General features: G+C 46.0%; 3 protein-coding genes across 3 annotated transcripts; all 3 read left to right on the top strand.

The window, feature by feature from the left end:
* Positions 1-5,499: 5,499 nt before the first annotated feature.
* LOC120935884 (zinc finger protein OZF-like) lies at positions 5,500-15,242 on the top strand. The gene is made up of 4 exons (XM_040347919.1): positions 5,500-5,537; positions 5,616-5,813; positions 5,969-6,104; positions 13,047-15,242. The coding sequence occupies exons 2-4, from the start codon at positions 5,664-5,666 to the stop codon at positions 14,264-14,266; spliced, it is 1,506 nt and encodes a 501-aa protein (XP_040203853.1). The 5' UTR covers positions 5,500-5,537; positions 5,616-5,663; the 3' UTR covers positions 14,267-15,242.
* A 10,033-nt stretch (positions 15,243-25,275) lies between these two features.
* On the top strand, positions 25,276-34,794 carry LOC120935882 (oocyte zinc finger protein XlCOF22-like). The gene is made up of 5 exons (XM_040347917.1): positions 25,276-25,312; positions 25,393-25,593; positions 25,673-25,879; positions 27,862-27,997; positions 32,920-34,794. Exons 2-5 carry the CDS (start codon positions 25,498-25,500, stop codon positions 34,305-34,307), a joined length of 1,827 nt encoding a protein of 608 aa, XP_040203851.1. The 5' UTR covers positions 25,276-25,312; positions 25,393-25,497; the 3' UTR covers positions 34,308-34,794.
* An 11,629-nt stretch (positions 34,795-46,423) lies between these two features.
* LOC120935887 (oocyte zinc finger protein XlCOF6.1-like) lies at positions 46,424-54,116 on the top strand. Its single transcript, XM_040347923.1, has 3 exons — positions 46,424-46,625; positions 46,781-46,916; positions 50,485-54,116. Exons 1-3 carry the CDS (start codon positions 46,494-46,496, stop codon positions 51,363-51,365), a joined length of 1,149 nt encoding a protein of 382 aa, XP_040203857.1. The 5' UTR covers positions 46,424-46,493; the 3' UTR covers positions 51,366-54,116.
* Positions 54,117-60,164: the final 6,048 nt, after the last annotated feature.

Here is a 60,164-nt window from a genome sequence, read left to right as displayed (position 1 = left end):
GGTAAAAACAATAAACTTGTGGTGAGGAAAGTAAAGTTGAAGAAGAACAGCAGATTCTGGCGTGATGATAGGGAAACAGTCCTGCTCCCAAGCGTAACACTTCTCTGCGCCACTCCTGACGGATGGGGGTTTAGTGTACCCGGACAGGCCTCTCTCACTGACCCGGCAGCCAGAGTATCACTCGGACAATTATAGGAAAAGTCTCTGCCACAGACCCTCCTTGGTGAGCCCCAGAAAGATACCTCTGCCACAGGCCCTTTCTGGATTGTAATCACGGAGATATCCCTCCTTGGATGAATTACGCCTGGATCTCCTTCAACTTGCCGCCCAGGTACCGGCTGACAGGTGATTAATCCCTCAGTGTCTGGCTACCTTGATCCCTGGTGGTTTGTCCAGGCCCCTTTGGACCGCCAGCCTCTCAATGACGCTCATCAGACGGACTCCCCACCGAACAGCAGTACAGCTTGGGATCCTCAAGGTGGGAACCCAGTCACACACTGGGTCCCCGTCGCTGTTCAGATACTCCGAGCCAACATGGTCCCGGAACCAGGAACACCGTGTGACACGCATGCCCCGGCCAGGTAGGCCATAACGCCGGGGCGCCGTGATGTGGTCACCCTAAAGGTGGGTGCCACACTCGAAAAAGAAGACCCAGACTCAATGGCGTCTGCCCCATAAATACCCCTCCCCATCATGCACAGCGAGGTCAAGCCCTCCCGATTGGCTGCTGGGAAAGAGCACCCAAAACTCGACTCCACTGCTGCCACCTGCAGCACCGGGGTTGGAAGAACACCCCAGCGCAAGAGAATAGCTCACAGCACAGCCAAGCTGAGACAGAAACCCTGTTTTGCACTTAACAATCTGGATCAGAGTTTAACTACACTCTGATCTACTCTTAAATTTAACTAGCACCAGTACCATAAAGTACACAGGCGCTACAGAAATAATATGAAAGCAGAGTCCCACTCAAAAGTTGAACTTCTGCTTTAAGGACTCCTAATACCCTGACATGCCACATTTGGCATGTCATTTTTTTGGGGGGAAGAGTGGGTACCTTGTTTTAACAGGTACCCAGCTCCCACTGCCGCCGCCTAGGCGACTCGAGCAGAAGTTCTCCGCTTTCCCTTTCTCCCTGCAATCTTCTGGGACATGTCATAGGTCCTAGAAGATTGCCTGGCCATTGAGAAGCCACAAGCTGTCACAGCTGCGTACCCACACTTGTAATGCTGGCGCCGGAGAGAACTAAGGGAGAGAAGCAAGGGTTCGGGTGGCCGCATTGCTGGACCGTGGGACTGGCGAGTGTGTTTTTTTGTAGCTGCTGACTTTTAATAGACACAAAACTGAGTGGAACTCCGCTTGAAGAAATACATGGGACTTTCTTGGTGCCATCTACAAATCAGCAACACAGTATATTATAAAAAAAAACTTGCATATATTACAAAATACCATTCAAATTGTATAATAAATTGTGCACAACAATATATTCACATAATCGGTGCATTAAAGTGGAGTTCCGCCCATAAATATAACATTACATCAGTAGTTTTAAAAAAATGTCATTAGTCCTTTACAAAATTTTTTTTTTTTTTAGATGCCTTCAAAGTGTTGTTGCTAGGCAGAATAGTTAATCTTCCCACTTTCTGCACCTAGGTGCTTAATGCTTCCTAATCTACACCGCACAGACTCCTGGGAATGTAGTGGGTGTAACTTTCCAGGAGTCTGTGCACTCCCCAGTCTCAAAGAATCATGTGACTTGGACAGCACAGGTGCTGAAACCCGATCTGACACTGCTTGTGCAGCACTGAGCATGTTTGAGATCTGCAAGGCTGAAATCCAGGAAGTCATACAGTCTGGCTTCATGATGCCCACACTTAAGATGGCCCCAGTCAATTTCTATTTTATAAAGTGTCTAAATGCTGTAACAACCTAACAAAACGGACCTTAGTTTACAGGCCAACTTTACTAGAATACATTAAGCTTGTGTATTACAGGGGTATTTATATTTAAAAAGTGAAATTGTGGCCGGAACTCCACTTTAATAATGGCAGCAATGACAAAGCCATGTTCACGTATCATGGCTGCAGTTTCTCTGAGCCATCTCACTTAAACAGAGACAAGAAGTCTCTATGGAATACAGACAGGAAGTTATGTCAGGTACAGACAGAAAGTTCCAGGTGAGAGGAGAGTCGGGAGGAAATAGAGAGAAGACATTGTTGGAAGTGGCAGCAGAGGAGGTAATAAGATCTTATTTTCTATTTACACCCAGTAACCCCGTCATGTCCGTCCTCTTCCTCCATAGTCACTGTGATGTCTTTTATCTCCAGCAGATGATGATACACACACATATAGTGTGGAAACCTAGATTAACTCCTTCAGGGGCAGAACATTTCCCCACTTACTGGCCCGGAACATTCTCTTAATCTTGGTGTTGTCACCATCTCCCTGGAGATGACATGAACTGTCCTGGATTCAGTTGGAGTGTTTATTGGTGAACTTCAAAGAAGTTGGGATGGGAGCCGAATATTATAATAAAAATGCCCGTTTTCTAGCCTAATAGGCAAAGGGGTGTCAAGAAAATAGCATGGGGAAGGGGGACTGCCCTTTGGAACATTCATTGTAGTGTCACTGGTCCCCAAAAAAGTGACAAGTGTCCAGATTGTCCACTGCAATATTGCAGTCCCACTATAAATTGCTGATCGCAGAGAAAAAAAAAATATCCCATAGTTTGTAGACACTATGGCCCGGATTCACAAAGCACTTACGCCGATGTATCTCGAGATACGCCGCGTAAGTGTAAATATGCGCCGTCGTATCTGTGCGCCGTGCCCACAGAACTAGATACGCCTGAAAATAGGCTTCATCCGACCGACGTAACTTTCCTACGCCGGCGTATAATGGGCGCATATTTACGCTGGCCGCAAGTGGTGCTCCCATTGATTTCCTATTCACATATGCAAATGAGGGAGATACGCCGATTCACAAACGTACTTGCGCCCGGCGCATAATATACGCGGTTTGCGTAAGTCGTACGTCCGGGTAAATTTATGCCCCATAAAGCAGGTGTAAGTCAGCAGCATCCATGCAAATGGCTGCACCAGGGAACACAAGCCGTCGTATTTTACGTCGCTCACGTAGTACGTGAATATGGCTAGGTGTAGGTTACGTTCACGTCGTAGGCAGTGATTCGACGTATCTTAGGCAGTTGTTTCGACGTGATTCTGAGCATGCGCACTGGGATGCATCCACGGGACGGCGCATGCGCCGTTCGTTATTCGTATCTTTAAGGCGCTCGGCCCATCATTTGCATTGCTGACGCCCACTTCCACCTACGACGGCTTACGCCGAGGGAACCCAGTGCAGTTTGGGAAGCAAGCGCTTCGTGAATTTGGTGCTTGCCTCTCTGCGTTGGTTCGGCGTAGCGTATATTAGATACTCTACGCCGGCATAAATATGCGCCAATGTATGTGAATCCAGGCCTATAGCTTTTGAGCAAACCAATCAATATACGCTTATTGGGATTTGTTTTACCAAAAACATGTAGCAGAAAACATGTTGGCCTAAGATAATAAAGAAATTCGATTTTTTTACATTTTTTATTGAATATGTTTCATAGCAGAAAGTAAAAAATATTGTTTATTTTTTTCAAAATTGTCAGGATTTTTTGTTTATAGCACAAAAAGTAAAAACCGCAAATGTGATCAAATACCACCAAAGGAAATCTCTATTTGTGGGGGAAAAAAGGAGATACATTTTATTTGGGTACAGCATTGCAAGACCACGCAATTGTCAGTTAAAGTAACTCTTCCGGAGGTCAAGCGGTTAAGCACAGGTTCAGGAGTACATAATGCACAGGGTGCAGAGACACATTTTTTCCTGCTAGGTGAAAGTGCTAACCACTACACCACTGTGCTGCCCAATATTTAGCAAGCAACAGCTATTTTCAAATAAAGACACTAGAGGGAAGCAGCTCCTAACACATGTGTTAATTCCCACTGGGGGCAGCCTGACTATTAACCCCTAACATCCCCATCCTGATATTGTACAACCTATACGGTACTATATATAATATAATTTTTCATCTACAGATAAACCTAAAAAGATCACATCAATGAGGATGGAGAAGGCCCAGAGTCACATGACTGAGAGGATACTAAACCTCACCCTGGATATCATCTACCTGCTGACCGGAGAGGTGAGGAGGATTCTGGGAGGTCACATGACATCACTCTTATCTCTATTAATAAAACACAGACCTGACCGGAGAGGTGAGGAGGATTCTGGGAATGTGACATATTAGGCCTCGTACACACGATAGGTTAACCAGAGGACAACAGTCTGAAGGACCATTGTCTTAGGTTAACCGATGAATCTGACTGATGGTCCGTTACGCCTACACACCATAGGTTAAATAACTGATCGTGTCAGAACGCAGTGACGTAAAACACAACAACGTTCTGAAAGAAAAGTTCAATGCTTGCAAGAATGCGTCGAGTTGATTCTTGACCTATCGGTTATGCGTCCATCGGTTTTAAAGCAAGTTGGCTTTTTTTTAACCTATGGGGCCCACACATGATCGGTTTTGACCGATGAAAACGGTCCTTCAGACCGTTGTCCTCTGGCTAACCTATCGTGTGTACGAGGCCTAACAGTTTTTTTGCATACAGATATATCCTCTTATAAAGTCTGGAGATCATATGACCATCACAGTGCTTCCATCTCCCTCCCTGACACCTGAGAGCAAAAAGAAGATTCTAGAAGTCACCAAGAAGATGATGGAGCTGCTGACAGGAGAGGTGAGCGGTGCCGGGAATTCTGGGACATTATCCAGTAACAGACAAGGGATGTGTCTGGATGGTGACTGTATCATTGTGTGTGTCAGGTTCCTATAAGGTGTCAGGATGTCACTGTCTATTTCTCCATGGAGGAGTGGGAGTATTTAGAAGGACACAAGGATCTCTACAAGGACGTCATGATGGACAATCAGCCGCCCCTCACATCACCGTGTAAGAGGAGACTTTATTGTAAAGGGGAGAGCAGTACGGAGGCTCCACCTAGATCCTCCATCATCTGATAAACACATAGAAACAATGTATTTAGTCAGTGTGTGTGTTTCCTACAGATGGATCCAGTAATGGGAACCCACCAGAGAGATGTCCCCGTCCTCTGTATTCCCGGGATTCCACACAGGAAGATCACATCATCCCCCACCATCATCAGGTAGATGAGGAACAATCACTGATAGTATCATTAGGATCTGTACATTATCTGCATTGTTACAATTGATGTAATTTTTATTATAGATTCAGAGTGGAGACCTGAGAGATTCTAAAGTTGAGATTAAAGAGCAGATAAAAGAGGAGGGGGAGGAGGAGGATGATGTGATGGAGGCATCAGAGTTGCTAAAAGAACACAAAGATCTGTCCCAGGACACCATGGTGGAGTCATCCAGCTACAGAAACCCTCTAGAGAGATGTCCCCGTCCTCTGTATTCCCGGGATTCCACACAGGAAGGTCACACAATCCCTCACCATCATCAGGTAGATGATTGACAATTATTGGTAGTTATGATTTACACACAGCATGTTCGTTACAATGAATATTTATTATACATTCAGAGTGGAAACCTCGGGGATAATATTGTTGTTAAAGAGGAGGCTGGTGTGATGGAGGAATGTTCTGAAGGACACAAGGATCCCTACAAGGACATTAAGATGGAGTCACCTAATAACAGAAACACATCACAGAAATGTCCCCGTCCTCTGTATTCCCGGGACCCCACACAGGAAGGTCACACCATCCCCCACCATCATCAGGTAGGTGGAGTTGAGGGTCGGGAACATTAAGTGATTAAACACTCTGACATGTGGAGACGATGTGTGGACTCTACAAGATGATATTTTCTATGGGATCTCACATCATAAATACTTATATTTTACAGATCTTATTTTCTGCCATTCTGTTGGTTTAGGGTGAAGATCTAATAAAAATCAAAGTTGAAGGTGAAGTAGAAGAGACGTATGTGAGGGATGATCAGCAATATACAGAGGAGGCTGGAATGACAAAGTCATTCAAAGAGGAGGACACTCCTACAGAGATCAGCACAGGTGAGCCATCATATATTCTTCTGTTTTCTCGGCTTTGTTACTGCACACTGATTGGTCCAGAGTAGGACGGGAGATGAGTGATATCAGCCAATAATAGGTTGATAATAGTCACTGATACCCATCCTGCACATCATTTTTTCCCCTCATCATTTATGTGGATTCTGGGAGTCTGGCACAGTAGCACAGATGTGATAATACAGATTGTGCCTTTCAGAGGCTGGCCCCTCTTCTTCTTATTAGGAGATAGGGATGAACTTCGAGTTCGAGTCGAACATTGGCTGTTCGACAAAGATCGAACATTATGGGCCGTTCGCGCCAAATTCGAGCAGCGCGTCACAGCCCATAATGCACTGCGTCATCGCAGTGCATTGCTGGCTGATGATTGTCCAAGCATGCTGTCAGGTCACCCGTGGCCAGGTGACAAGTGCACCCCGTTGGGGTCAGGGATGCACCACAGGGAAGTGAACCCTATAGCGCCGACTACTGCTAGCAGAGAGGAAGCGTAACCCAAGATCACCCAGGGCGCGGAGTCTAAGACCCAGTTTTGTATTCACCAGAGCCTTTGATGGTAAGGATGGTCTTCGCCGCAACTGGGTCCAGGTCGCGTCCCCGAGATTCCCTAGGTCACACTCCACAGGGAGAGAGGGGAAGCAGCCATCAGGACAAACAGTGGTGATGGGTAGGCCGAGGTCAGGGCAACAGGCAGACAAGGATGACCGTGGGACAGGCAAATGGTCAGGGGCACAGGCAAACAGCAGAAGTCAGGAACAAGCCAAAACGGTACACGGAAAGATGATCGTAGCACTCTGCAAACAGGAACTAGCAAACTACACTGCAGACAGCAACTAAGCAAAGGAACCTTGTTGAACAGCACTGCAGACCTGTAGAGCAACGGTTAATATAGACTTCCTGGAATGGCCTGGGTGGGGCCATACAGGAAGAGGAAGTGATAAAAGGGGAACCAGAACAGGGTCAGGCCTTTAATGAACACATGGAGATCAGGTAAGCAGACAGACTTTGTTGCATATCCATGACACATGCACTATGACCTGCTTTCTTTGGCCAATCACAGCACCGTCAGTGAAGAGAGCCATATTTTAAGAAAAGTGCCTGTTTGTGGACTGTCTTCCATGTGTGTGTGTGTGTGTAATATATATATATGTGTGTGTGTGTCTAGCTAAGCCTATACATGAATGTAGACCATTCCTGGAGTACGTGTTTAAAGACACTTTCAGGCAGGCGACTCAGTGAGCTGCAGTGTATAAAATATATATCCATTGCATTCTAGTCCAGTCAAGCCTATACCTGACTGTAGGCCATTCCTGGTGTACGTGTTCAAAGACACTTTCAGGTAGGCAGGCGACTCAGTGAGCTGCAGTGCATAAAATATATATCCACTGTATTCTAGTCCAGCCAAGCCTATACCTGACTGTAGGCCATTCCTGGTGTACGTGTTTAGAGTAACCTTCAGACATTGTTTTGCTAGTCAAATTGTACAGTATGTCTGGAAGGCCACCAAGGAGAGGGAAATGCACAAAGGCCACTAAAAGAGGGCAAGCAGGCTCTGTGTCCACAGAACAGTGCTGGTCATGGACACGGTGCATCCTCAGCACGTGGCCGTGGGGCATGCTTGGCCTTTTTTTCGGTAGCTGGCCGTGTTGTGCCACAACATGCAGAAGAGTTGGTAGAGTGGATGACCAAGCCGTCCTCATCCTCTGTCACCCAGAGTATTTTGTCTGCCAATGCAGCTGCCAAAGCGGCCTCTTCCATCGGCTCAATGGCATTCGTCACTCCTTCCCTATCCCCCACCATCATGCCCTGAGGAGTCCCCCAAACTGTTTGGCCACAGTTTTGGGTACATGCTGCAGTATGATGTGCAGCGTTTTGAAGGCTCTGATGATGGCACCCAGGTTGAGGATGAAGGCAGTAACATGAGCCCAGAGAGAGGGGGTGCCCAAGTAGGACATCAAACTGGCAGACATGTTCCCCCAACTGCAGCATACTGCCAGGTTTGCTCCAGTCATGAGGAGGGAGGGAATGATGAGGTCACTGACTCTACGTGGGTGCCTGATAGGAGAGGGGAGGAGGAGGCACATCTCCAACGAGGCAGGGTGCCCTCCAGGGGCCAGCTTAAGGGCAGCCAACCGACTGCATCACATCGCAGAGCTCCGCATGTGCAGGGTGCTGCTGATTCTGTGCGTTTTTCCAAAAGTTCTTTGGCGTGGACTTTTTTTGCGACATGTGCAGCAGATAGCACCGTTGCTGTTTTGCTATTACTGTTTGATATTACCGCTGACTCATGGTACAGCAGACAGGGACATTACCTTTCTTTCACGGCACACTGGGTAATCCTTCTGGCAGCTGGGAAAGTTGCAGAATAGGGTGCAGTATTATTGGAACTTATTCCGCCACCACGCCTCCAAAATGCTGGTAGTGGTGATTCTGCCACACTTCTCCTCCACCCCCTCCTCTTCTTCTCTATGGCCTCTTCCTGTGCTGATTTGTCCTCGGAACCAGCGGTGCTCCTTCGGTGTTCTAGTGGCTACGCAAGGACTCGAGCAAAAAGATGCCATGCGGTGCTTGAGTTGGTCTGCCTAGGGGACAGGAGCCACACTGGGGCAGAGATTCTGTCAAGTCTGCAGGGGCAGGCTCAGAGGTGGTTGACGCCACACCAGCTTCAGCCAGGAATGGTGGTTTGCGACAATGGCACCAACCTCCTCTCTGCCCTCCGACAGGGACACTTGACCCATGTTCCCTGTTTAGCTCATGTCCTTAATTTGGTGGTGCAGTGGTTCTTCGGCAGGTACCCAGGCTTACAGGATGTCCTGAGGCAGGCCAGGAAAGTCTGTGGGCATTTCCGCCGGTCATTTAATGCCACTGCTCGGCTGGCTGACCTTCAGAAGGAATGCAACCTGCCCAAAAACCGCCTCATCTGTGACATGCCCACCAGGTGGAACTCATCGTTGGCAATGCTGCAGCGGCTGTATACGCAGCAGAGGGACATGGTCAGGGGAGCAAGGCTTTTTTATGACACGCCAGTGGGTCATGATCAAGGATGCATGCACTGTCCTGTCACCATTTAAGGAGGCCACGAGGATGGTGAGCAGTGACAGTGCATGCATCAGTGATACTTTCCCTCTTGTCTTCCTGTTGGAGCACACGCTGCACGGAATAATGAACAGGTCATTTGAGGCAGAACAGAGGGAGGAAGAGGAGGACTCAAAGCCCCCTTTATCCAGACAGTATTCTTACGGGCCCACCGCTCACACAGGAAGAGGAGGTGGAGGATTGTGTCAACATGGAGGTGGAGCCTAGCACTCAGCATCAGCAGCAGTCTTCAAGGGATCGTTTACAGTCCCCAGAAACCCATGGACTTGTAGGTGGCTGGGGGGAGGTGACTGTGGATCATTTCGTCCTTAGTGACCCAGAGGTCTCCAGACCGAATGTCTCAGCAAACCTATGCTGCATGGCCTCCCTAATCCTGCGAATGGACCCCCAGAATCGTGTGATCAAGGAGAGGGATCACTACTGGCTGGCAACCCTTTTAGATCCACCTTATAAGGGTAAGGTTGCGGAACTTATCCAGCCTTCGCAGAAGGAGCAGAGGATAAAACGTCTTCAGGAGGCCTTACAGAAAGGTTTGTGCAATGCGTTTCCAGAGCCTGGGAGGTTACAATTTCCTGGTCCTACTGGACAATGTGTTGGACAATGTGTTGCTGAGGCTTCGGTCAGTCACAGAAGGAGCGGTGCAGAATGTGGCTGCTTGACCAATGCGTTCAGGCAATTTTTTAGTTCGCAGCCCCAAGGTCGGTTCCAGCAACCATCGCCAGCGTCTGATTTACATGGTGCAGGAATACTTAGGGGCAAGATCAGACTTGGAGAACTTTCCAACCGAAAAACCACTGGCAAAAAATAGAGAAATTATATAGCCGCACTCCAAAAGAACCTTAACGGTTGCATTTATTGTAAAAAATGTTAAAACACTACAAGTCACAGCAAAATAAGGGATAAATGCAGCCAACACATTTCGCACTATTGGCTAGTGCTTAATCTTAGCCTCTTGAGGATGGATCACTGGCCAGAGCTTGCACAGTATGCAATTGAGCTACTGGCCTGTCCTGCATCCAGCGTTCTTTCAAAACGCACATTCAGTGCTGCTGGAGGCTTTGTTCACAGAGTGCGCCTGTCCACCGACTCGGTTGATCGGCTCACCTTCATAAAAATGAATCAGTCTTGGATCACCAGCTACCAAGCACCTGATGCTGATGTAACCGATTTAAGACTGCCTATGCTGATGCTGAGTGACTATCCTATATCTCCTCAATGTTCATGTTGATAGCTTCTAAGAATATGTTTTTGTTCTGGGCACCAGTGCCTAAAGCCCAATTTTGTTGCCCCTGTTTAACAGGGGCGTGTAATTACAATTGCTTGCTGTAATATTTTGCAGCAGGGCTCGTTCCTGCACTCAGAGTATCTGTGACTAGTTGCAGTGTTGTGGCACCACCACCACTGGCTAAAGCCCCATTTTTCTGGCTTGTAATTACAATTCTTAATATAATATTTCACAGCAGGGCCCGTTCCAGCGCCCTCCAAGAGTAACTGTGAGGGCTTACAGTGTTCTGGTACCACCAACACCTAAGGCCCAATTTTCTGCAGAGTATATCGGGCAGGCCCGGATAGTATGTACATGCGGTCCCCTACTTTCAAACATCCGACTTACACATGGCTCCTACTTACAAAGGGAGGGAGACAGCAGGAAGCGAGAGGAAATTCACCCCTGGGAAGGGAAATTCTCTCCTGTAAGAGTTAATATGGGAAAAGGGTGTCCCCACTGATGCTTTATCACCAATCCTTGTTTCCCCAAATTTTCAAAATCCAATTGTAATTGGGCCAGAAAGTAAGGTGAAATCTTCTGAACAGGGGCACAGATGGCAAAACAAAGGGTGATGATCACCCTTTCCTATGATATCCAAAAAGCTTAAAAATATTTTTTTTGGCTGGAGCTACACTTACAAAATGTACCAGTTCCAAATTACAAACAGATTCAACTTAAGAACAAACCTACAGTCCCTGTCTTTCTTGGGACTGCCTGTATACAGCTGTTCAGAGAATATAGGGCCTGGGACCCCCCCCCCTTTTCTTTTTTTAATTTGGGTGCGGGGTTCCCCTTAATATCCATACAAGCCCCAAAGGTACCCATGCCGTTTTTTCTCAATAATTTTCATCTATATTGCCGGGACCCAACATTACATTACAGCCGCAAGCAGTTTTAAGTTACTTTTATTCCTTTAGAAACATCATTGTGTGCGGGGACTGTTCTAAACATGGGGAACATGTGCCACTTCACAGGCATACTATAGACCAGCCCTCAAAATTTTCACTCGCCTGCTCGCATTTGGCGAGTGAAAAAATGAGGGTTGCGAGTGTGGACAGGGCTGTGGTGTCCCGGAAAAGTTTTGTCGGTACCCCCCCCGCCGCACACCGGCTCGCAGCGCGGCCATTTCAATAGGTGTAAAACAGCCACCTGGGACCACCCCCTCCACCTCCTTCCGAGGATATCCCCGCCCCGCTCAGGCTCACATTGTGGACTTTCAATGGGAGTCAAAAAGCCGTCTGGGACCGCCCCCACCACCTCCCTCCTGCCGCACATCCCCGCCCCGATTAGGCTTGCATCACAGGCTTTTAATGGGAGTCAAACAGCCGACTGGGACCGCCCCCTCCACCTCCCTCCTTCCGCACATCCCAGCCCAGATTAGGCTTACTTCGTGGGCTTTCAGTGGGAGTAAAACAGCCACCTGGGACCGCCCCCTCCACCTCCCTCCTGCCACACAGCCAAGGAGTGGGGCCGCGGCGGTGCATATCTCTGCAGGGCAGTCCTAAGTGGGGGTTTAAACACACTCAGAGAGTACCATGCTTGACCCCCATGGTAATGGCCTCTCTAATGAGTAACCCTAACGTTAAGTAAATAAATGCTTTTTTAGCAAATCCTTTATTTTTTTTTAAAAAGTTCCATGATGTAGAACTATCATCAGTCATGTCGTCTAGCGATGCAAATCCACATCACTCACGATGAATGATACTTACTGACCTGATGATAGAAAAAAACGTGAACGCCCATCTGAACCTGTCGCTCACTTGCTGGGAATGACAGCGCCTGGGCCCTGCAGTCTAATGGAAACAAAGAGGCAGGACCTCTCGTATGACATCTTTGACCAAATGTGGACCATGTTTGGTCAGTGATATCATAGGGGATCCCAAGTGACATCATTGACCTAAAATGATCATGTCCATAATGGTCACCCTCTATACTCTCACTTTTTTAAATATATTCAGCTAAAGCTATCATTCATGTTAAGCAGTCGTTGTGAGACCTTGTTGGGATGTTTTTTATTAATTTTTCGTTCATCACAATTGACTTGTATCGGCATTGCTGGACGACTATATTTTTTTACAAATAAATATGTGAAAGTGTGGCATGCATTTGTATTCAGCACCCTTTATTTGATACCCCTAACTAAAATCTAGTGGAACCAATTGCCTTTAGAAGTCACCTAAATCATAAATAGTCCACCTGTAATCTCAGTATAAATACAGCTGTTCTGTGAAGCCCTCAGAGTTTTGTTGGAGAGCTAGGGAGGGGGCGGGCGCAGATGACTTTGGTCCTCGGCTGCGCGCTGAAATCTGTAGCCAGCTGTTAATTAGGCATCTGGTTGGATCATGACAATATGGACGGGATTCTTCAAGTGCCTGGAGCGGCTCTGTGAAATCAAAATGACAGCAAGCTTTTGCACCCTATCAGCTAATTCTGGGTCACAGCCATTTAAAAGTAGGTACACTTTTGCAACCCAAAGGAGAAACAGGACCAAAAAAGCTTTGGCCACACTTCTGTTTTAAGTGATATAACTTTTTTTATCTATTGATCATGTTTTCATATTTTTCTAGGACACGCCATCGGGAAACCCTCAAAGGCTTGTATCACTTTATCTCCAGTTTGTATAATGGAAGATGTGGACATCACAAGAGATTGTGCAGGAGAGAAGACAATGAGCTCAGCTATGGATGGAGGACTTCACTGTGTGGATAGACCATCAAATCCCTCTGACTCTGAGCAACCTTGTACTGTGAGGGATGGTGCCGGAATTCAGGGAAATGAGAAATTTTCCTGTCCTGAATGTGGGAAACGTTTTAACTCAGAATTAAATCTTGCTGTACATCAGAGATCTCCCACTTGTGGAATGCTTCATCGCTGTTCTGAGTGTGGGAAATGTTTTACAAAGAAATCAAATCTTGTTAGACATCAAAGATCTCACACAGGGGAGAAGCCGTATTCCTGCACTGAGTGTGGGAAATGTTTTGCACAGAAATCACATTTTGTTTTACATCAGAGGATTCATACAGGGGAGAAGCCGTATTTTTGCACCGAGTGTGGGAAATGTTTTGCACAGAAATCACATTTTGTTTCACATCAGAGGATTCATACAGGGGAGAAGCTGTATTCCTGTCCTGAGTGCGGGAAACGTTTTTCAGGGAAATCGGAGCTTGCTAAACATCAGAGATTGCACACAGGGGAGAAGCCGTATTCTTGCCCTGAGTGTGGGAAATGTTTTTTAATGAATTCCCTTCTTGTTGTACATCAGAGATTGCACACAGGGGAGAAGCTGCATTCCTGCCCTGAGTGCGGGAAATGTTTTTTACACAGATCAGACTTTGTTGTACATCAGAGATCTCACACGGGGGATAAACCGTATTCCTGCCCTGAATGTGGAAAATGTTTTTCACAGAAATCGCACCTGGTTATACATCAGAGGTTGCACAAAGATGAGAATCCGTATTCTTGTCCTGAGTGTGGGAAATTTTTTTCACGGTTGTCCTCACTTAATGTACATCAGAAGTTTCACACGGGCAGGAAGCTGTATTCCTGCTCTGAGTGTGGGAAATGTTTTTCATGGAGATCAGGCCTTGTTTTACATCAGAAGATTCACACAGGGGAAAAGCCGTATTCCTGCACTGAATGCGGAAAATGTTTTTTACAAAAATCAGACCTTGTTAAACATCAGAGATCTCACACAGGTGAAAAGCCATATTCCTGCACTGAGTGTGGAAAATGTTATACACGGAAACCAGCTCTTGTTATACATCAGAGATCTCACATAGTGGAGTAGGGATGAGTCAAACATTCCTGGGTTCAGTTCATGGGAGCTTTGCTGGACTGCTCCTAGGTTCTGGATGATAATCCGTACCCCACTGAAGTCAATGGGAACAGAATCTTTAAAATCGATTAAATCCAGTTTTAAGGCTAATGGGCTAGAGATTGGAAAAGGGCATAAGAGAGCTGGGCACTGTGGATATTGAGATGTTTACTAGGAAACTACAGACCAGTCAGCCTAACATCAATAGTATGTAAGGTATTTGAGGGAAAGGTAAGGAACTCTCTGCAGAAATGTGTCTGTGATAAAGATATCATAAGTGACAACCAGCATGAATTTATGAAAGACTGTTCTTGTCAGACCAACCTGTTATTGTTCTATGTGGATGGAAGTGAGAAATTGGATGGTGGAAGTCCAGTGGATGTACTGTAGTCTATCTAGATTTTGTACTAGGGTTGTCCCGATACCGATACTAGTATCGGGAACGATACCGAGCATTTGCTCGAGTACTTGTACTCGCACAAATGCTCCCGATGCCTAGCCGAAACCTTGGATGGGCAGAGCAGAGCGGGCAGAGAGCGAGTCCTCAGCGTGTAAGGAAGCCGCTGAACTGTAAAATTAAATGTCCTTCTTATCATCCTGAAAACTTGCAGCGTGTGTTCTGCTGTTCAATAGGTGACTCGATGCTGGGAGGGAGGGAGTTTTCATCAGCACTGAGAACGGCCCAGAGGGAGGGGGAGGGTCCTGCCTTTCTCTGGTGAATAATTAAGTACTGTTAGGAGGGCAGGATGTGAGCTCAGAGAGAGAGAGAGAGAGAGAGTGCAATATCGCATTCTTCCCTGGAATCAACTGAACTGCAGTGCAACCTGCTGACAGCTCTTCTTTATTGGAAGTACTATAGTGCTTAATAATCAGTAAACCAGTCTTTTTTAACCAGTTAATAACCGCCCTATAGACGATATACGTCTACAAGGTGGTTGCTTAACTCTGGGAGGACGTCCATGGGGCGCGCACACGGGAATGTCCGTGACAGTCTGTATTGTGGTTTGAAAACATCACATGACATAAAAAAAAAGTATTGGTATCGGCGAGTACTTGAAAAAAAGTATCGGTACTTGTACTCGGTCTTAAAAAAGTGGTATCGGGACAACCCTATTTTGTACCTCATAGATGTTTAGTCTATGAAATAGGTTCTGTTGCATGGTTACATGAACGGGTCCAGAGAGTAGTGATAAATGCCTCATCTTCTAAATGGTTGGCCTCCAGGGTTCTGTCTTGGGGCCAATGTTTATTAATTTATTTTAATGATATAAAGGTTGGAATCAAGAGCTCAATTTCAATGTTGATACCGAATTTTGTTTAATCTCATTTTATAACATTTTCATAGAAGGAATGTGAAAAATTAGTACAATCCACATTGTATTTGGGAATAAAGACAAGTTGTCAAAACAGTATAAAACATACCTATTTACTGCGTACATAAGGAATCCACATTGTTCATGTATGTGGACAGCGTGACACCATATTAGAAGGTACTATATTAGCAAAGACAAAAATTCATTCACTAAGCAGCTAGTATAAGCAGTGCACTCACAAAATTATTAAAAGTAGACTGTATATGGTAAGAACAAGACTCATGCTTGGTATAACCTTCGCATAGCCAGTTCTACAAGTTTGGGGTTTATATGGAATGTATGATTGTAAGATCCTCCTAGTTTGTTAGGTACGTTTTGTTGTCTTCTCTGTAGGCAAGGTGCTACATAATTATCTGATTTATCATTTTCCTGAAGGATCAACCATTCCAAAAGTAATATAGAGTCTATTTTGCATGCCCAATCACCAGAGAAGACTGGGCCATTCTAACACATGAATATGCTTTGATCTAAACCATTCCATTGTAGCTCTGGCTGTATGTTTAGGGTCGTTGTCCTGCTGGAAGGTGAACCTCCGCCCCAGTCTCAAGTCTTTTGCAGACACTAAGAGGTTTTCTTCTAAGAATGCTCTGTATTTGGCTCCACCCATCTTCCCATCATCTCTGACCAGCTTCCCTGTCCCTGCTGAAGAAAAGCATCCCCACAACATGATGCTGCCACCACCATGTTTCACGGTTGGGATGGTGTGTTCGGGGTTATGTGCAGTGTTAGTTTTCCCGCCACACATATCGTTCTAACCAGAGAACCTTGTTTCACATGTTTGATGTGTCCCCCACATGGCTTCTCGCAAACTGAACTTCTTATGGCTTTCTTTCAACAATGGATTTGCTCTTGCCACTCTTCCTTAAAGACCAGATTTGTGGACTGCACAACTAATGCCGCGTACACACGATTGGAAATTCTGACAAGAAAACCGTGGATTTTTTTTCTGATGGAAAGTTGGCTTAAACTTGTGTTACATACACACGGTCAAACAAATGTGGTCGGAAATTCCGACTGCCAAGAACACGGTGACGTACAACACATACGACGAGCCAAGAAAAATTAAGTTTGATAAGCAGTGCGGCTCTTCTGCTTGATTCCGAGCATGCATGGATTTTTGGGCATCGGAATTGCATACAGACGATCGGAATTTCCGACAAGAACTTTTCTTGTCGGAAAATTTGAAAACCAGCTCTCAATTTTTTGTTGTCGGAAATTCCGGACCAAAAGCTCACATTGAACTTTTCTTGTTGAAATTTCTGATCGTGTGTATGTTATAGTTGTCCTGTGGACAGATTCTCCTACCTGAGCTGTGGATCTCTGAAGCTCCTCCAGAGTTACCATGGGCCTCTTGGCTGCTTCTCTGATTAATGCTCTTCTTGCCCGGCCTGTCAGTTGAGGTGGACGGCCATGTCTAGGTAGGTATGCAGTTGTGCCATACTCTTTCCATTTTCCGATGATGGATTGAACAGTGCTCCGTGAGAAGTTCGAAGCTTGAGATATTATTTTTTTTATAACCTAACCCTGCTTTAAACTTCTCCACAACTTTATCCCTTACCTGTCTAGTGTGTTTCTTGGCTTTCGTGATGCTGATTTGTTCTCTTAAGGTTCTACAAGTTTGGGGTTTATATGGAATGTATGATTGTAAGATCCTCCTAGTTTGTTAGGTACGTTTTGTTGTCTTCTCTGTAGGCAAGGTGCTACATAATTATCTGATTTATCATTTTCCTGAAGGATCAACCATTCCAAAAGACCATTCCACTGAAGACCATAAGAGCATGCAGCATTAACATAAGTCCCAGTCACATTGGTGAACATTGTCCAGATTCATCCTGAGCATTGCCATACCCCATACCAGCATCCTAATTATACCCAATGGCAGTGTCCTCATAACCGCCACACACCATGCCAGTGTTCTGATAACTGCCATACCTCATACTCGTGGCCTGATCACCACTATATCTTATACTAGCGTCCTAATCACCACCATACCAGCTTCCAGATCACCAACATACCTTATACTAGCATTCTGATCACCGCCATACCTCACACCAGTGTCCTGATCACCGTCATACCCCATACAAGCATCCTGATCACCACAATACATCATACCAATGTCCTGATCACCATAATACCCCATACCAGAGTCCTGATCACCGCCATACCTCATAGCAGCACCCTGATCATCACCATAGCCCATGCCAGTATCCTGATCACCGCCATACACACTAGCAGGGTCCTGATTACCACCATACCTCATACGAGCATCCTGATCACCGCCATATCCAATGCCCGCATCTCAAGCACTGCCATACCCTATACCAGCATCCTGATTGCCACAATCCACCACACCAGCATCGTGATTATCGCCATGTCTCATACCAGCGTCCTGGTCACCGCCATTCTCAATTGCAGCTTCCTGATCACCGCCATACTCCATACCAGCGTCAGGATCACCACCATACCTTATCCCAGTGTCCTGATCACTGTCATACCCCATACTAGCATCATGATCTCTTCCACACACCATACCTCATACCAGCATTCTGATCACCGCCATATCCTGGGCACTGCCATACCAGCTTCCAGATCACTTCCATAAACCACACCTGATTACCACCACACACTATATCAGCATCCTGATCACTACCATACCTCATACTAGCTTCCTGATCACGACCATACTCCATACCAGCGTCCTGATCACCACCATACCCTATACCAGCATCCTGAGCACTGCCATACCCCATATCAGCATCTTGATCACCACACCAGCGTCCTGATCACTGTCCTAACTCATACCAGCATCCTGATCCTCACCATACCCTATGCCAGTATCCCGAGCAACTCTTTACCCAATACAAGTATCCTGATCACCGCCATACACCACACCAGCGTCATGATCACACCAAACACCATACCAGCGTCCTGATCACTGCCATACACCATGCCAATATCCTGAGCACTGCCATACCCCATGCCAGCATCCTGATCACCACCATAAACCACACCAATGTCCTGCTCACCACCACAAACCATACCAGCATCCTGATCACCACCATACCTCATGCCAGCGTCCTGGTCACCGCCATATTTCATACCAGCATCCTTTTTACCGCCATACCCCATACCAGTGTCCTGATCACCACCACATAACATACCAGCATTCTAATCGCTGCCATACAATATACCCCATGCCATCATTCAGAACACTGCCATACCCCATTCCAACATAATTTTCAGCACCATACCCTATACCAGTGTCCTGATTACCGCCACACACCATGCCCGTATCCCGATCACTACCATACCCCATACCAGCTTCCTAATCACCACCATACCTCATACTAGTGTCCAGATCACTTTCGTACCCCCATACCAGCATCCTGATCACCGCCATGCCATCATCCCAAGCACTGTCATGCCCCATATCAGTGTTCTGATTATCACCATACCAGCTTCCTGATCACCACCACACCAGCATCCTGATCATCACCATAACTCATACCAGAGTCCTTGTCACCACCATACCACATACCAGCGTCTTGATCACCACCATACCCCATACTAGCATCCTGATCACGGCCATACCTCAAACCAGTGCCCTGATCATCACTATACCCAATACCAGCATCCCGAGCACTGCCAGACCCCATACCAGTATCCTGATCGCTGCCATACACCACACCAATGTCCTGATTACTGCCACACACCATATCAGCATCCTGATCACTGTCATACCCCATGCCATCACCCCAAGCACTGTCAAACTCAATACCAGCATTTTGATCACTGCTATTCACTACACCAGCTTCCTGATCACCACCATACCTTTTACTAGTGTTCTGATTAATGCCATACCCCATGCCAGCACCCCAAGCACTGCCCTACACCATACCAGCATCCAAATCACCGCCATAAACCACACGTCCTGATCACCACCATACCTCATACCTGCATCCTTGTCACCACTATACCTCATACCTACGTGCTGGTCACCGCCATACCCCATTCCAGCATCCTGATAACTGCCATACCTCATTTCAGCATCCTGATCACCACTATACCCCATACCAAAATTCTGATCACTGCCATACCCCATTGCAGCATACTGATCACCGCCATACCCCATAGCAATGTCTTGATCACTGCTACACACCAAAGCAGTGTCCTGATCACCACCATACCTCATATTAGCGTCCTGATCACCACCATACCACATACCAGTGATCTGATTACCACTATACCCCATACTAGCATCCTGATCACTGCCATATGGCATACTAGTGTCCTCATCACTGTCATACCCCATACCAATGTCCTGATCACTGCCATACCCCATTCCAGCATACTGATCATCGCCATACCCCATAGCAATGTCTTGATCACTGCTACACACCATAGCAGTGTTCTGATCACCACCACACCTCATACTAGCATCCTGCTTACCACCATACCACATACCAGATTCCTGACCACCACCATACCTCATACCAGTGACCTAATTGCCACTATACCCCATACTGGCATCCTGATCACTGCCATATGGCATACTAGTGTCCTCATCACTGTCATACCCCATACCAATGTCCTGATCACTGCCATATCCCATCACAGTGTTCTGATCCCGTCATACCCCATACCAGCATCCTGATCACCGCCATACCATATATCAGTGTCCTGATCACTGCCATACCCCATATCAGAATCCTGATCCCCGCCATACCACATACCAGTATCCTGATCACTGGCATACCCCATAATAGCATCCTGATCACTGCCATGCCTCATTCCAGTGTCCATGGTCACCATCATACCCCAAAGCAGTGTCCTGATCACCACCATACCTCATACCAGTGTCCTGAAGTTCTCTGCTTTCCCTTTCTCCCTGCAATCTTCTGGGACATGTCATAAGTCCTAGAAGATTGCCTGGCCATTGAGAAGCCACAAGCTGTCACAGCTGCGTACCCACACTTGTAATGCTGGCGCCGGAAAGGGAGAGAAGCGAGGGTTCGGATGGCCGCATTGCTGGACTGTGGGACTGGCGAGTGTGTTTTTTGTAGCCGCTGACTTTAATAGACACAAAACCGAGTGGAACTTTGCTTGAAGAAATACAAGGGACTTTATTGGTGCAATCTACAAATCAGAAACACAGTATATTATAAAAAAAACTTGCATACATTACAACTTGCCATTCAATTTGTATAATAAAATTGTGCACAACAATATATTCACATAATAGGTGCATTAATAATGGCAGCAATGACAAAGCCATGTTCACGTATAAGATGTTTCTCATGGCTGCAGTTCCTCTGAGCTCCACAAGGTGGTGATCTCACTTAAACAGAGACAAGAATTCTCTATGGAATACAGACAGGAAGTGATGTCACGTACAGACAGGAAGTTCCGGGTGAGAGGTGAGTCGGGAGGAAGTAGAGAGAAGACATTGCTGGAAGAGGACACGGAGGAGGTAATAAGATCTAATGTTCTATTTACACCCAGTAACCCCCGTCATGTCCGTCCTCTTCCTCCATAGTCACTGTGACGTCTTTTATATCCGGTGATCTGACGAGATGGTTCCTGTAAGGACTGCGCAGGCGCAATCCTTGCCAACGGAAATCACCGAACCTCCAGGGCGACGTGGAATTTGAGGTAAGTGGCCAGTCGGCCTCACATCCTCGCTTCGCTTGGACGGCTTCCTACGGTCGCTCGGCCTCCTGGCTCTTTTTTTTAACATCCTCCAATCCACAGGGATGTTAAGGAATGAGCCTGGATGCCGGGCGAGGTTCGGAGATTTCCGTCGGCAAGGATTGCGCCTGCGCAGTCCTTACAGGAACCATCTCGATAGGGGAACCATACCGGCAGATGATAATACACTTTTATATATAGTGTGGAAACCTAGATTAACCCCTTCAGGGTCAGAACATTTCCCCACTTACTGGGCCGGAACATTCTCTTAATCTTGGTGTTGTCACCTTCTCCCTGGAGATGACATGAACTGTCCTGGATTGAGTTGGAGTGTTTTTTGGTGAACTTCAAAGAAGTTGGGATGGGAGCCGAATGTTATATTAAAAATGCCCGTTTTCTAGGCTAATAGGCAAAGGGGTGTCAAAAAAATAGCATGGGGGAGGGGGAACTGCACTTTGGAACATTCATTGTCAGCTTCCTAGTTTTAAAGGGGGGGAAAATACCACACATACACCTCCAAGGGTTTGCTAGGTGGCAATGTATGCTGTGTGTGTGTGTATATATATATATATATATTTATTCCTGTTACTGTAGCACATTGTATTGCCAGTACTCAATACTCGTACTACTAGACCTCTCTGCAGCCTTTGATATTGTTGACCATCCTACTCGCTAAACTCCACTCTCTTGGCCTTCAAGACTCTACTGTCTCCTGGTTCTCCTCCTACCTATCACAGTGCTCCTTCCGTGTTGCCTATAACTGTTTCCTCCCCACCACTTCCGTTTTTTTTTGTAGGGATACCCCAAGGTTCTGTCCTCTGGCCCCTTCTCTTCTACATTTACACCTCCTTCCCTTGGTCACTTGATAAACTCCCACAGCTTCCACCCTTAGATCCTCTAAGAATTGAGCTCTGTCATTTCAAAGCCATTGTTTCTAATTTTTAGGGACTCATTAATGACTGGAATGATACCACTGGATTGGCGCAGGGCCAATGTGGTGCCCATATTTAAAAAGGGATCAAAGTCTTTACCAAGTAACTATAGACCTGTTAGTTTAACTTCTATAGTCGGGAAGATACTGGAGTGTTTAATATAAGACCACATAGATGAGTTCTTGCTAGAAAAAAATATTTGAAGCAACAGCATGGATTCATGAAAGACAGAAGTTGTCAAACATGATTTCTTTTTATGAAGAGGTAAGTAAAACCCTGGACAGAGGGGTGGCGGTGGTCGTGGTATACTTGGACAGAGGGGTGGCGGTGGTCGTGGTATACTTGGACAGAGGCGTGGCTGTGGACGTGGTATACTTGGATTTTGCAAAAGCGTTCGATACAGTTCCGCACACACGGCTCATGTGTAAGGTAAAGTCTACAGGATTGGAAATATCAGTTTGTAAATGGATAGAAAACTGGCTGAAAGACAGAATTCAGAGAGTCGGGGTTAATGATTCTTACTCTGAATGGTCTAAGGTTATCAGCGGTGTACCCCAAGGTTCAGTGCTTGGACCCTTTCTTTTTAATATCTTTATAAATGATATTGGGTCTGGGATCAAAAGTAAAATTTCTGTCTTTGCAAATGACGCCAAGCTATGCAGTCTGTATGTAGCGCACTCCTCAACCCTGTACTCTGTATGTAGCGCCCTTTTTAACTCTGCACTGTATGTAGCACACTCCTCAAACCTGCACTCTGTACACAGTGCATTTCTGAACTCCTGGTATGAACTTCTAGTATGCAACAATGCCTCACTGTTAGTGTAGTTTGGCCACACCCACAATTTGATGCATAGGGCCGTCCCCGCCTAAAGAAAGGGGGGGGGGGATGAGTTCCTGCACCTATTCTCTGAGAAAAAAAAAGCCCTGCTGCTCGCAAATAGTTTTCCTGAATTTTGCTTTCCAGCACGCACTCTCTGCAATGAGTGGACACACAACTCATGTAGCCCTCACCCTGGGAGTCTACACTATCCTTCCAATCAGCAGCAGCCCGATGGTAGAGAGAGGTGCTAGCAGCCCCTGGACACCCAACAATGAGCTGCACTGGGAGGTTGTGTGTGCCTTGTATATTCCCAACTGGTCCTTCTACTGCAGGCAGCATGAAGTTTATTTATTTTTGTCAGCTTGTCCTCGGTAATACTGCTCACATTGGGCTCGATTCTTACTTGCACTCAGTTAACCTTCATAGCTGTGTGTGCTCTTCTCTTTGCTAATAACAAGTTCAAGGAGTTTTTTGTCTATTGGCAGGTCCCATTACCAACCAGTCCAGGGTGTGCAGGTAGTGAGGAGATGATGTAAGTAAGTGGTAATAATGTACAATAACTTGTAGCAACCAATGAGTGAGTAGTAAAGATGTGCAGTAACCTCTAGCAACTAATTGGTTAACAGTAATGTTGTGCAGTAACTTTTAGCAACGAATTAGCAAGCAGAATTTATATGCTGTAATTTCTAGCAACTAATCAGTGATTCGTAATGTGTGTTGTACCCTTTAGCAGCCAGACAGTGAGTGGTAATGATATGCTGTAACCTCTGGCGACCAATCACAATCGCTGCCTGATCTACTACAGTTAACTGATTTTGAGTCTAGCTGCTATTCATTGCATGTCTCAGAGCGGAGGGGAAGCTGAGGGGGCCAATAGAAAATGTTTGTCCCAGGGTCCAATTAATATTAAAGTCGGCCCTGCATTACGCGCAGAGCGCAGTGTTCGGGAATGCATTACATGCAGGGCATAGTGTTCAGGAGTGTACTACGCACAGGGTGCAGGATTCAGTGCAATTGCTTATCTGTACCCGGAGGGACTCGTGTGTGGCATGTTTATCTATTTTGTTACCAAAGGTGGTTCTATACAGCTCTAGAGTGTGCATATTCCCCATTTGGGGGGGGGGGGGGAAATCTATGGTGAGCTAACCAATTAGGGCTAAAAAAGCATATGACAATTCCCCCTTCCCTTTTTTATGACTGGGATACCTCTTTGCCCTTTCAAAGTGTTTCACAGAACCTGGGGGAGTGGAGTATTTACCCTGCCATCTCCATCTAGGATCTTGAAAATTATTTGGTTTGAATACAACAAAGGATATAAATGGTATACAGAGGAGGGTAGGAAAGTCAACAATACACTCTGAAACAAATTTCTCTTTTATATATTGTGAACTCGTAAAGGAAGCCATGCTTGGCTAGATCATGTTGTATTTTTAATGTTTTATATGAATTGCAATACATATATGGAACTTTTACAGTGGTGTTCGTATAAACATAATTTGGCACCTTTTATATGGTGGATTTTTTTGTTAATTATCCAGTAACAGACAAGGGATGTGTCTGGATGGTGACTGTATCATTGTGTGTGTCAGGTTCCTATAAGGTGTCAGGATGTCACTGTCTATTTCTCCATGGAGGAGTGGGAGTATTTAGAAGGACACAAGGATCTCTACAAGGACGTCATGATGGACAATCAGCCGCCCCTCACATCACCGGGTAAGAGGAGACTTTATTGTAAAGGAGAGAGCAGTACGGAGGCTCCACCTAGATCCCCCATCATCTGATAAACACATAGAAACAATGTATTCAGTCAGTGTGTGTGTTTCCTACAGATGGATCCAGTAATGGGAACCCACCAGAGAGATGTCCCCGTCCTCTGTATTCCCGGGATTATTCCACACAGGAAGGTCACACCATCCCTCACCATCATCAGGTAGATGATTGACAATTTTTGCTGGTTATGATTTATAGACAGCATGTTTGTTGCAATAAATGTTTTATTATATCTTTTTAGAGTGGAAACCTCTGGGAGGATAATATTGTTGTTAAAGAGGAGGATGAGGAGTATGGAGTGATGGAGGAGTTTTCAGAAGGACACAAGGATATGATGGAGCCACATAATACCAGGAACCCACCAGAGAGATGTCCCCGTCCTCTGCATTCCCGGGATTCCACACAGGAAGGTCACACCATCCCTCACCATCATCAGGTAGATGGGGAACACTTATTGGCAGCTATGAATTATACACAGCATGTTTGCTACAATTAATGTTTTATTGCATGTTTCAGAGTGGAAATCTTGGGGATTATAATATTGTTGTTAAAGAAGAGGGTGAGGAGTATGGACTAATAGAGGAGTTTTCTGAAGGACACAAGAATCTCTACAAGGACATTATGATTGAATCTTCTAGTAACAAAAACCCACCAGAGATATATCCCCGTCCTCTGTATTCCCAACAGGAAGGTCACACCATCCCCCACCATGATAAGGTAGATGAGGAACAATTGTTGGTAGTTATGATTTATACACAACATATTTATTACAATGAATGTTCATTATATATTTCAGAGTGGTATCCTCTGGGATGATAATATTGTTGTTAAAGAAGAGTATAAAGAGGAGGATGAGGAGTATGGGTATGAAGGACACAAGGATCTCTACAAAGACATTTTGATGGTGCCACCTAATAACAGAAACCCCCCAGAGAGATGTCCCCATCCTCTGTATTCCTGGGATTCCACACAGGAAGGTCACACCATCCCTCACAATTATCAGGTAGGTGGAGTTAGGGGTCCTTCATAAATCTGCATGGCTACACTCAGGACAATGGGACCAGACTGTGTATGCATTAAGTGAGATTTACTTACAGTAAAACAAAATCCTACCAGCACACAGCAAGCACAACCCCACCTACTGGGGTCTGGAAGCTGACTGGGTATTAGCTGGGCAGCAGGTAGGGAAGTCCAGCTGGCCAGCATGTAGGCAATCAATAAAGTCAGGTTGGACAGCAGCTTGGGAGTCGGCAAAGTCTGGCTGAGCAGCGGCCCGGGAATGGGCAAAGTCCGGCTGGGTGGTGACCCCGGGAATGGGCAAATTCCAGCTGGGCGGTGACCCCGGGCATGGACAAAGTCCGGCTGGGCGGTACCCTGGGAATCAAAAAAGTCTGGCTGGGTCGGCGGCCCAGGAATCAGCAAAGTCCGGCTAGGCACAGCCCAGGAATCAACAATTTATAGGTGAGCAGCTGGCAGCGGATCACCAGAGGCAGTCTTGGCAGCAGACAGCGGATCACCAGAGGCAGTCTTGGCAGCAGACAGCGGATCACCAGAGGCAGACTTGGCAGCAGACAGCAGATCACCAGAGGCAGGCTTGGCAGCAGACAGCAGATCACCAGAGGCAGGCTTGGCAGCAGACAGCAGATCACCAGAGGCAGGCTTGGCAGCAGATCACCAGAGGCAGGCTTGGCAGCAGATCACCAGAGGCAGGCTTGGCAGCAGATCACCAGAGGCAGGCTTGGCAGCAGATCACCAGAGGCAGGCTTGGCAGCAGATCACCAGAGGCAGGCTTGGCAGCAGACATCGGATCACCAGAGGCAGGCTTGGCAGCAGACATCGGATCACCAGAGGCAGGCTTGGCAGCAGACATCGGATCACCAGAGGCAGGCTTGGCAGCAGACATCGGATCACCAGAGGCAGGCTTGGCAGCAGACAGCGGAATACCAGAGGCAGGCTTGGCAGCAGACAGCGGAATACCAGAGGCAGGCTTGGCAGCAGACAGCGGAATACCAGAGGCAGGCTTGGCAGCAGACAGCGGAATACCAGAGGCAGGCTTGGCAGCAGACAGCGGAATACCAGAGGCAGGCTTGGCAGCAGACAGCGGAATACCAGAGGCAGGCTTGGCAGCAGACAGCGGAATACCAGAGGCAGGCTTGGCAGCAGACAGCGGAATACCAGAGGCAGGCTTGGCAGCAGACAGCGGATCACCAGAGGCAGGCTTGGCAGCAGACAGCGGATCACCAGTAGCAGGCATTGAGGCAGACTGATCCCCATCGGCAGAAAGCATGAATGAGGACTGGACCCCATTGGTAGGCTGCATATAGACGGACTGAACCCCATCGGCAGGCAGCATGGTATGTCAGGAATCTGCAGCAGGGATGACCAGATCGGTTTGGCTACAGTTATGAGACCGGTGCACAGCAAACGTGAGAATATAAGTGAATCAAAAAACCCAGTGACAGAATACCTGACTAATCAACCTAACAAACATATAAACTAACTATATAAAATATATACAAATTGTGGAGCACGGAAAAGCAGGGGTAAACTGGAGGTGCAGGAAGCAAATGGGAAGGGAGAACCTAAATTGGGACAAGAACAAGGGGGAGCAGGTATAAGGCTACAGGGTACAGAGCAGGAACAATGGCAAACGGAATCTGGCAGCAGAGCAAAACAATGGAGCAAGAGGCACTGGTAGGGCAGGACCTAAATACCCTCCCAGCAGCCAGCATCAGGTGGAAACTGATTACTGGGGTCTGCTGGGAGACTCCCGCTGGTGGACACCGAAACTACAACCTTCTGTTATGGGAAGCACGGTGCCACCAGCAGGAGATCAGTTCCTAAAAGGGTTGGGAACATAAAGTGCTTGAACTCTGACATGTGGAGACGATGTGTGGACTCTCTAATATTATATTTCCTATGTGATCTCACATCATAAATACTTCTATATTACAGATGTTATTTTCTGTCATTCTGTTGGTTTAGGGTGAAGATCTGATCAATATGAAAGTTGAGGGTGAAGTAGAAGAGATGTATGTGAGGGATGATCAGCAATATACGGAGGGGGCTGGAGTGATGAGGACATTCAAAGAGGAGGACACTCCAACAGAGATCAGCACAGGTGAGCCATAATATATTGGTCCAGAGTAGGGTGGGATATGAGTGATATCACCAGCCAATAATAGGTCGATAATAGTCACTGATACTCGTTTTATACATTATTTCTTCTTTACTCTCAGATAAACCCCCTTCTCTGTGCTGCAGAAACAATTAATTTATTTTGTAAATAATATATGTAGATTCGGGAGTTCAGTATGGGTCGCACCGAATCGCATGATAATGGAAATCACATTATTCTGTATGGTGCCCATTCATATGCACGCAGCACAGCATGGCGCATTTTTGGAAGAGGGTCCTGTGCTACTTTGGTGTTATGCAGCTGCGATTTTGGTCCCATAGACTTCAATGGAAATGCACGTACATAAATTCTGCACATACTTTTTTGCAGGTTAACCACTTAAAGCGGTGGTTCACCCACACTAACAACATTTTAGCATTAAATTAGGCATAGTAGCCCGAGCTACAGTATGCCTTTATTGATTTTTTTAGCCCGGTACTCACTGTGCAATCCTATATAGAAGATTCCGACTCCCCGCGGGGAATGGGCATTTCTATCAAGAGGGAGGATGATTGACGGCCGGCTCTGGCACGTCACGCTCCCCGAAGATTGCCGGAACAGGTCTCGGCTCTTCACTGCACTATATGGCGCCTGCGCACAGACTATGCGCAGGCACCGTGAAGCGCCAAGTCCTATTTCGGCTATTTCCGGAGAAGCGTGATGTGCCATAGCCGGCCGTCAATCATCCTCCCTCTTGATAGGAACGCCCATTCCCCGCGGGGAGTCGGAATCTTCTATATACGATTGCACAGTGAGTACCGGGCTAAAAAAATCAATACAGGCATACTGTAGCTCGCGCTACTATGCCTAATTTAATGCTATAAAAAAAAAATGTTTTATTAGGGTGAACCACCGCTTTAAGCCCCGGACCATTATGCAGCTAAAGGACCAGGCCCCTTTTTGCAATTCGGCACTGCGTCGCTTTAAGTGACAATTGCGCGGTCGTGCGAAGTGGCTCCCAAAAAAACTTGACGTCCTTTTTTTCCCCACAAATAGAGCTTTCTTTTGGTGGTATTTGATCCCCAAAAAATATATAATTTTTTTTTTTTCCCTCAGTTTAGGCCGATACGTATTCTTCTACATATTTTTGGTAAAAAAATTGCAATAAGCGTTTATTGATCGGTTTGCGCAAAAGTTATAGCGTCTAAAAAATAGGGGATAGTTTTATGGCATTTTTATTAATAATTTATTTTTTACTAGTAAGGGCGGCGATCAGCGATTTTTATCATGACTGCGACATTATGGCGGACACATCAGACACTTGACACTATTTTGGGACCATTAAAATGCACTGATTACTGTGAAAATTACACTGGCAGTGAAGGGGTTAACCTGTAGGGGGCGCTAAAGGGGTTAAGTGTTCCCTAATGTGTGTTTCTTATTGTTGGGGGTGTGGCTGGGTGTGTGACGTCACTGATCGTCATTTTCTATGACAGGGGACAGACGATCAGTGAAAGGCTCACTAGGAAGCATGGGGAAAGCTTTGTTTACACTTACCACTCCACGTTCTTTAGCTCTGTGACCCAATCGCGGAACACTGGCGGTGATCGGGTCCGCGGGTCCCGTGGGCACAGTCACAGAGCCCAGGACCGGGTCGCGAGCATGGTGGCTCATTCGTGACCCACAGCTGGGCTTCTTAAAGGGGACGTACCTAGGGTTGCCACCTCATCCCTTTAAACCCGAACACATATTAATTACACAGGTTCTGTGGCTGATTAAGGTGGTAATTAAACTCACTTGGTGCCTTTCCTGCATTAAATTGGCCTCAAAACCTGTGTAATTCATATGTGTTCAGGTTTAAAGGGATGAGGTGGCAACTCTAGACGTACCTGTATGTCCATATGCCCAGCTGTGCCATTCTGCCGACGTATTTAGTTGTGCGGTGGTCCTTAACTGGTGAAGGAGCCGCACCTGCTGGCGTCGTTAGTTGTTAAGGAGCCAGCAGCCACCGGAATACTAGCAAGCAATGACTTATCCCTACTGTCAACTGGGGATTCTCAGCCAACAGCAGAATGTAAACAAAGGACAGAAAAAAATGGCATGGGCTTCCACAAAAATCGTTACGGGGCCCTAATCTGAGCATGCAGCCTAGAAGGTCAGAAAGTGGGTTGCCGTGTGCAATCTCCCACTGAACCATACCAGGCCATCATGCAGGGCTACTTTGACATGTTGATGAGGACAAGAGCCTTCTCACCACAACCTTTGCCCAGTATTTGTGGGGGTCGGGGGGCTTATTGAAATCTGCAAGATGCTGGCATGTGCAGTGAGTTGCGTGTGAGTTGAGCCAGTCCAAAACTGTATTTTAGGGCATGGCAGCCCACTTTAAATCAATCAATGAAAAGTTCACATGCACATCAGTTGCCCATAAAGGGGTTTCTTCTACACAATACAAACTTGTGTTGCCTAGCTCTCCTGGATCACTTTGGGTCTCTCGGTCTTTAGTCACAACTCCCTGCTGCAAGGCCCACTCCTGACCTAATGATTGGGGTTCTTCTGACACCCAGATAGAACCCAAGCTGACTCCTGGAGCGAGACCTGGCTTCTGGCTGAAGCCCTCTGACTCCTTGGTGAGACCCTCTGTCTCTTGGCTTCTATCCCCTTGGTGAGACCCTCTGTCTCTTGGCTTCTGGCTGGGGATTCTCTGACCCCTCAATGAGACCCTCTATCTTGTGGCTTCTGGCTGGGGATCCTCTGACCCCTCGATGAGACCCTCTATCTTGTGGCTTCTGGCTGGAGTCTTCTCACCCCTTGATGAGACCCCCCTGTCTCTTGGAATCGGCACCTCTGTCCCCTGGGTGAAACCCTCAGTCTTGTGGCTTCTATCCCCAAGCCATGACACCCTCTGTCTCTTGGCTTCTGGCTGGGGCCCTCTGATCCCTTGGTGAGACCTGTTTTCTCTTGGCTTCTGGCTGGGGGACCTCTGACCCCTAGGCGAGACCCTCTGCCTCTTGACTTCTGTCCCCTCGGTGAGACCCTCTGTGTCGTGGCTTCTTTCCTTTGGGGAGATCCTTGGCTTCTGGCTGGGGCCCTCTGACCTCTCAGTGAGACCCTTTATCTCTTGGCTTCTGGCTGGTGCCCTCTGGCCTCTTAGTGAGACCCTCTGTCTCTTGGCTGCTGGTTGGGACACCTCTGACCCCTGGGAAAGACCCTCTGTCTTGTGGCTTCTGGCTGGGGCACTCTGACCTCTTCGTGAGAACCTCTGTCTCTTGGCTTCTGGCTGGGGCCCTCTGATCCCTTGGTGAGACCAGCTGTCTCTTGGCTTCTGGCTAGGGGATCTCTGACCGCTAGGTGAGACCCTCTGCCACTTGACTTCTGTCCCCTCGGTGAGACCCTCTGTGTCGTGGCTTCTTTCCTTTGGGGAGATCCTTGGCTTTTGGCTGGGGCCCTCTTACCTCTCAGTGAGACCCTTTATCTCTTGGCTTCTGGCTGGTGCCCTCTGGCCTCTCAGTGAGACCCTCTGTCTCTTGGCTGCTGGTTGGGACACCTCTGACCCCTGGGAAAGTCCCTCTGTCTTGTGGCTTCTGGCTGGGGCCCTCTGACTTCTCTGTGAGACCCTCGGTCTCCTGGCTGGGACACCTCTGACCCCCTGGGTAACACCCTATGTCTTGTGGCTTCTGGCTAGGGCTCCTTGGACCCCTCGATGAGACCCTCTTTCTCTTGGCTTCTGGCTGGGGCATCTTCGACCCCCTGGATGAGACCCTTTGTCTAATGGCTTCTGACCCCACAGTTAGAATCTCTGTCTCTTGGCTTCTGGCTGGGGCCCTCTGATCCCTTAATGAGACCCTCTGTCTCTTCCAACAACCAGTGAGTCAATACTGCCTGGCCTTTAGGGTGTAATATAGATTTTAAGGGGACCCCTTTAAAAATAAACTAATGTGGAATCCCTCCAATTTTTACTTAACCATCAGAGCTAGTTTGGGTTTCAAAGGGGAACCCTATGCAAAAAAGGGGGGAAAAAAGTGTTCCCTCTCAAAATTCATTCCAGACCCTTGTATGAGTGTTCAGCCTGGCTATCCCAGTAGGGCTAGTGCCCCCCTCTTAAACCATACAAGGCTACATGCCCTCAACCGGGGGGGGGGGGGGGGGATGTACCTTGTTTGATAAGGACTCAAGCTTCTTCCCCACAACTCTAGGCTTGTAGGCTTGAGGCTGTGGGTTTGTATAGGTGGGGGCTTGTCAGAATTTGGAACCCCCCCTTTAAAAATGAAGGTAGGACCCAGATAATGACTTCTCTAATGAGTAACCTTAATGTTTGGTTAATAAACATGCAGACACACTTTTTGACAAGTCCTTTATTTAAAAAAAAAGTCCCACAATGTAGAACTCTTTTCAGACACATGTCACATGGACATGACCATATTTGGTCAGTAATGTCACAAGGGAGCCCAAAGTGCGTGTGTGTTTATTTACTTTCCTTTTTTTGTGAATGAGCAGGTTTACTACGTACCCCTACTAATTTATGTATGGGAATGGATATCTGGGGTCCACTTATACTAAAGGTGGCTTCCAGATTCTGATGAGCCCCTCACCAGCAGACCCCAGCAACTACCAAGCCAAGGTTATGGGCAAGGGACATATGTCCTCATCAACATAGGGTAAAGGTTCTTTGCCAAGGTACCCCCTATGTTGATATTTGTGGTGTGGTATGCTGCTTGTCACCAGAAGCCTAGGCCTATGGTCACGTGTTCTATGCTAAAGGGTCTGCAAGTCTGAAGGGGAAACGTTTTCCAGCTGGTTGTTCTACAGAGAACATCTGCTCACGCAAGTCTACCTCATCCAGATGGGTTCTTTATTTAAGTGAATGAAACCTCTCATATATGAGATAACAAAACTATATAACAACCATTGTTTGTTTTCTTTTGCAGGTCATGCCATTAAGAAGCCCTCAAAGGACTATCTCACTTCATCTCCAGGTTGTAAAATTGAAGATGAGGACATCATAAGAGATTGTGCAGGAGAAAAGACAATGAGCTCAGCTATGGATGGAGGACTTCACAGTGTGGATAGACCATCAAATCCCTCTGACTCTGCACGACCTCATTTTGTGGGGGATGGTGCCGGAATTCAGGCGGAAGAGAAATTTTCCTGTCCTGAATGTGGGGAAAGTTTTAGTTCTGAATTAAGTCTTACTATACATCAGAGATCTCACGCGGGTGAGAAGCTTCATTCCCGTCCTGAGTGCGGGGAATGTTTCCTTGATAAATCAGGATTTGTCATATATTGCAGATCTCACACAGGTGACAAGCCAAATTCCTGCCTCGCGTGTGGGAAATGTTTTACGAGGAAATCAGACCTTGTTAGGCATCTGAGATGTCACACGGGTGAGAAGCCATATTCCTGCCCTGAGTGCGGGAAATGTTTTTCACAGAAATCAGGCCTTGTTATACATCAGAGATTGCACACATGGGAGACGCAGAATTCCTGCCCTGAATGTGGGATGTGTTTTACAAAGAAATTGGATTTTGTTATACACCAGAGATCTCACACGGGGGGGAATTTGTATTCCTGCCCTGAGTGCGGGAAATGTTTTATACACAAATCAGTCCTTGTTAAACATCAAAGAACCCACACAGGGGAGAAACCATATTCCTGCCTTGAGTGCGGAAAATGTTTTTCACAAAAATCAGGCCTTGTAATACATCAGAGATATCACATGGAGGAGAAGCCGTATCCCTGCCCTGATTGTGGGAAATGTTTTACACGGTTGTTCTATCTATCCACACATCAGAAGGTTCACACTGGTGAGAAGCCGTATTCCTGCCCTGAGTGTGGAAAATGTTTTTCACAAAAATCAGGCCTTGTTGTACATCAGAGATCTCACACAGGGGAAAAGCCATATTCCTGCCCTGACTGTGGGAAATGTTATATGAAGAAATCGTACCTTGCCATACATCAGAGATCTCACACGGGGGAGAAACCGTATTCCTGTTCTGAGTGCGGGAAATGTTTTGCACGGAAATCCATCCTTGGTATACATCAGAGATTACACACGGGGGAGAAGCCACATTCCTGCACTGAATGTGGGAAATGTTTTATAGATAAATCACACCTTGTTAAACATCAGAGATTTCATACGGGAGAAAAACCGTATTCTTGCCCTGTGTGCGGGAAACGTTTTTCAGATAAATCACACCTTGTTTGCCATCAGAGATCTCACACAGGGGAGAAACCACATTCTTGCCCTGAGTGCGGGAAATGTTATTCACGCAAATCAGACCTTGTTATACATCAGAAATGTCACAGTGGGGTGTAGGGAAGAGTAGACCCTTCCTGGGTTTATTTCCCGGGAGGTTAACTAAACTGCCCCTAAGTTCTAAATGTTAATCCGAATCCCACCAAAGTCAATGGGAGTAGAATTTTTTTTAATCGATTCAGGCCATTTTTAAGGCAAATAGGCAAAAAACTGTCAAAGGGCATGGGGAGCTGGGCACTGCCCTGGGAGATATCGAGAGGTATATTAGAAAACTACAGATCTGCCTAACATCAATAGTATGTAAGGTATTTGAGGGAATGGTAAGGGACTCCATAGTATATAGAAATATGTCTGTTATAAAGGTATCATAAGTGACAACCAGCATGGATTTATGAATAACCGTTCTTGTCAGACCAACCTGTTATGGTTCTATGAGGCAAGAATTTCGATATTTGATCGTGGAAGTCCAGTGGACAGACAGTAGTTTATCAAGACTGTATACCTTTTATAACTGTTTAATCTGTAAAATAAAGTCTGTTGGAGATGATGAAATTGTATGTACATGGATAAGAAACTGGTTACAAAAACAGGTCCAGAAAGTAGTTATAAATGACTCATTCTCTAAATGGTGGGTCCCAGGGTTCTGTCTTCGGGACAATGCTGATCAATGTGTTCATTAATGATGTAAGGGTTGGAATCAAGAGCTGAATTGCAGTGTTTGTCAATGATAGCAAATTATGCCAGGAGAAACCTTCAGCACAGCTTGTAGCATCATTACAGGAAGACCTTGACAAAGGTCAGCTACATGGCAGATGATGTTTAATATTGAGAAGTGTAAAGTGATGCACTTGGGTGCCAAAATATGTTAGAAGGGGCTCCCTGGAAGAATCAGTGAGCTGGGGGTGCTTCTAGATCACCGACCTACCAACGGCATGCAACCAAGCCAACAGACTACTCTCGTGCAGTAAAAAGCATGTAATTACCTACCTGAGCCCCTTCTCTCTCCAGCGATGTCAACGATCCCCTCAGCCATCCAGGACACTCCTGATTGGATGAGACAGAGCAGGGTGCCATTAGCGCCCATGACTGTCAATCAAAGGCAGTCAGCCAAGTGGGAGAGAGGGAATGGGGCCAGGTCGGGGCTCTGTGTCTGAATGAATACACAGAGCTCTGACTCAGCTTGGGTGCCCCCTGTAGCAAGCTGCTGGCTGAGGGGCACTCAAAGGAGGGAGAGACCAGAAGCAACAAAGAGGTATCCAAGAAGAGGAGGATCTGGGCTGCTCTGTGCAAAACCAGAGGAGGGAAGTATAACATGTTGTTGTTTTGTTTTTTTTAAACGGGCCTTTACAATCACTTCTCCTCCAATCTCATTGTGTGGCTCCGTTCCTTTCTACACTCCCTGAGACTGACTGGTATCTGACCTATGCTGGGATCACCATTAGGTATTTGTATATTGCTACTGTATCTCTGCAGATAATCTCCCATCCCCAGGAATGGTAGAATAATCTGGGTATGCGTTGATCTCTGAACAATGCAGAATAAGGATTCACGCCAACTGTAAAAACGGGAGTTATTGTGTGCGTTGTGGTCAGGGGCAGTGTTCAAGAATTCTTAGGCCAGCCATGTGGCTTTCTTTGTCTTACTGGAGAACACAGCTTAGAGGTACAGGGGGCGGGGAATAATGCACACTGCCCCTGGCCAGACATGCCCATAAACTCCCCTAGTCATTGTTCATTGGTTGAGATTTGTGCTTGATTGGCTGATTGTGAAGCAATCAAGCTCTATTTAGTATATAAATAAACATTGGTCAAGGGCTGGCGGTTGGTGGAGCTAAGGATGTGAGGGTGGTGGTTGTCTGTGTTACTTGGGAACATACAGGTGTACACAAATGCATTATTACAAAAGACTGAAAGGGCTTTTTTTTAGCGCAGGAGACATGGATTACGCGTAGCATATGGTGAAATTTCCACGTCAATGTGTACTTTTACGTTTTTCCTGAGAAGACAAAAGCTACACTGAGGGCATTTTCCAAATTTCCCAAATACTTTGTGGCCGGTACAGATGGCAGTGCATATGTGTGTTCCTGCAAAGATGTGGAGGACAGTGGACTTGACATTGGACAGGATGCAGCAGGTGGTGGTATCAGCACTGGAGAGCGTGCTGCGGGTGGTGGGATCAGCACTGGAGAGGGTGGTACTATAGATTATTATTAGGGTGCAGTGGATGATGGGGTCGACGCTGGAGAGGGTGCAGTGGATGATGGGATTGGCACTGGGGAAGGTGCAGTGGCTGATGGGATTGTTACTGGAGAGGGTGCAGTGGCTGATGGGATTGTTACTGGAGAGGGTGCAGTGGCTGATGGGATTGTTACTGGAGAGGGTGCAGTGGCTGGTGGGATTGGCACTGGAGAGGGAGCAGTGGATGATGGGATTGGCACTGGAGAGGGAGCAGTGGATGATGGGATTGGCACTGGAGAGGATGCAGTGGATGATGGTATTGGCGCTGGGGAAGGTGCAGTGGCTGATGGGATTGTTACTGGAGAGGGTGCAGTGGCTGGTGGGATTGGCACTGGAGAGGGAGCAGTGGATGATGGGATTGGCACTGGAGAGGATGCAGTGGATGATGGGATTGGCGCTGGAGAGGGTGCAGTGGCTGATGGGATTGTTACTGGAGAGGGTGCAGTGGCTGGTGGGATTGGCACTGGAGAAAGAGGAGTGGATGATGGGATTGGCACTGGAGAGGGAGCAGTGGATGATGGGATCGGCACTGGGGAAGGTGCAGTGGATGATGTGATCAGCACTGGAGAGGGTGCAGTGGCTGATGTGATTGGCACTGGGGAAGGTGGCGTGGATGATGGGATTGGTACTGGAGAGGGTGCAGTGGCTAATGGGATCGGCACTGGAGAGGGTGCAGTGGGTGAAGGGAGTGGCAAAAAATGTGCCACTTTACAGGCATACCATAGACACCCCCCAGGTACGAAATTTAAAGGAATATTTCTCTTTTATTGTTTCACTTTAAAGCAACACTAAAGGTTCATTTTTTATTACATCAATTGATTGCTGTAAGCTAGAGCATTTAAAGATCACTTACCTCGTTTTTCCTTTTGACCTCCAAAATACAGTAATCCAGGTTTGAAAATGCCATTTCCTGTCTCTCCTCTTCTTGCTTTCCACCAGCATCTGAGCTGTTTTGCATGGTGGAAAGCAGAATGTGCTCACCCCCTCCCTATGACTACAGCCCTGCGTGAAGATGCTCTCTTATCCCTCACAGGCATGGAGGCTAAGCCTAATGGGAACTGTAGTTCCCATAAGGCCGTGATGTAGCAAGAATGAATGTGCACCACAAATCAGGAAGTCAGTGAGAATAATGATTCAGGAGTGACGGAGGTGAATAAAACGGCTTGATTTCAACAGGTATCAAACTAGTTATAATGCAAAACATTACTTTTTACTTTATCAGCTACTGTCAGACTTTAATTTAAGAGGAAAATATTTTTGTCTTTACAACCCCTTTAAGCATTATTAACATTACATTGATAGATGTCACCTGGGGCAGGACCCAGGTCCCCAAACACTTTTTATGACAATACCATGCATATAAGCCTTTAAAATTAACACTTTTGATTTTTCATGTCATCTCCCATAGACTTTAACGGTGTTCCGTGGCTTTTGAATTTGCCGCGAACACTGCATGTTTGCTATTCAGCGAACACCGGGCTCATCCCTATTGTGTTTATACTGTTTAAATGTCAGTTTCTTTTTTTTTTTTTTTTTTTTTTCTTTCTTTTTTTTTTCTTTTTTTCCACTTCAGACTCTACCTCATAGAGCGTGCATTTTATGCTCACGTTCTGCGTACCAGCCCATTGCATCTCTATTTTTGGTTTCGCATCATTAGTGTTGCTTCTTCTTATGTGATTTTTTCTCTCTCTTTTTTTTTTTTTGTATTGTTATTCCAATCCTTCTGCTCCCTTTACTTTAGAAAGAGATAAAGAAAGAAAAAGACAAAAAATATACCATTACAATTTTATCCCCTTATCCTCCCCCCCTATCTCACCTTAAACAATCTCTTGTATCTCTAGTTCTCTCTAACTTTTTCTAGGGTAACTTTTTAAATGTCTTCCCTTAACTTTTCCGCGTAACTCCATGATTTCTTAAAGGTTCTCCAGTTGTCCCATTTCGTGCTTTGTAAAATGTTGTTGCCCTCTATTCCCTCTTTCAGTTCTTCCATTTTATAGGTTTCTTCGACCGCATCGATCCATTCCCAGATTGGGGGGCACTCCGTCTCTTGCCACCCCCTTGGGATTAATCTCTTTGCTGCGTTTAATAAGTGTGGTACAAGGGTATTCCTATAGTTTTTTATACCTTCTTGCCCTCCGTGGAATAAGACAACCCATGGGTCCATCTCGATCTTTTTCTTTGTGATCTCTTCCACACAGGACAGTATTTTTTCCCAGTACCTCTTAACCTTAGGGCAACCCCACCAAAGGTGGGCCATATTTCCTAGTGATCCACATCCCCTCCAACAATCTCCTGTTTGCCCTTCTTTAAATTTTCTTAATTTATCTGGTGTCATATACCACCCGGTTATACATTTAAAGCACATCTCCGCAGTGCGGCTGTCTACCGCAGAGGAGTGTGTCAGAGCCAACATTTTCTTTATTGTGACCATATCTCGCTGTGTCCCAAGTTCCCTTTCCCATTTTTTAATGAATGGAGGTATACTCTGCTCCTCCATCTTTAGTAGAATCCCGTACAGCTTTGAGGTGGTTCCTTTAGAGCTTTCCATGGTACATATTTTTTCCAGTTCTGATAACTGATCTTCTGACCTCAATGGATGTGGAAGTTCTTGGATGAAATGGTTTAGCTGCCGATACCTCCATTCATTAATTTCCATTAAATTCTTTTGGAGTCCTAACTCCTGTAGTGTTCTAATGTGACCTTCATTCATTATATCCCTTAATTGTGCAGTGTCCTTTTTAATCCAATTTCCCCCTACTTGTGTTTTACCTGGTGTAAAATAATCATTATTTTTCAGTGCTATAAGGGGTGAGTTATATACCTTCTCAGTTTTCCTGTAAACAGTATCCCATATTTTAAGTGCATTTTTTGTTATCTCATGTAAGTTTTTATCTAGTGTCCTAAATTGGGGGGGGTTCCAAATTATCTTATCCAACCTCGCCTGTGATAACTCATTTTCTAATCTAACCCACCTTTTTTCTTTGTTGACTCTGGCCCACTCCACCACTCTTGTTAATACAACTGCGTCATAATATCCCTTAATGTCCGGAACCGCAAGTCCCCCCTTTTTTTTGGGTTGTTTTAACGTCTGGAGTGATATCCTATGTTTCTTATTTCTCCATATGTAATTCATAATTACTTTTCTAAGGGCAGAGAACAGTGTTCTTGGGAGGACTATAGGGATCATCTGAAATTTATATAAAATTTTTGGTAAAATAACCATTTTACAGTAGTTAATTCGTCCTATCCATGATATTACTCTATTTTCCACCCTTTTTGTTTCTGTCTTAATTTCATTTAATAGGGGGATGAAGTTTATCACATAGGTTTTCCTAATTGATTTGGTTAACAATATCCCTAGGTATTTGAGTTCTTTAACCCAAGCAAACTGGTACTTCGCTTTCAGGAGTTGCTCATCTATCTTATTTATGTTTATACTCATAATCTCCGTTTTAGTGACGTTTAATTTAAAGTTTGAAAATTCTCCATAGTCGTTACATAAGTTTAATAGGTTTGGGATTGATGTTTTAGGTTCCTCTAAATAGAAGAGGACGTCGTCTGCAAAAGCAGCGAGTTTGTGTTCCTCCTCTCCTATTTTAACCCCCTTTATTTTTTGACAATTACGGATCCTGGCCAGTAGGGGTTCCAATGATAGCACGAACAGGAGTGGCGACAGGGGGCACCCCTGCCTTGTTCCATTTTTCATTAAGAAGGTTTGAGAGAGGCTACCGTTTATTTTTATTTTGGCCGTGGGGGACCTATAGAGGGTGGCAATCCAATCCATCATCCTCTGTCCAAACCCCATTCCCTTCAAGGTGAGCAGCATAAGTCCCCAGTCTACCCTGTCGAACGCTTTTTCTGCGTCTATCGACAGGAGAAGGCCTGGGGACCCCATTGCCTTCATTCTCTGAATTATCAGGAGTGTTCTTACTCCGTTATCTCTTCCCTCTCTTCCTTGGATAAACCCCGTCTGGTCCGGGTGCACCAGTTTTGTCATTTCTTGTCTAACTCTCCCGGCCAGTACCTTTGCAAACAGTTTTAAATCTGTATTTAGCAGAGATATCGGCCGGTAGCCCGAGCAACTTCCCGTATCTTTGCCCTCCTTCGGAATGATGGTGATAGTTGCCTCTGATGCCTCTTTACTTAGATTATACTCCTTTCCGAGACCATTAAAATACTGACATAGCCTTGGTATGAGTATCTCCTTGCATTTTTTGTAATACATTGCTGTAAAGCCATCTGGGCCCGGGCTTTTACCTGAGGCTGAGCTTGTTAGTGCTACTTTGATTTCATTTTCCGTAATTGGCCTGTCCATCCCTTCTGCGTCTATTTGACTGATTTTTGATAATCCTGATTCTTCTAAAAATGCTATGATCTTTTTTTCTTTCTCACCTTTTAGCCAATTCTTTTGTTCAACCGAGTAGAGTTTTTCGTAGTATAGTCGAAATGTTTCTGCGATATCTTTTGTTGTGTGTAAGACCTAGGATGGGGACTACAATGTTAGGATGGGGACGTAAGGGGTAATAGTCGGGCTGCCCTCAGTGGGAATTGCTGCATTTGTACAAAGCTGCTTCCCTCTAGTGTCTGTAATTGTAAATAGCTGTTGCCTGGTACATATCACACAGACAACTGGTTATAGACAGGTACTTTCTGTCCCTGTTAGTGGAATCAGAAACCCCAGAGAACAGGACAGGGCCACATGACCTTCAATGCAAGAGCTGCTGCATTTCATGCAGACCAGAAGAAGAAACTATTAGGCAAGTGTTCCTGTGTTCTAATAATTTTACTATTGCAGCTCATGTGTGAATCTGAAGTCTGGTGACAGTAGTGTTTATCTTATTGTTGTTATCTCACAGGCACAGTGCTAGATAGCAAGGTTTATGCTGTTGTCTGTGTGTGTGTAGTGGTCACCCTGCAGTATAATATTGGGTAAACTTTTTCAAAATAGAGTTTATATGAAGCATTTGTTAACTTACTTCTGTTCCTTCTGGTCTGAGATTTTGTAGCCAGCTTTACCTCAGGGCTCAGAAAACTGGCACCTGATGACCCATCGGCAGCTAGAGGTCCAGTGGCATAGCAGATGGGAAACTGTTAGGGATTGAGAAGCAGAGTAGAAAGGTGGACAATGAGATTCAGCGTCACACCACACACCACTCCTGGACCATGCACCCTATGCATAATACACTCCCGAACCCTGCACCCTATGCGCAATGTACTCCTAAACTATGTTACTTCTGGTTTTGTTTTAAAAAAAAAATGTATCTTTAGCCCCCTATCCCAAAGCCCCCTCAACCACTAGATAGGGCTGTGGGGAAGAGGCCAAACCTGCCCTCAGACAGCGTCCCGCAGCTCCTGGATGGCAACCTTTGTGCTACCCACTCGCACAAGGCGAGTGGGTAGGTAGAGCTCCACAGCATGTAAGCGGGGATGGGGTGCGGCGATTCACAGAGGGAGACACACGTAAAGTTCTTTGAACAAGGTAACGTTTATTACCGAGAGGCGGTAGTAGTAACAGTCTTTGCAATCGAATGGCAAATGGTTCCTCTCCAGGCATGGAGGCACAGATATGCAGTACAGATACTGTTGTTCTAAGCAATGTGGATTTCTGAGTATCACAGGCACTTCCCACTTAATGGTACATTATATACCCCAGTTCACAATGCGTATTGAAAGAGGCTGGAAACACGTTACCCGTAGCAGCTGGGAGTCTTTCATCCGACCAAGGTTACCACTGCAGGACTCCGTAGGACCCCTGAACTATCCCTCACAGGCCGGAACACTCTCCCTGGCTTCTCCTCTCTCTCCCTCACAAGCAGGGTCTCTGTCCCTATCTACATCCACACGTGTTCTGCCTAAAACCTGCCTGATCTTTACTATATAAACAAACCACCAAAAAATGGTCGCCCAAATCTCTCGAGATCTCGTGCGTCCTATCAGAACACAGGGCTCCTCCAAAACGGTGTTGGAGACACTCGAGAGGCAGAAGTGTTAAACATAAATACATACAAAAACATAACAATTCGACTGCAGTATGAACACATATGATTACTTTACCACTTGCTCTTGCAGCACTAGACTGCCCTATCACTGACAGCTGCTTACATGCACCCATTGCCAATACATACATTCAACACTGAAAGTGCCAGAACTTCATTCTCCATGTTCTTGCTGAAAAAAAGCCCTCTATAAAACCCATTGTTGGTGTTAGTGAGCACAAAGTGTAAACCAAGCCCAGAATTGGTGGTACGTACCTGATCACACACTCCCGCTGCCTCTCTGCTGATGTCAGAGTTATACTTTCGCTGTCAGAAAGGAGATCACGGCTCCCAACAGTCTATAATTGCAGTGTCTGGTGATGGAATCCAGAGAGTATTCCAGCCATCGTCACCTCACTTCCACCCTGTACAGGATGAGGACACAATGGGACAGTAGCCAAAATCCTGGGACTGTCCCATATCTACCATCTTTTTGAGATGGGAACGAGGGACACCTATTATCAAAAGTATGCAGGCATAGGACACGCCCCCTTCAAGGGGAATTATGTAAAAAATGGTTGGTTAAACCAACAAGTACTTTTTTTTACCACTACTATTCCTTTATACTGGCTTTTGAAATTTACAAATGCAGAAATTTTTAACTTTTAGCAGTTTTTATAACTGGGAAACACTTTTGGATTGACAAATAGTGCATTTTATATACAACTATATTGATCAGGAAAAAAATGAGGGACAAATGAGGAGGAAAGAGGGACATTGTTCCAAATCAGGGACAGTTGGGAGCTATGCTATCCTGCATAATCTATTCACATAGGTTAGCGGATCTTTAGATCTGCGTAACCTATGTGATTTAAGATCCGCTGCCGCAAGTTTTTGAGGCAAGTGGGTAATTCACAAAACACTTACCTCAAAACTTGCGGCGGCGTATCGTAAATCCCCCGGCGGAATTCAAATTCCGCGGATAGGGGGAGTGTACTATTCAAATCAGGCGCGTTCCCGCGCCGATCGAATAGCGCATGCGCCGTCCGGAAATTTCCCCACGTGCATTGCTCCAAATGACGTCGCAAGGACGTCATTGGTTTCGACGTTTACGTAAATTACGTCCATCCGTATGCGTGAACGACTTACGCAAACAACGTAAAAAATTCAAATTTCGACGCGGGAACGACGGCCATACTTAACATTTGCTGCGCCTCATAGAAGTAGGGGTAACTATATGCCGGAAAAAGCCGAACGCAAACGACGTAAAAAAAAGCGTTGGGCGGTCGTTCATTTTGGAATCGGTGTATCTCCTAATTTGCATAATTGTCGGGTAAATAAAGCGAAACGCCACCTAGCGGCCGGCCTGGAATTGCAGCCTAAGATCCGACGATGTAACACAGTTACACCTGTCGGATCTTAGGCATATCTATGCGTAACTGATTCTATGAATCAGTCGCATAGATACGACCGGCACAACTCAGAAATACGACGGTGTATCAGGAGATACACCATCGTATCTCTATGTGAATCTGGCCCTTCGGAAACAATGTCAAGACTGAGTTCATAGTATGATGAGACATTCTCGGGACTGCAGTTCCTCTAAGCTCCACAAGGAAGTGAACCTACTTATACCGAGACAGGAAGTTTCTGTGGAATACGGACAGGAAGTGATGTCACATAAACAAAGGAAGTTCTAGGTGAGAGCTGAGTTGGGAGGAAGTAGAGAGAAAACATTGCTGGAAGAGGCAGCAGAGGAGGTAATAAGATCTTATTTTCTATTTACACCCAGTAACCCCGTCATGTCCGTCCTCTTCCTCCAAAGTCACTGTGATGTCTTTTATCTCCAGCAGATGATGATACACACATATATAGTGTGGAAGCCTAGAGTAAATCCTTCAGGGTCAGAACATTTCCCCACTTACGGGGTCGGAACATTGTCTTAATTTTGGAGATGTGTCGCCTTCTCACTGGTTTCACCTGGACAGTCTGGGTTTGGAATAATGTGTCCGGGTTTCAGTCTGTGAAACCTGGACACATTATTCAGACTGGGCTGTAGCTCCCCAAGTAACTGAGATAGTCACATAGAAATCTATTGCCATCCAGGAGCTGCGGGACCCTGTCTGAGGGCAGGTTTGGCCTCTTACCCACAACCCTATCTAGTGGTTGAGGGGGCTTTGGGATAGGGGGCTAAAGATAATTTTTTTTTAAACAAAACCAGAAGTAACATAGTTTAGGAGTACATTGCGCATAGGGTGCAGGGTTCAGGAGTGTATTATGCATAGGGTGCATGGTCCAGGAGTGGTGTGTGGTGTGACGCTGGATCTCATTGACCACCTTTCTACTCTGCTTCTCAATCCCTAACAGTTTCCCATCTGCTATGCCACTGGACCTCTAGCTGCCGATGGGTCATCAGGTGCCAGTTTTCTGAGCCCTAAGGTAAAGCTGGCTAGAAAATCTCAGACCAGAAGGAACAGAAGTAAGTTAACAAATGCTTCATATAAACTCTATTTTGAAATAGTTTACCCAATATTATACCGCTGGGTGACTACTACACACACACAGACAACAGCACAAACCTTGCTATCTAGCACTGTGCCTGTGAGATAACAACAATAAGATAAACACTACTGTCACCAGACTTCAGATTCACACATGAGCTGCAATAGTAAAATTATTAGAACACAGGAACACTTGCCTAATAGTTTCTGCTTCTGGTCTGCATGAAATGCAGCAGCTCTTGCATTGAAGGTCATGTGGCCCTGTCCTGTTCTCTGGGGTTTCTGATTCCACTAACAGGGACAGAAAGTACCTGTCTATAACCAGTTGTCTGTGTGATATGTACCAGGCAACAGCTATTTACAATTACAGACACTAGAGGGAAGCAGCTTTGTACAAATGCAGCAATTCCCACTGAGGGCAGCCCGACTATTACCCCTTACGTCCCCATCCTAACATTGTACAACCAATACAGTGCAAATCATTCTTTATCTACAGAGAAAACTACAAAGATCACATGGTCACATCAAAGAAGATGGATGGGGACCAGAGTCACATGACTGAGAGGATACTAAACCTCACCCTGGAGATCATCTACCTGCTAACTGGAGAGGTAAAGAGGATTCTGAGAGGTCACAGTACATCACTCTTATCTTTATTAATAAAACACAAACCTGACCGGAGGGGTGAGGAGGATTGGGGGGGGGGGGGGCACATGACATCACTCTTATCTTGATTAATAAAAAACACAGACTAGACCTGACCGGAGAGGTGAGGAGGATTCTGGGATTCTAACATGATATTCCTATTGGTTTTCCAATACAGAGATTTCCTCTTCTGAAGTCTGGTGATCATATGACCATTACAGTGCCTCCATGTGATTCCCTAAAACCTGAGCGGCACAACATGGAGAAGATTCTAGAAGTCACCGAGAAGATGATGGAGCTGCTGACAGGAGAGGTGAGCGGTGCTGGGAATTCTGGGACATTATCCAGTAACAGACAAGGGATGTGTCTGGATGGTGACTGTATCATTGTGTGTGTCAGGTTCCTATAAGGTGTCAGGATGTCACTGTCTATTTCTCCATGGAGGAGTGGGAGTATTTAGAAGGACACAAGGATCTCTACAAGGACGTCATGATGGACAATCAGTCGCCCCTCACATCACCGGGTAAGAGGAGACTTTATTGTAAAGGAGAGAGCAGTACGGAGGCTCCACCTAGATCCCCCATCATCTAATAAACACATAGAAATAATGTATTCAGTCAGTGTGTGTGTTTCCTACAGATGGATCCAGTAATGGGAACCCACCAGAGAGATGTCCCCGTCCTCTGTATTCCCGGGATTCCACACAGGAAGGTCACACCATCCCTCACCATCATCAGGTAGATGAGGAACAATTACTGATAGTTATGATTTATACACAGCATGTTTACAATGTATAATTATTATTATATCTTTCAGAGTGGAAACCTCAGGGATAATAATATTGTTATTAAAGAGGAGTTTAAAGAGGAGGATGAGGTGTATGGTGTGATGGAGAAATTTTCAGGACACAAAGATATAATGGAGCCAGCTAATAAGAGAAACCCTATAGAGAGATGTTCCCGTCCTCTGTATCCCGGGGATTTCACACAGGAAGGTCACACCATTCCTCACCATCATCAGGTAGGTGGAGTTGAGGGTCGGGAACATAAAGTGATTGAACACTCTGACATGTGGAGACGATGTGTGGACTCTACAAGATGATATTTTCTATGTGATCTCACATCATAAATACTTCTGTTTTACAGATCTTATTTTCTGTCATTCTGTTGGTTTAGGGTGAAGATCTGATAACCATGAAAGTTGAGGGTGAAGTAGAAGAGACGTATGTGAGGGATGATCAGCAATATACGGAGGAGGCTGGAATGACGAGGACATTCAAAGAGGAGGACATTCCTACAGAGATCAGCACAGGTGAGCCATCATATATTCTTCTGTTATTTTTGCTCTGTCCGGCATTAAAAGCGGGTGTTAAAAACGCCCCTCAACGCCTATGGAAATTATATAATGAACAGCACACAGTGCTGTTCACATTATCAAAACGTGAAGCGTTAGCATCACGTCTCTTCACTTCAAAATTGAAGCCTTTTAATGTCTCCCATTCAGGTCTATAGTAACGCTCTACAAACACTCTGGCAGGTGGTTGCGGTGAGGTTGCAGAGCGTTAAAGGGGTTCTATACCCTCATTTTAAATTTTCACCTACAGGTAAGCCTATAATAAGGCTTACCTGTAGGTACAATGAATATCTCCTAAACCTGTACGGTTTAGGAGATATTCTCTTTGCATGCATGCACAGGAGTGACATCATCAGGGCCCCGGCCAATCACAGTGCCGGAGCCGTGAACTCGGAAGAAACACTGAGGGTAAAATGTCAGCTCCCTCTGCGTTGATCGGGCTGCGATATGGGGACCTCGTTCTAAGGTATTTCATAATGAGCTAAAAAAAATTCAATCATGCAGGAGGAATATAATGCCCCACAATGCCCAGTAATGAAAGAGGAGAGCATAGAGTGTCCTGCGGGCATAGTCATAAAACATCTGAGGGTAGGTGCATAAATCATGATACAGAGCATGATAAAGCCCTTTTAAAAATAGGTGCTTGTGGAATGGTTTTAACGCGCATCAAATGCTACAAAACCACGCATAGGGCATTTGGGCAGCATTTTTAACTTGTCATTACCGCTTGTAAAACGCCAGCCTAGCGCCCATACTAATGCTATGGGGGCATTTGTTAACAGTTAGAAATGTAGTCAAGTGTGAACAACCCCTACTGCACACTGATTGGTCCAGAGTAGGGCAGGAGATAATTGGTAATACTGTAAATGTAAGGGAATGGGAAAGAAGGGGGTATGCAAGAGAGCCACTAATGTATAAGTGGTGAATGTCAGCACTTAAAATAGATCATATGCCCGGTTGGGTACTGTTGCTGTAACCAAAACTAGTAGTCAAAAAATTAGGGGAGAGGGGATCGGGAAGGCGGTCAACAGGTGGACCTAAAGGAGTTACTTTAAGCAACAGTTAATGATCGAAGGTTACCATGGTACAAAATTATTTTATTAGTAGTATCAAAGGTAACATTTAAAAAGTATACAGCTGTAAGTGAATTATATTCAGACTGGGGTAATCATGAGTAACAGTTGATTAACATATACTGTACAAAATTACAAACGGGACTGACAAAAAAAGACAGACAAACAAGAAATGACAGCACGGTCCGGACGAATGTGTGTTCAGCCAATAATTCGGTCAGCGTGAATTAAATTAATTGATGGTAGCAGGTATGGGGTATGACGGCACCTAGGAAAAATTCCTATCCAGATACTCCCCTCTGCTAATGCCCAAAAAATGCTGACTAATGAACTGGCTGGACACCGTGCGGGTAAAGGGGGAAGGGTGCAGGATCGGAGGAATACGGGGAGATGGAGCAGGAAATGGTAAGCTTACTCTGAAACCACTGGCTAGTATTCTTGTTCAGAAATTATAGAACAAGAAAAAAAGTGAATGGAAGAAAGGGAGAAAAATGCTCCCATAATTTTATCAAAAAAAGGAAAAGTTGGTAATAATGATATGTCCCAGACACAATTGTCAATAGTCCTGGTTAGTAGATATTAGAGTAGTTCAGAGGCAATCATATGGCGAAGCAGGTTAGTTGTATTCGTTTAGTTAGATAGCACAGAGAAAGTCCACTGTTAGTTGTTAGTTTGTGATCGCCAGACAACTCACAATTCACTGAGTGGGCTCATTAGGGATCAAGCAATTAGTATTTGGCAAAGATACTGAACAGATATTGCATGATTGAAGTAGGGCTGCAACTAACGATTATTTTCATAATCGATTAGTTGGCCGATTATTGTTTCGATTAATCGGATAATAGCCTTAAAAAAAAAAAAAAAAGCTTTTTTAAAAAAAATTTGGGCCAATTTGTTGTTGGGCAGATTACAAAACACAAATTGTCACAAAAACACATTACATGCTTTTCTGCAGCTTCTCCATTGAAGTATATTGAACCAAAAAAAAACTAAATGGCACCGTTTTGCGTTAAAAAGTCCTTGTCCTTTCCAAATACGCAGCAGGTGAAAAAAAATCATGGATGTGAACGTGTCCCATAGGAAAACATGTAAAATAACTGTAGTGCGTTTCTGCAAAAAGCACCAAAATACAGAGGTGTGAACCCGGCCTGAGATGTTTAGTAACATAATGGGGTTAAAAAAACAAAAATAAGTACAAAAAGAGCAAATAATGCCTACTGTAAGGGGTCCATTTTTTTACTGTGGGACAGTGAAAGTGATATTTACAGTAGCGATTTGCTTTTTTGTACTATAAAGGGCTAATTTTAGTTTTTTTTTAACCCCATTATGTTACTGGCCGATTAATCGATTATGAAAATTGTAATCGATTAATTTCATAATCGATTAGTTGTCGATTAATCGATTAGTTGTTTCGGCCCTAGATTGAAGCATACCTTGCGCTTAGTGCTTAATAGCAAAAAGTAGCAAACCTTTAAGCATGATAGTAAAATTGACAGTAAGTGGAGTGTTAAATGCTTTCATATTAAAGCTTGCTTTTACGTTACCACATTGTTGTCTGCTTAAGGTTCAGAGGAATCATCCAGGCTTGTAGGTTCTGGGTAGCTTCTCATGCGTAGTCCTTTAAGTAGGGGTATGTCCAGCTCGTCTTTGAATTGTCCACTAAAATCTGTATAGATCCCGTAGTGTCCCCGAGGAAGAGGGGGAGGGTGGACTGGATCTGCCTAGTTGGCAGTTTCGCCGGCCAGTTCTATCTCATGTGCTTCAGGAGCTCCAGCTCAAACCTAGATGGTTGGCGTTTGCAAGATCTCCACCATCCTCCACATGCGTCCTTCCCACACGCGCACTACGTCATGTGACCGCGCCGGGTGATGACGTCAACGCGTTTCGCCTAGCTCATTGGCGTAGCTTCTTCTCGGACATGATTATCTAGGGTCCCCTTATTTTAAAGGTGGTTTCAAGATTCTGATAAGCCCCTCACCCACAGACCCCAACACCTACCAAGTTCAGCTTGTGGGGAAGAGGTCCTTGTCCTCAAAGGTCCTTTTCCAGGGTACCCCCCATGATGAGGGCATGTGGTTTGTTGTGCTTCAGAAGGGGGGTCCTCCTTTCCTTGCCTGCTAGGCTACATTCTCAAATAGGGGTCTGTTACAGATTTTAGGGGGACCTTGCACTTTTTTTATTGGTTTTTGCATGGAATTCCCTCTTAAAGTCCATAACAAATCTTAAGGGTCTGGTATAAATTTTGGGAACACCCCACAACTTTATTTTGGGCAGTGGGCAATACTTGGCTTACCACTGAATGGTTCGGGATACATAACTAGTTGTTGGAACACTGGCTCCCAATCAACCACAGAGAACATCTGCTCACTCAAGTCTACCTGATCCAGATGGAATCTCGATTTAAGTGAACAAACCCTCTAATATATAACGATCATGTTTTTATATCTTGCCAGGACACATCGACGAACCCTCAAAGGATCGTCTCACTTTATCTCCAGGTTGTGAAATGGAAGATGAGGACATCACAAGAGATTGTACAGGAGAAAAGACAATGAGCTCAGCTATGGATGAAGGATTTCACAGTGTGGAGAGACCATCCAATCCCTCTGACTCTGAACAGCCTGGTACTGTGAGGGATGGTGCCAGAGTTCATAGGAAGGAGAAACTTTCCTGGCCTGAATGTATGGAAAGTTTTAGCTCTGAATTAAGTCTTACTGTACATCAGAGATCTCACACGGGTGAGAAGCCACATTCCTGCCAAGAATGTGGGAAATGTTTTATACAGAAATCAAGTCTTACTGTACATCAAAGATCTCACACTGGGAATAAGCCATATTCCTGCCCTGAGTGCGGGAAAAGTTTTTCACAGAAATCAATCCTGGTCAGACACCAGAGATCTCACACAGGAGAGAAGCCGTATTACTGCCCTGAGTGCGGGAAAGGTTATACAAAGAAATCAGACCTTCTTATACATCAGAGATTGCACACGGAGGACAAGCTGTATTCCTGTCCCGAATGTGGAAAATGTTTTTCAAAGAAAACAAGTTTTGTTATACATCAGAAATTGCACACGGGGGAGAAGCCATATTTTTGCTCTGAGTGCGGAAAATGTTTTACATGGAAATCATACCTTGTTAGGCACCAGAGATCTCACACAGGAGAGAAGCCGTATCCCTGCCCTGAGTGCGGAAAAAGTTTTTCAGATAAATCAGTCCTTGTTAGACATCAGAGATCTCACACTGGGGAGAAACCGTTTTCCTGCCCTGATTGTGGAAAATGTTATGCATGGAAAGCAGACCTTGTTTTACATCAGAGATATCACAGTGGGGTGTAGGAATGAGTGGAACATTCCTGAGTTCAGTTTACGAGGAGGTTCGCTGAACTGCTCCTAATCTCTGAATGTTAATCCAAAGCCCACTGAATTCAATGGAAATAGAATCTTTAAAATCAGTTATTTTTCTCACAAAATATCTGCAACTTAAATCTTAATTGCTGCTGCTTTATGATACCTAGCCATTCCGTTTAACATAAATAGAAAGAAACATAATACATAAAATACTTTTTATATATATTTCTGGATACGGTGATGAGGCATTTGTTATAAGTGGAATGTATGCTCTATTCATGATATTAACCTATTGCCAACTGCCAGTAGTACATATGCTCCCCCGACACCGTGACTTACCCATACGGTGTTGTGAACTTCCTCCTAATCTGTGCTGTGATTGGACACAGCACTAGTTTGTCTGCAGGTTACAGCAAATAATTTGGCTGTATACCTGCTGATCGGATGTCGCCAATAACATCACAGAGAACACAACCATTAAGAACCGAAAGCAAGGATCTGGAAGTAAAAGTTGCATACAATTGTTAGGCACACAGTTAACCCCTGATTGCCCTCCTGATCACTCAGCCAGTGTCCTTAGTACAGTATTATCACTGATCTTTGTATTAGCGTCACTGGCTGGAGTCAGGCTAGGAGGCCAATAGCTATAGTAGTGGAGCAGCACCCACTGAAAAGAAAGACAGATTTACAGGCAGGTCACCTTGGCTGATAACATGGGCTCACCTGAGGTGCAGGGTCTAAGTACTAACTGGTATTCACCAGAGCTCCTGATGGTGGAGATGGGTTTTGCTGCATGTTAGTAACAGGTCGCTGTCCATAGGCTCGTCCCACCAGCAGGTGAGCAAGCTGGGGTCCAGTAGCAGATATAACAGGTATGGATCAAGCAGAAGAGTAGTCAAGGAACAAGCCAAAGATCGGTAATAAATAGTCGCAGGTTGAGATTAAGCAGAAACGTAGTCGAGGAACAGGAGAAATGTTGGTAACGAACGGTAGCAAAGATACGGACAGCAGCAGGAAAGACAAAAGCAAGATCTTGGCCAGAGAGAGCACAATAATCTGGCAAACAGGAAGTGCAGAGACATGGTTTAAATCAGGAAATTCATGGGAAGAGCAAGGATTCGTTCAAGACAAACAAGATTCAAGGCAGGATCATTCAAGGAATTGTCCAGGGAACTGTCCAGCATTCCAGGTTGCCTAGCAAGCAGAGTCATTGACACGGCAAAGGTGTCCATGCCCTGATAGACTGATTTTGACAGGAACCCACTCCCACCTCTGATCTGATCACCATGGCGGATCCACCGGAAGTTTTTCTCCCCCTGCACGTAGCTTTGTGGGACACATAACAGGTCCCAGAAGACTGCTGGACCATTCACAAAGCGCTGCTCGGCTCGTGCAGTGCCCAGTGGGCAGCCAGCTGTGAAGCTGCAAGATGTCACAACCTGCTGCCTATAGTTAACATGTCAGTGCCTGAGACACGAAGACCGGTGTTAAAAGTTGGCAGTTTTATATAGCTGCTGATTTTTTAGTTTTTGCAGAAATGAGGGAAGCTTCTCGATACATATGTTTTGCCAATAGTTGAGATCTGACGTGACCTATAGAAGTATGTAATTGTAGATGTAGTTTGTGTCGTAATAAAGATATAATATTCTTTTAATCGATAATTAGTCATAGACCTACTGTATGTTCTTCAATTAGCATTTGAAAAGGACAGTACAAGCCTCTAGACCAGGAGTGACACCTAGATGCCAAAAAATGATCCAATCCTTGGATAGAGCTGTTACCTTCCCGAACCTCAAAGAAAAGTTCCAGTCATATCGTCCACAAGAACCAGCAGGGGACAGTGAGAAGGCCCCCGAATGGTCTGCCAGCTTTGATTAATATCAAAGGAATATATTTTATCTTTCATAAAAGCTAAAATATTAGGTGCCGGGAGACAAAAATAGTTCCTTCTGATGGTACACATGTTGGGCTACGTATACATGTAAAACTGTATTTTTTTAGCATATGTAGAATCCCGGAGAAACACACAAAATGGATATATGGAGCCTGTACATGACAGCCAGACAGTGATTAGTATTGTCGTGATTGGACTGACACGCTGCTGTCAGATATCCCATCCTCGACTCAGCTATCAGAACCATCCAGGGCCCATTTGATCCTGATTACTTCAGAACACAGAATGTCCTTTGGGCTGGGACAGAAACATCCCCCAGGTTTGATTGGCCAAGGGCTAAAGTCCAGCCCACATCCATCTTATAATAAATTGAGAACCCTGAGATATCATCGGGGTAAGTCACACAGAGCCAGTCCCTCTGGTGGATCGTGAATGTTCTGACATGCTCCTGTCACAGGATAAACCTTGGTAAGGTTTTATTTCTGCATGCAGATTGTAAACTAGCAGATCTGCCAGATGGAGATGTGTGGTTGCTTAGCAGATCAGTCAGCGGACAAATTGCTAGGTGGTGGCGTCAGGGCTGGGTTCTCATCCCTTCCTCTGTGCTCAGGTTTCTCAGCTGTCGGTTAATTGCCAGTACTCATCGTCCCACAGTGGCTCACCTGTTAATCATCTCCTGCTCATCAATCAAGCCCACAGCTAGGCCCTTCTGGCTATTTAAACTGCCTGAATCATTTCATCAATTGCCTTCACCTTAGTCAACATATCTAGAGACTCTCTGCTGTGTTCCTGTTGAAGACTTGCCTGGATGATGTCCCTTTTGGTTCCTGATCCTGTCTGCTGCCTCTGACTACGCTGATCTCTGGCTTCCTGATTTCCTGGCTTGTTCTGACTACCCGATTTGGCTACCGAACCCTGGCTATGTTTTGACTACGTTTAGCAGTTGTACCATTTTTACCATATTATTAAAAGGTGTGAATTCTACTGCATTTTTTGTCTCTGTCTGCTTCATTGTTCCTGACAGTTGGCAAGCTACTGTTTGTTGTGCGGACAATGGAAAGAGTGATTAACACCGGGGTTCTAGCTGATAGGATAGCTGGAGGAATCCTAGAAGTGTGTGCTAATTGCTAGACTGCTCGCCAACCCTTACAGTGCACCAGATTGCATGTAATGTTTGTATCTGTGTGTGTGTGGTCAGCCAATTGGATTGGAGTGATTGAAGTGACTCTATATTAATGTCAGGTCACCTGAGGCCAGGTGACAGATGCACACCATTGGGGTCAGGAGTGCACTGCTAAGGTAGTGGACCCTACGGCTGACTGCTGCGGATGGAACTCTGGGTGGTAAGGAAGGCAGGTACACTGGAGCACCAACACAGATCCCACAGGGAGCTAGAGCATAAGATTCCCCAGGGTGCGGAGTCTAAGAGCCAGCAGGTGTTCATCAGAGCCTCTAGTGGTGAGGATGGACTGCACTGTAACTGGCTCCAGGTCGTGGCCCCCAGAGTCTCCCAGCTCACGCTCACAGTAGGCTACAGGAGGATAAAGAGGAACAGCAGCCCAGGATAACAAGAGATAGTAAGGAGATAAGCCAAAGGTTGGGGTAACTAGCAGATAAGGATAAACATAGAACATGCCAAAGGTCAGGGTCACAAGCAGGCAGGAATAGTCAAGAACAAGCCAAGATCGGTAACTGGAATCAGACTTAGAAGACAAAGCAAGTCGCACATGAAAGCCAAACATGCAATATTTTTGACATCCACATTTCATAATGACCTAATTCTGTAGGATGATGTTGTTGTAACATTTTTCCCTTTAACACTTCAGAGAGACTCTGGCTCCTCCTCTGAACACAACCTTTAACTCTATATCCACAGGGACAGGATCAAGGTTAGGAGCAGAGCATCAATAACCAGGTATTTGGTTTACAGGAGACAGTGAGGCAAGCTAGAGGAAGGGTTATATACCTTCCCAGCAGCCAGCATCAGGTGGAGTCTGATAACTGGGATTTGCTGGGAGACACCAATGGGTAGACACCAGAACTACACCATTGAGCCATGAGAACCACAGTGCTACCAGCAGCCTCCAGACCCTCCACCTTACCTTGATCGTAACAGTTCATATGTGAGACCCTTGTGCTGGATACATCTGAAAGGAAGACCTCTCATCATCAATGTCTGAAGACATGTCAGATATCTTTCAGCCAAAGTCTGTCAACCTGCAGCATACCCCACCACCGTGGTCTGATACCTGGCTGATTTCCCTGCTGATGGGATCTGGCAACTGGATGGTTGCCCCGTCGCCAGGTTCTGAAAACTGGTTGCCCCACAAATCAGATTCTCTAGTAGGTGCAACACTCTCAACCTGCAGTTCCTCAAGGCAGTAGATATCCCAATGCTGGGAATCCATGGGCCATCTGAAGGTTTAGCACTTGGGGTCATTAATCCATACAGGTACCCTAACCAGTAACATTGATGGACATTTTCTAGAGAGTTTCACCAATACAGCTACTCAAGTAGGGTGCCATTGCTCAAAGCTGCCTGGACTGGTTTACCAGACTTCTGCAGCCTTATCTGTGTGGAACTTGCTGTGGGTTTCCAGTCCTCAATAGGGATGAGCCGAACACCCCCCCATTCGTTTCGCACCAGAACCTTCGAACGGACCGAACGCTCATGCGAACATTTAGAACCCCATTGACGTCAATGGGACTCGAACGTTCGAATTCAAAGTGCTAATTTTAAAGCCTAATATGCAAGTTATTGTCGGAAAACGGGTTTGAGAACCCGGATCTTGCCCCAGGGAACATGTATCAATGGAAAACAAAGTTTTAAAACCGGTCGTTTTTGTTTGGAGCAGCGATTTTAATGATGCTTAAAGTGAAAAAATAAATAAAAAATTCCTTTAAATATCGTACCTGCTGGGTGTCTATAGTAGTGGCACGTGTTTAGAACTGTCCCTGCACAAAATGAGATTACTATAAGAAAAAAGTAATTTAAGAATGCTTGCGGCTTTAATGAAATGTTTGGTCCGTGCAATATGGATCAAAATCACTGAGAAAAATAGCATGGGTTTCCCTGCCCCCCTCCCCCCAGGTAATTACAAGCACCTTTTCCTCCTCTCTCCTATCAGGCACCACGTTGAGTCAGTGACCTCGTCATCCCCTCCCTCCTCATCACTGTAGAAAACCTGGCAGTATGCTGCAGCTGGGGGAACATGACTGCCAGATTGCTGTCCTTCTTGGGCACCCCCTCTCTCTGGGCACACGTTACTGCCTTCCTCTATCTGTGTACCATCATCAGAGCCTTCAAAATGCTGCACATCCTCATGCAGCATGTACCCAACACTGTGTTCAAACAGTTCGGGGGACTCCTCAGGAGGACATGGTGGGACTAGGGAAGGAGTTAGTGATGCCATTGAGCAGAGGGAGGAGGACGCCTTGGCAGCTACTTTGCCAGGCAAAGTAACCTGAGCCTGGGTGAGAGAGGATGAGGACGGCTTGGTCATCCACTCTACCAAGTCTTCGGCATGTTGTGGCTCAACACGGCCAGCTGCCGAAAACAAGGACGAGCGTGTCTAGCTGCCATGTTCTGATGAGGATGCACCGTGTCCACGACCAGCACTGTTGCCTCTAGATGCAGAGCCTGCTTGCCCTCGTGACTCTCTGCCTCTCCTTGTTGTCCTTCCAGACATACCAATGGCCCTGGCTACTACTATGTGGGGAGTGGAGGAAGATCACTCTGCCAGGGAAGGCATGGAGATAAACAGGCAGGCGGCTGGCCGGAACTTAAGCCAATGAAGAAGAACATGCGAGCGGAGCTAAATGGGCATGCACCTGAAACTGAAGAAATATGACCAGCACATAACCATCAGAAAGGGGCACAGATAATGGAAAATAATACACTAGTAGAAGCGGCGGAGGGGGGGTGTAATTCAGAATTTATTTATTTTTTTATTCTGCACCGACTGTCTTTGAAATTCCGTCAGCCCCTGTTCAAATCCAATCCGGGGACAGACTTGGTCCGGGGACAGTGTCCTCAATCCGGGGGACTGTCCACTGAAACCAGGGATGTCTAGCCACCCTAATCTAGGACACTTGGAAACAATGACAAGCTGTATTGGTAATATGAGGCATTTCTTGGGGCTGCAGTTCCTCTGAGTTCCACAAGGTGATGATCCCACACAAGAAGGTGCCATTGTATTGTCACAGTTTGCTGCCTATCCTAGAATGCTCCGGAAGTCACGTGGCGGCCAACTGCGCATGCGCGATGCGTTCCAAACGCAAATGCGATGCGTTACAATGGATTCACGACAGTGCACACCAGTGAAACCTCGGTCGGCATCCAGGCTCTTTCCTTAACATCCCCGTGGATTGGAGGATGTTAAAAAAAGAGCCAGGAGGCCGAGCGAAGCGAGGACGTGAGGCCGACTGGCCACTTTCCTCTAAATCCACGTCGCCCTGAATGCCGAGTTCGCTGGTGTGTACTGTCGTGAATCCATTGGAACGCATCGCATTTGCGTTTGGAACGCATCGCGCATGCGCAGTTGGCCGCCACGTGACTTCCGGAGCATTCTAGGATAGGCAGCAAACTGTGACACTACACCATGGCCCAGATTCAAGAAACACTTGCGCGGGATCAAGTGTGATATGCGCCGCGCAAGTACTGATTTGCTCCCAGGCAAATTTGCGGCTGATTCTGTAAACCAGCTAAGCCTGAAATTCTGCCTTTTTCCCGCGCACGCAGCCTCGCTGCTCCGGAGCAATTCTTGCGCAATTTTGCGCAGGGTGTAACTTGCGCAAACATGTTATTCCCTCAGCTAATATGCAAATTAGGTACTGCCGATGATTCTGAAACATGCGCGTGTGAGGCGCATCTTGCGCTGGAAGCGCACAAGCTTTTTTCCCCGGGCAAACTTGCTCCTTCTAAAAGCAGGGGCAAGTTAGCAACAGATAGGCACATGTCAGCTGCAGGAGCGCGCAACTTCAGCAGCACCTAGACAGACGAGCTGAACAAGCAGAGCACCCACATTTTCGGGACCTCACATCTGTGCACCAACATGCCAGGGGCAGCTATGGTTCTTGATATTCTATTGACTGAGCCGACTCGTAGGAGGGCACGGGAGAGGATTTACAGAGGGCGCTACAACCTTTTTGATATGAGTGATAATGATGTGTATCGCATGTTTCGCTTCAGCCCTGAAGTCATCCTTGAGTTGGTAACAATCCTGCAGGATGACATCAGCAGCCCGACCCATCGGGGACAGGCATTGCAGCCACTGGTGAAGGTAGTGGCAACCCTTCATTTTTTGGCAAGTGGCCCATTTCAGCGCACAGGTGGAATGGTGGCGGGGATGTCCCAATCCAGCATGAGCAGGTGTGTGCACCAAGTGATCCCTGCAATATTCAGACGCATGGGCACACAATTTATCAAACCAACCACGGCTGACCTGCGGCAGAAGGCAATCAGTGATTTTTACAAAATAGCCAGATTCCCACGCACTGTGGGTGCAATAGATTGTACCCATGTGGCACTACGCCCCCCCCCCAGCACCTCGAGCATATCTACTGCAACAGGAAGCATTGGCATTCGATAAATGTGCAGGTGATTGTGGATGCACATGGCCTCATATGGCATGTCCGTGCCAAACACCCAGGGTCAAGCCATGACAGTTTTATTTACCGACACAGCCCCATCCCAACCGAGTTTGACCAGAACATGTATGGAGACAGCTGGCTGATTGGTGAGTGACATGGGTGTCAGGTATGACTGCCCCCCCCATGATGCAGACATCACAAGGGGCACATGCACGACTAACATCCTCCTGTCTTTTCCCTTCCAGGTGACGCAGCATATGCCCTGGGACCTCACATGATGACCCCATTTCGTAACCCTCAAACACCAGGAGAGGAAAGATTTAACGAAGCCCATGCACGTACCCGTGCGGTGGTGGAGCGCACATTTGGCATCCTTAAATCTCGATTCAGATGTCTGGATAAATCAGGGGGGACCCTGTTGTATTCACCCAACTTTGTGTGCCAAATCATCGGGGCATGTTGTATTCTCCACAATTTTGCTGAGAGAAGGGGCATGCACATTGAGCTACGCAATGACCTTACCCCAGAACCACGCAATCACCCCCCCCAATAAACACTACCGGATCTTCTGAGGGAAGAGCAATCTGGAATGGTCTTGTGGAACGTCTCTTTGCACATTAAACACACCCTGATCTTGTCACAAGTATAATGCATGTATGCACACCACTGTGGTCCCTAGCACACACACGACACATGCACCCCAAATTGGATTAGACCCAACAATACCACATGGTATTAGGGAGCAGCAACGCCGCGTCAAGGCTCCAATTATGTTGCTGTCCATTCATACACCTTTCACATGGCAGAGGGTGACACCCCTTTTCCAGCAGGAGTGCCACCCCCCCCCCCCATTCACACACCAGTCACACTGTAGTATACACTCCTCACCGTGTGTAGGGACTACAAATAAATATAAAAGCTCATATTCTGAGCATATAATAAACAAAAATAGCTCATATTCTGAGCATATAATAAACAAAAATAGCTCATATTCTAAGCATATAATAAACAAAAATAGCTCATATTCTGAGCATATAATACATTTTCAAATTAGATAAAAAATTTTTTCTTCTTTGGGCCAAGGGTGCCCCGGCTCCGGCTCCTCAATCTCCGTGGTGCGGAGGAGGCATGGGGTGGGGATGGAGGGGGGGGAGGAGACTCCTCGCAGGTGGTGGCTGCATGCCCTCCATGGCGTTGGCCAGGCGGGCGAGGATGGTGTTGGTCTGGCCCAACATCCGCATTTGGCGGGTGGTGGTGTTCCGCTGATGACGGCGGGTAACTCTCCCCTCCTCCCGCACAGC

Source organism: Rana temporaria, chromosome 4 (assembly GCF_905171775.1).
Source record: "Rana temporaria chromosome 4, aRanTem1.1, whole genome shotgun sequence".
NCBI lineage: Eukaryota > Metazoa > Chordata > Amphibia > Anura > Ranidae > Rana > Rana temporaria.
The sequence above is the reverse complement of the archived record's forward strand: the minus strand, read 5'-3'. Positions and strand labels throughout refer to the sequence as shown.

Coding starts and splice junctions, on each gene's coding strand:
- LOC120935884 (XM_040347919.1), top strand. CDS start 5,664: ATGGAGGAATGTTCTGAAGGACACAAGGATCCCTACAAGGACATTAAG. Junction 5,814..5,968: donor CCATCCCCCACCATCATCAG/GTAGGTGGAGTT, acceptor CTGTTGGTTTAG/GGTGAAGATCTAATAAAAAT. Junction 6,105..13,046: donor TCCTACAGAGATCAGCACAG/GTGAGCCATCAT, acceptor ATATTTTTCTAG/GACACGCCATCGGGAAACCC.
- LOC120935882 (XM_040347917.1), top strand. CDS start 25,498: ATGATTGAATCTTCTAGTAACAAAAACCCACCAGAGATATATCCCCGT. Junction 25,594..25,672: donor CCATCCCCCACCATGATAAG/GTAGATGAGGAA, acceptor TATATATTTCAG/AGTGGTATCCTCTGGGATGA. Junction 27,998..32,919: donor TCCAACAGAGATCAGCACAG/GTGAGCCATAAT, acceptor TTTCTTTTGCAG/GTCATGCCATTAAGAAGCCC.
- LOC120935887 (XM_040347923.1), top strand. CDS start 46,494: ATGGAGAAATTTTCAGGACACAAAGATATAATGGAGCCAGCTAATAAG. Junction 46,626..46,780: donor CCATTCCTCACCATCATCAG/GTAGGTGGAGTT, acceptor CTGTTGGTTTAG/GGTGAAGATCTGATAACCAT. Junction 46,917..50,484: donor TCCTACAGAGATCAGCACAG/GTGAGCCATCAT, acceptor ATATCTTGCCAG/GACACATCGACGAACCCTCA.